Genomic DNA, 72,089 nt, shown 5'->3' on the forward strand with positions numbered 1-72,089 from the left:
TTCGTGAGAATGAGCAATCTCAGAATCTGGATGAATGTTGTCCTTGTAGTGTGAGGTTCATGAGTAATTATTGTTATAAACTCCGACATATAATATGGATGATAATGTTTGTCAAGTTTATTGCGGACTTTGTCATCCTCATGAAAGTATTAGATCAAGTAAAAAGGCTTCAATTAAAATAGTTAAAAATGACCAGAAATCATTTCGATGTTAAGATATTTTTGACGCACTTCTCGTCATGATATTGAATTTATAACATACAACGAAACGAGGACATCATAATCATAAAGACGTTCGTTGTGCAGATATGTATTTGCTTATTAATACATACAGTGACAAAAAGAATAATGCGCTATAATCATGAGCAAAAAACCAAGAGGTTTCGGAGAATGGTAAAAAATCATCCGAGCAGTCAATTAGGCAATTCTTCAACAATCTTAAGTATCAAAAAGTGAAAAGGTTTAACTGTCGTGATAAAAATGAGCTTGTCATAGAGATTTATTATACAAGTGAGCATCGAAATGTTTCTTTAATGAACTGCTATAAAATTTTGAAACCAAATACTCTTGTGCTGAAATTTCATATCCTCAGTATCGAGAAGCATAATGTTCCATTATGGTTGCATCAACTATTGTAAAATAGATTAAGTCCTTCGATGTCTTGTAATGCCCTAATCACTCAGCTAATTATTATCTTTCTAAAGGATTGTAGATTTGAGAGTTTCTGTTTCTTTCGTGTTACATGCAATGGACATTCAATCATCACGGCTTGATGTGTTGTGGGGAAATAAATATTGTATCCTATACGTGTACAGATCATATTAAATCAAATAAAAGTTTGATGAAATTCAATTCTTATCTTGCCAGAATCATCATTTTTTTAAATACCGTCTTTATAACGAATTCCAAGAAATATGCCGTCTGCCTAAACAACCACCCCCCCCCCCCCTATTTCAAATTTGACGTCTGAGCCCCGGCCACTCCCTATTTTCAAATCCTTGATCTGCCGTTTGGGGGGGGGGGCAAGAAATAGGCAAAGAAAGTTGAGTAGACCTTCAGATTACGCACTGATGTAACGAAAACAATATTTACAACATCCTATTCTTGCTTTAATACCTCAAAAATATTTAACGGTAAAACCAACAAAATGTATGTTTTCCCGGCCTTTCCTTATAGGCCTAGGCCTACACCATTTTTCTAAATGCGTTCGAGTTTATTTTGTCTATGCGAATAAATTTGGTGGAGAGTAACGCCTTTAACAGAGGCTATATTTGTCGACCTTACCCGACTTTCAAATGGAGAATCTCACTTTTCGGTGAACGGGGACCGAAATACCCCACTTGCGTGTCTGGTATTACAGACCGCTTTCTTTCCCGATATCTTCGCGTACACCAAGCTTCGTGAGAATGAGCAATCTCAGAATCTGGATGAATGTTGTCCTTGTAGTGTGAGGTTCATGAGTAATTATTGTTATAAACTCCGACATATAGTATGGATGATAATGTTTGTCAAGTTTATTGCGGACTATGTCATCCTCATAAAAGTATTAGATCAAGTAAAAAGGCTTCAATTAAAATAGTTAAACATGACCAGAAATCATTTTGATGTTAAGATATTTTTGACAATTTTAGACAATATCATATTTAATTGTGTCCATGTACTATATCGAACTAGACAATTATGATGAAACTTGAAAGGAACATAATTATAACCAGGAAGTTCCTGATATAACTATGCTTATAAAGTGAAGCAAGGAAGATGAAACTGGCATCTCCCATGTATACTGGTAGCTATGAGAATGGACAAAATCCGAACCTATATGAGACTGCGAATAAGACTAGAACATCATGGAGGAGTTCCAAGCAGTACTTATCAAGGTTGGGCTGGTGATGTCCTGGCAAAGTTTGTTTACACTGCAGATTAGGGACTCTAACTCTCTCTTGCTCTGTGGTGAGCTTACCACCAAAATGCACCCCACTTTCGGGTCCAAAGTGGGGTGAAGTTTAAATGGACTGTTTTCGTCATGGTATTTAGGAATTGACAGGACATGTAATCACTGGACTACGCGTTGGATGACGGACATTCACAGCGTGATAACCGACCATTTTTTGCACAATATCGCGTTTTCTGTCGTTGTTGGGAATATTTAGGAATGGCTGGTGACAATATGCCACTGTTAAAACACCTCTCCATTCTCTTTTTGTTCTCAACCTATGTAATCGGTGTTCTTGGTAAGATTGGTTTTGTCATTATATTTCAGGGTGTCCCATGTATTGAAATTTGTGATGGGTCTTTTGTTAATGCCAAATGATTTTAGATATAGACTAGTTGTTGTTATTACTAGTATAACCTCAATGCCACTGTCCATAATATTATTATGGAAAGTGGCATTGAGGTGTGCAAATTTCTTTTAGCTTCAAATTTTGTTTTCTCAGGCAGGAGCCCCAAATTCGCCAAAAATTTGATGGCAAAATTTCACTTAAAATAGATTCTAGATCTAACTTTTAGTCTAGAGTCTAGTTAGGCACATTCATGGGGCACTAGAGGGCGCTTTGCGCGCGTACGAAAATCTGAATGGCCTTGCTGCGGTGGGTCGGCAATAATCAGCCCAAAACTTGGATATGGGAGGGTGGAAGGATATATCTTTTTTATAATGTTATCTGGTCTTACCCTTAACCATCCTATGTTTAATCTATGTAGAAATAACATGCGAGTACGATAAGAGAAACATCGGGCCCATTACTGATGCAACTTTTAAAATATTAGCCTAGAAATGACCACCAAACGGAAAAAATTGACATTTTTTCCCGACAAATCTTCATAAAATCTGATTTATAAACAATTCACATCTAGACCTAGGTACACTAATACAAATACGATTTTCTGAAAATTCAGGTATTACTTTTTAAGTTTCTTTCAAGTATATTTCTGCGCATTGCAGCGCCAATGTTCTTCACTGCTTCAAAATCACCCTTGAAATTTTTTTTTTGCAACAAATTTGTTACGAGGTCCGCGAGTGTTCCCCGTTCCTTGCGTGTTGAAAGTTTTTACATTGACTCGCGCACGAAAAAATGGTCGAAAACAAAATGTCAAATGAAGAAATAAACAAGCTTTTGTATAGTTATAAGAGTTCTACCGAGGTTTCTTTGTCGATTTAATTTATCATATAGTCTCAATTAGAATTCAGAATTATCTCACTGAAAAGTTAAGAAACCGACGATGTTCTCGATCGTAGTTATTTTCATTTTGCCAGCAGCCGATCTAGCGTTGTTTGGGCAAAAAGCTAGGCCGCTGCCTTCCCATCGCAAACCTTTCCGAGTCCCGCTAAAATGGCGCGCTGCGGAGCTCCGAAGCTGCGTTGGTATCGCTGCAAACTCTCTGCCGGCTAGCTCCCCACGACGGACCATTCGCGGTATGGCGAGAGTGTGTGTGTGAGAGGTACGATTTTGGATTCGAGAACGCACGTAATGCAACCGTGCGCGTCATATTCAGCTGTCGAATGTATACGACCAATTTTACATGTACGATTTTTAGTACAGATACTTGGTCAGTTTTCTTCTTATATCTTTGGTTTTACAACATTTAAAAATATAATTTCTTCAAATTTGCTCCTGACTCGGTTCAGACTAATTGTGTGATGTGTTTTCAAGTCATTTTTTTGAATATATTTTTTTGCATGAATTTGCCTAGTCTAGTTAAATTGCAATTTGTATCAACTATCATAATGATCAATGTAATGACGTGAAAGAGGATGTCATTCAAGACACACTTCTGCAAAGATTCCTCACCAACAAATGTGTTTGAAGACAAATATTGATAAACGAATATACATAATAATTTGGGTTTCCTGCTGTATGCAGAAAACTATTCTTTCATGATCATAGTAGGGTGTGTGGACGATTTTTCAATCTTCAATTTGGGATCGTTTTTCACCATTTTTTAAAAATTTGTGAATGAAAAATGTAATAATAATAATATATTTCAAATTTCAAGACTCATTGATGTTTCTATCAAAAGATACAGCCCCTCTAAAACTCTGCAATATTCATATCATTTTGGTCGGACTCGATGAAAAAGACGTAAACGCAGAGCTATAGTGTTTTGCTAAGTTAAAAGTCGAACAGCTAGCAGATGCTTCATCGCGCAATGTGCATGCGTATGCATGGTGTACGCATGTTGCTAAGCTGAATGCGCAACTTGCAGCTTGAGCCATGTTGTCTCCGCGATATTTGCCATTGACTAGCCATAATGTGTAATTGACTTTCGGGTTTCGTTCGCACGCGCCTCCCTAATTAGCTGATTCAAAAAATGTGGGAAGGGTATTTTCAAATCATTACGAAGAATGATCCCTTGGGGCTAGCGAAAAAAAAAAGCACCTGGATATTATCCTTACGTCCCTATTAGGTTAAGCCGCAGGGGCTCGGCTCAGAAAAGTGGCAAATTTTGGAGCGAGGATGCAAACAACATTTCAATCGCTGTTTTGACCAAGACATTTTTAGAATTTTTGGGGTGAGCCCCTTTGGGGAATATAGAGAAAAACCTGCTCTTTCATATGACACCATATTTATTGAGTTTCACGTTCAGGATCACGAGTTATAAAGGTTTTAATTTCAATTTTGTTCATAAAACCATTGAAATTTTGCATGGTCACGCAATGCACATAGAGGGATGCGTACAATCTCTATGGGAAGCATTTTAGCACACAACATTGGGTGCGCGATCAGACACCCTAATCATATATCATTCATTATATTACTATCTCTCACCCTCTTCCCCTCCTCTCTCACCCTCTTCTCCTCCTCTCTCACCCTCTTCCCCTCCTCTCTCACCCTCTTCCCCTCCTCTCTCACCCTCTTCCCCTCCTCTCTCACCCTCTTCCCCTCCTCTCTCACCCTCTTCCCCTCCTCTCTCACCCTCTTCCCCTCCTCTCTCACCCTCTTCCCCTCCTCTCTCACCCTCTTCCCCTCCTCTCTCACCCTCTTCCCCTCCTCTCTCACCCTCTTCCCCTCCTCTCTCACCCTCTTCCCCTCCTCCCTCACCCTCTTCCCATCCTCTCTCACCCTCTTCCCCTCCTCTCTCACCCTCTTCCCCTCCTCTCTCACCCTCTTCCCCTCCTCTCTCACCCTCTTCCCCTCCTCTCTCACCCTCTTCCCCTCCTCTCTCACCTTCTTCCCCTCCTCTCTCACCCTCTTCCCCTCCTCTCTCACCCTCTTCCCATCCTCTCTCACCCTCTTCCCCTCCTCTCTCACCCTCTTCCCATCCTCTCTCACCCTCTTCCCATCCTCTCTCACCCTCTTCCCATCCTCTCTCACCCTCTTCCCCTCCTCTCTCACCCTCTTCCCCTCCTCTCTCACCCTCTTCTCCTCCTCTCTCACCCTCTTCCCCTCCTCTCTCACCCTCTTCCCATCCTCTCTCACCCTCTTCCCCTCCTCTCTCACCCTCTTCCCCTCCTCTCTCACCCTCTTCCCCTCCTCTCTCACCCTCTTCCCCTCCTCTCTCACCCTCTTCCCCTCCTCTCTCACCCTCTTCCCATCCTCTCTCACCCTCTTCCCATCCTCTCTCACCCTCTTCCCATCCTCTCTCACCCTCTTCCCCTCCTCTCTCACCCTCTTCCCATCCTCTCTCACCCTCTTCCCATCCTCTCTCACCCTCTTCCCATCCTCTCTCACCCTCTTCCCCTCCTCTCTCACCCTCTTCCCCTCCTCTCTCACCCTCTTCCCCTCCTCTCTCACCCTCTTCCCCTCCTCTCTCACCCTCTTCCCCTCCTCTCTCACCCTCTTCCCCTCCTCTCTCACCCTCTTCCCATCCTCTCTCACCCTCTTCCCATCCTCTCTCACCCTCTTCCCATCCTCTCTCACCCTCTTCCCCTCCTCTCTCACCCTCTTCCCCTCCTCTCTCACCCTCTTCTCCTCCTCTCTCACCCTCTTCCCCTCCTCTCTCACCCTCTTCCCATCCTCTCTCACCCTCTTCCCCTCCTCTCTCACCCTCTTCCCCTCCTCTCTCACCCTCTTCCCCTCCTCTCTCACCCTCTTCCCATCCTCTCTCACCCTCTTCCCCTCCTCTCTCACCCTCTTCCCATCCTCTCTCACCCTCTTCCCCTCCTCTCTCACCCTCTTCCCCTCCTCTCTCACCCTCTTCCCCTCCTCTCTCACCCTCTTCCCCTCCTCTCTCACCCTCTTCCCCTCCTCTCTCACCCTCTTCCCCTCCTCTCTCACCCTCTTCCCCTCCTCTCTCACCCTCTTCCCCTCCTCTCAAACACTTTATCTATCTTTCACCCTCTTTCTTGTTACCATTCATCCATCACAGGTGGGCCATCTGATGTTACAAGCAGCCCAGTGACAGACGTGAAACATGTTTATCAGTTTCTAGTCGGCCACACTGACATCAGCTATGACACTGCCTTCGTCTACGTGTCCAACGGATTAGAGGAAACAATAAACCTCTCCATTCAAACCACAGAATGCTACCAGGTTGGTATTATTGCATGATTTACAAGAAACAGAAACCTCTACGCTCTATTCATGCACCGATATCTCAAAAATGGATTAGAAGAAACCATAAACCTCTCCATTCAAACCACAGAATGCTACCAGGTTGGTGTTATTGTGTGATTAACGAAAAGCAGAAACCTTTATTCATGCCCCATTATCTTAAAAACCAAGTAAACCTGTCGAGGTACATTATTATAGTTGATAATTGTATAATTTGATAGCTTTATCATCATCTCATCCAAATGTTATCACAGATGACCGAGCACTGGACATAAAGTTGCCAAAATTGCATATTCCTAAAAATGGGATGAATGGTGTACTGTTCAGGAGTTAGTTTCATCTGAAAAGGCAGAATTAGGCCTGTTCAAAACACAGTAAACTTTAACAAATGACAAATAAGGACAAATTTGATTGAAATTAGTGGGCTGAATCATGCATGAATGGTGTACAAAATATGAGTCACTTGATTGTTGAAAACCGTAGAAATATATTCTTTTTGTATATAAAAAGTATCTGCATGCTGTACATGTAATTGTAGAATATTCCCAATTTGCTGTTCATAAATATAAAGCAAAAGCAAAAAAAGTGTCACAAAATGACAAATTTAGTAGCCCATGATTGTTAGGAAGCCATTTTCTTTTTTTTTCTTCTCTATTTGTCAGCTTTTATTTCATGGGGCCAAGGCTTGTGGTTACCACACATCAATATCCAGCCTAAATTGAAGTAGATTTTGGATCATGCTGAATACAAGATCCATATAAAACGGGTACACCTGTGGAAACAAAAAGCCAACTAATTTGTATAATTAAAGTTTATATTAAGAAAAGAAAATTTATTTGGTGATAAACTGATAATAGTAAGAATTGACTGATGGCTATATAATGCTAACCAACAACGACAAAAATATTTATTTGTAAAGGTGCATTTTCTCTTGCTTCTCTTATCAAAATATTTTTTTCAAGTATCCATCAATAAACTGATACCACTTATTCATGCTTGTGTTTGTGCAGTGTAAACTTGTATTGCTTGGTTCTATGGGTGTGCGGGGGTCCGTAGAAGTTCAAGTGGACACAGCATGGCCTGTTGTCATGGATATAAGCTTGGAGGACCAACCAGTCGATAATGCAACGGTTTGCAGGTGAGTCTGTTCCCCTCCCCTTCCTACTCCTCCCCTCCTACTCCTTCTCCTCCCCTCCTACGCCTTCTCCTCATGCACCTTTTCATACACCACTCCTCTCCACATCCTCTTCTTCCTCCTCCTCTTTAATACTACTCCTACTCCTACTCCTCCTCCTACTCCTCCTCCTCCTCTTCCTCTTCCTCTTCCTCTTCCTCTTCCTCTTCCTCTTCCTCTTCCTCTTCTCCTCCTCCTCCTCCTCCTCCTCCCCCTCCCCCTCCTCCTCCCCCTCCTCCTCCTCCTCCTCCTCCTCCCCTTCTTCTTCTTCCTCCTCCTCCCCTTCTTCTACCTCCTCCTCCTCCTCCCAATTCCCCTCCTCCCCCTCCTCCTCCTCCTCCCCCTCCTCCCCCTCCTCCTCCGCCTCTTCCTCCTCCCCCTCCCCTCCTCCTCCCCTCCTCCTCCTCCTCCCCTCCTCCCCATTTCCCTCCTCCCCCTCCTCCCCCTCCTCCTCCTCCCCCTCCCCCTCCTCCTCCTCCCCCTCCTCCTCCTCCTCCTCCTCCTCCCCTTTCGCCTCTTCCTCCTCCTACTCCTACTCCTACCACTACCACCACCACCACCAACACCACTATCGCCGCCGCCGCCACCACCACCACCACCACCACCACTTCTACCACTGCTAATACTCCTACTACTACGAGTGATAATAACGAAAATGATTGGAATATAATTACAACTACCAGGGGTACCTCAGTAATTGTCCCAGATGACAAGAGGATACTATAAACAGTTAAATGATCTTCTTTACGTACACATTATGATAAAGACTAGCTGATAGGCACTATTTGGTCAAAGACCTGATAAGAAAGGTTATGGTCATAACAATTGTGTACATATATATGACTCACAAGAGAGCTACCATTTCTTATCTTTCAGTTGCATTTTATCATGTAAATTACATGGATGGTACAAGGTAGTATACTAAAAGGTACCCATTCTTTTCAATGGTGATTTAAAAAAAAAAAAAAAAAATTATTTCTATTATTATTATACTTCTTATTACTATTATTATTATTATCTTTATCATTATTATTATTATTATTATTATTATTATGATCAATATTATTATACGTTGTTATTATTATTACACCTTGTATATGTATATCTGTTAAGCGCTTTGAGAGGGCCTTCGGTCCTGAAAAGCGCTACATAAGAACTAGCTATTACTATTATTATTATTGTATACATGCATCCGAGATGAATTACCCTACTTGATTAAAGCCCGCAAGACTGACAGTCACGAGACCGACAATGTTGGTCTCCCAGGCCTTCTGACAACTTTTTTGAGGGATCACTAGACCAACTGCCCACACCACCGACATAGTTCTCTCTTCCCTTTTGTATCTCTTTGTTTTTCCGGTCTCATGAGCTGTCGGGCCATGGACTCTTTGGAACTTTATTCCTTTGTTAATTATCGTGTGTATTTATTTATTTTGTCGGTCTCATAGGCGTCGGTCTGAAGGGCTGTTGGTCTACTGGGAGTACTATATATGGGAAATTATCTATTTGGAGATTTTTTTTCTTCAAACAAACTGCTCAATATCAAATGTGAAATATCACTATTTCTCTCTCTCTCTCTCTCGTCCCCCAATCAGAATGACATACCACTTCAAACAAAATGGCAACTACTCATGGTATATCAACAACAAGAAGAGCATGGACAGCTTTGATTGTAAACTGATAGCAACGAACAGTCCTCCCAATGCTTTTATCCGTAAGTCATTCACAATGGGTTTTTTCTTTTCTTTTCACATTATAGATACAGGTAGTTGATGTAGGATCTAAATCCTACATACTAATTCCAGGTGGATTCAGAGTTTGTCACAAAGCTAACAAAGGGTTATCAGAAATAAGTTTGAGTTAGATTCTAAAAGAGTTCTAAACCTTAAAGTTTAGTTTGTATTGCCGTACCCACAGAAAGGTGACATGTCCAATTCTATAATACACTGTATGGTTACTTTTGAGAAAAGAAGATTACAGCCTTTTGAAGCCCTCTATTAAAGGTAAAGACCAGTTCTGGTCATGCGATTGCTTTGTGGAAGAAACGTTGTTGAATCGATCAAGGTTGATCATCTAGCATATAAGTATTGGTGGGTACTGCAAGGTTCTGGAATCATCAAAATGATAAGAAATTTGGCCCAGTCTTGGTAAATTTACAAGCACCGTACACAGAAAGATGTATATGGGACTATGTGACACATGCAAGATATCTATCCAGTCCGGATAGATATAATAATTTACCAAATATATCAATTAATAGGTGGTCTCCGGGCAAAATTTGTATCATCACGTATTAGTCAAAACATATTCTTTCACATGATTGGTAATAGAGCTTCCATTTCATTTTTTGAGAAGGGGGCATTACCAAAACTGATCTATACCTTTAAACTGATGTTGGTGAATGGGGATTTCAGACCTCCATATAAAGGGATTATATGAGGGGATTATCCTTGGAGTTAATCCAACAATGGTTGCATTCATATTTACCTGCAGTCATACACAGTGTTACAAGGAGCTCATTCTACACATTTATATTCAAATATTAACTGCTCACTCTATTATTAAAGAGAAGGTTGAGTTCTGGGAAGAGGTGAACAGTAATTTGTGAGCACTATCATTGTATTATGCAAGTGTGGAAGAACATCAGATAAAAAAAATGTTCCCTGAAACACATGGCTCTTCAAATGCCTTAAAGGTAAAGACCAGTTATGGTCATGCGATTGCATTGTGAAAGAAACGTTGTGGAATCGATCAGAAAAGGTTGATCATCTAGCATCTACATGTAGCATCTGCAAGGTTCTGGAATCATCAAAATGATAAGAAATTTGGCCCATTCTTTGTAAAGTTACAAGCACTATACACAGAAAGATGTATATAGGACTACCCATATCTCTCACAGACCATGAGAGAAACAAATTTACCAAATATATGAATTAGTAGGCGGTTTCCTGGCAAATTTTTTATCATCATGTATTAGTCAAAACATATTCTTTCACATGATTGGTAATGAGAGCTTCATTTTTTGAAATTGGGGCGTTTCCAATACTGGTCTTTACCTTTAATATTCTAAATACAGCATGTAACATCATAAAAATCGGGACTGATTTTTATGCTTCATATTTGTGTAGTCCCATATACATCTTTCTGTGTACAGTGCTTGTAACTTTACCAAGACAAATTTCTTATCATTTGGTAATTCCAGAACCTTGCAGTACGGTACACACCAGTACTTATATGCTCTTGATGATCAACCTTTTCTGATCGATTCCATAACGTTTCTTTCACAATCAAGACCAGAACCCAACTTTATCTTTAAATGATCTAGGAGTTCAAAACGCAGCCAGTAGCCTGCAGGGTTACAAAAAGTTTAACACTATAACAACAGATGCCAAATAAAACAGTGTAGTTCTTCAAAAGTGGTCCCAAAGTTATAATTTTACATAAATTTTGTTCTTCAGCAAGTTTAGATAGAAGAAAGTCTACTCTGGTGGTCACTGAACAAATAGTGATAGAAAAAAGTCATTGACTGAAATGATGATATTACTGTCTGTTATAGTGATTGAATGATTTACATGTATGTCCCGTTTTGTAAATATCACAGACTTTTGCAAACTGAGTGAGCTTTTGCTTTTGCTTTATGTGAGCAAGGCCATTTTCGAAGCCAAAGTTTACATTGTACATTGGATCGAGATATTAAATGAAATGAAAAGAAATAAAATTGAAATGAAATGAAATGAAACCAAAGAAACTAAAAAAAATGAAATGAAACAAAACAAAATAAAGTGAATTTGAATTAAAATGATGAAATAAAATGTTTGAAATTAAATTCTAATTCTAATGCCTTTATTACTGATTAGTACAACCGACAAACTCACTCGGTTCACACCAAAGAAATACGGTTCATAATTTTACTGTCTGCCTTGGTCTTGTGCGGGTTAATAGTTTTCAAGTGATGGAAGTTAACCCCTGACCTAGATTATGCTAATGCTTACATTTGCATTCACTACAGAAATGAAGGAAAGAGAAATGAAATGGAATGAAATTAGTATGAGCTATTTCATTCTCGTTTTATAGCAAACATGTCTACCATTTCTTTGATTGCAGCTATCTATGTAACAATCGGTATATTTGCTGCTATGGCCATCTTCTGTATTCTTTACAAAAAAATGTGCAAGTAAGTACACATGAATTTTGTTTTCTGATCTGTGTTTAAGTAGTTTTTCTTTCATTGCCAGAAGAGATTTTACTGTAGGTTTGTTAGGAGTGTAAAAAAACAAACAAAAAAAGAATAAAAGAACAACAAGGAAAAGAAATGGAGACAAAAGAAACAGGATGACAGACTTTAAAAGTTTTAAATATCAATCAATGCCTCACAATATTCTCTATCATGTATTTTGAATTTGGCAGACATGCTTTGGAAACTTCAAATCACCTTCAAAGATAAAGCCATTTTATTTGGCATATTTCCCATTCATCGCCAGCTTTAAAGTCAATTAAAGATACAGAATATGTGGCTGACTTTTATGATGACACATTTAATCAAGAGGTGTTTTTGTTCCTTTGATGTTGCCAAATTTTGCCAAATTACTGGCTGATCAGAAACAAAACAGAAGAAATCAGTCCTGTTGCCTGCACTAGTATTATCAAATACAGTGAAACCTGTCTATAAAGACCACCCAAGGGAGACACGAGAGTGGTCTTTATAGGCAGGTGGTCTTTATTTACAGGTGCCTATAGTACATGTTTCAATGATAAACCATTTTATAAGGGAAACTAAAGATGTGGTCTTTGTAGACAGTTGGTCACTAAAGCAGGTTTGATTGTATTGTAACAGGATGTCAGTTAGCATTTTGTTGTTGTTGGTTTCTTTTGTTTGTATATGTTCAGTTCTGGATCCATTAATCGCTTCCTGAACTACCTTGGCATGGAGAGAGTTGTATCAAGCGTAAGTAAAATAACAAAGTAAAATAAATTTTTGGCATTAAATTGGCTTTAACAAAAGTAGTTCAAAGCAGATCGGTGAAAGTTTGAGGAAAATACAATTAATGAGAAAGTTATGGATTTTTAAAGCTAAAAATATTGAAAGTCCTTTGAAGAAAGCGTATAGGGATGTTATATTATAATGTGATATGGGCTTCACAAAAGCTTCTTCTGCTTCTATTTCTTCTTCCTCTTCCCCTTCCTCTTCCTTTTCCTCTTCTTCTACTTCTTCTTCCTCTTCTACTTCTTTTCCTTCCTTTTCTTCTTCTGCTTCCTCTTCGTCTTCGTCTTCTTCTTCTTCTTCTTCTTCTTCTTCTTCTTCTTCTTTCTTTTCCTCTTCTTCCTCCTCTTCCTCCTCTTCATCTTCATCTTCATTTTCTCCTCCCCATAGGATCTAGGAACACCTTCTAATCCTGTCGCAGAAGCTGACTCAAACAGCATCCAGCGACCTAGTCGAGACAAACCGAAGAGACTGAAATCTTTAGATGCCTTCAGAGGGTAAGTCAACATCCCTTGTTAATGGAAACCCAGCTTTCATCACATTACTTTCTCAGCCTGTTGTCTGTCTGGGCATCGTTTCACAAAACCATCACAACTTAAGATTTGCTGACTTCTCATTTTGAAACATGTGTTAAATTTAATATGCATGTTTCAATGGGATGTTGGTAAACTTGTTCTTATGTCGGTTTCGTGAAATGTTGCCCAGGTTGTTCATCCTGTTGGTGTCGTATAAGTGATAAGAAAAGAAAAATAAGAAAATGCACTTTCAAGCCTGGATTAGAACTACTTGTCCCATGTATACATGCATATTTTTATGTCGCGGTTTTTAATGAATTTCTTTTTCATTTAGAGTACCTTTTAGTTTGGTTACATGTACCTGTTCTGGTCCAAGCAGCCCATCTACACTGATGTTTATTTTGTTTTCTGATTTTCTGTGCGCAGTGTATATTTGAACCATTTTCATAAATGTTTTTCCTAGGTAGTGTATTATTGAATCCAATTCTATATTATGTATTTCTTTTAATAATGTGTTATTGAATCCATTTTCATAATTGTTGTTCTTGAAAACTGAATACTGAATTATTGAAAGCAATTCCATATTAGGTCTTTCTTTGAATACTGTATTATCTAACCATTTCCATATTATTACAGGGTTGTATCACACTTTATTTGGATATCATGGTTTTGTTTCAATACCATATTATTTAACCTATTTCCATATTATTATAAGAATTTATTTGGATATGATGTTTTTCTTTGAATACTGTATTTCTGAATCCTTTTCCAACTTCCTCTTTTGATCATGAAAAAGTGTCATCTCATCTGAACAATGATTTGTATTTATGAATGCATGTTTTTCTAGGATGTCCCTCGTTATAATGATCTTTGTGAATTACGGAGGCGGACAGTACAGCTTCTTCAATCACTCGATATGGAACGGTTTGTACCCCCCCCCCCTCTCAGAATAAAAAATAACTTCATCTTTTATTCTTCACACAACACATTCTATGTGCTTTCAATAATCTGCCGCTTAAAACTGCTACACATCATGTTATTAGAGCGTCTATAGTTATTCACAAGGACTTTTGGTTTCTGAATTTGGTTTCTTTTGGTGAGGGTATGAATGATTTAGTTGTTAATTGTATGTGTTTGTTTTATCTTGTCATTAAAAGTAGACAAAGATTAATTGGTGACTAATAAGGTGAAGGTACTATTAAATGTTCTAATTTTTTTTCACAATCACTAGGTATTTGAAAGAGCAACTAAAATAATTTAATAATAACATACACATAGAGGTGTCAGTCGAGTGGTTTAAGCACTTACCTTATATTTCAGGCATTGCAATTTCTGCCTTAAGCGAGGTTTTTTTATGTTGAATTATAATTTTGAGCTTCATTCATGAAAAGATGCTTTGATTTTCCAATAATTCCATATTTTCATGTTTCTAAGAACCTTTCGAGAGAGATCATTTTATGTCAATGTAGCATCCACGTACACTCATCCATGCATATATGGTGATAATTTGTATGGTATCATATATAAAGTTGCAATTATAAATGCATAAATAATAACCCCACCCGATCACAAAATCAACTAGTCCGCTCTTCGAAGGATCCGACACTCCCCCAATTACAAAGTGTCAACTCAAAATCAGGGCTTGAAGTTTGAAAATATGGAACACCTTCCCTTCTTTTGTCCGCACTTACACTTCGATTGACTCTTCTAAGAATAAATAAAGACGCACCTCTTCAATAAATAAATTTTACTTTTATTTATTCTTTAATTTTCCTTGTTTTGTTGTTTGCCTATTCAGCATTAAATTAGCTTACCTGACTGAGCAATATGTTATTTGATTTTACACTATACATGTTTAAGAACGATTGTATGTATTTATGTAGTAATGTTTATATGTGTGTTTGTGTGTACAGTATGATGTCTTCATTGTGTTTATAAGATTTCTTATCATGTGATTGTTGGTGTGACAGGAAAATCTGTCTTGTTTTAGAAGTCTCTGCACAGTATTTCATTCATGATGCTCATTGTTGGAAAGGGACTTAGCTCAGCTAGAAGGAGACTCAGTGGACCACATCCCTGAATAAAATAGACCGTTTTTCTTGAACGGAAAGTTACTTTAATCTGTTGAATCTGGTAGGGCAGTGGCTGACTGCCTGTTGATCGAACAAGCGCTAGCGATTTGAGTTTATCTCTAAACACATGAGTAGTACTTTTGCAATGTGTTTGTGAAGGTGGATTTAATCCATTTGATAGTGTACTTCAGGGGCGTATACCGATAACGACAATAATTAGCAAATATACCGGTATATATGGGACTGCCCTGGTGATGTCACTCTTCAATTAACTTCCAATCCATCTTAATTCTAATTTTCACAGCAATTTCATTGTCAACTTTTTCTTCCTATCAGTGTATGTGCCAGTCAGGGAATCGGAGCAGATGCACAGAAACTTCCTTTTAAACATATTTGTGTCATTCATTTAATCCAGTTTCTTGTCTTACATTCTTTTAGGTTTAAATCAGAACTAAAGTTACGATGCACTTATTATCCCCTTGCCAGAGGGGATATACATGTAGAAGCGCTGCTGTCCGTCCTATCGTCTGTAACAAATCTGCTTTCTGTTCAATAAGTTTAGTTAGAATTGACGGATCTTAATGAAATTCGATATAAAGGTACATGGTATAAAAATACAGCTAAATTTCGATTTCGATGGTTGTAGGTCAAAGGTCATAACTCATTAAATATGCCCAAAATGCCCAAATCTGGATTCCGATAGATAACTTTAGTAATGTTTGACGGATTTTAATGAAATTTGATATGAAGGTACATGGTATCAAAATACAGCCTAATTTTGATTTCGGAGTGAAGGTCAAAGTTCATAGCTCATTCAATATGCAAAAATACCTAATTATATATGCAAATATTTTATGTGAAGGTACATGGTATCAAACCAGAGCCTAATTTCGATTTCGGTGTATGTAGGTCAAAGGTTATAGGTCATAGCTCATTAAATATGCAAAAAATACTTAATTATATACGCGAAAATGTGGTTTTTATTGAATAACGTAAGTTATGTTGTTGAGTATGTAAGTCAAAGCTCATACTCAGCTCATTAAATATACAAAAATTGCTCAATATATGCCATTTGTACGCGTTGAGAGGATGCTATGCTTTGCATTGACTTGTCTTTATTTTATCTCTTGGCCTTCAAGGTTTAGTTTGGTGATAATGATCTTTGTCAACTATGGAAGTGGAAAATATCGTAGCATCTTTGGACATTCACCATGGAATGGTGTGTGAAATACCTTTCTCCTAGTCTATGTTCCTTTGCTTTCCCCTCATGGCCAATTACACAGTGCTCTCAGGAATTTGTTACAATACACTTATTTTGAAAGTTGATTTCACCTCTATAAATCACAATTTTTGAATGACAAATATTTTCAGTTTTGATAAAAGAATCCCTTTTTTCCATAATTTATCATGAGGTGAATTTTAAGAAGTTCAATTTTTTTTTTCTAATTTGAAGTGTGAAATATGCATAATCTTTGAGTATTTAATTAGCATCCTTTCATTATTTTTTATTTTTCCATGCCCACCTGCCCAAATCAATAGGAATGTAATACAAGAGCATGTCACGCAAAAGTATAGCTCAGAGTGATGAAACATATTCTGTTAGCACGTTTGTGGATTTGCCCTTCCAGTCTTTGTTTCTTCAGTTCATCATCATTATCCCCCTTACTCTCTAGGTATGTCTTCATCAGCTCGAGACTCTACCTCGAGAAATTAGCTCAAGATATTTTGCTCACCGTTCGTGCATATTGTGAGTCTTTAGGCTGGTGAAGACGCACCAGACAAATAGCGGGATATTTTGCAAACTAGCCCAAGATATCTTGGGATGATTATCTTGAATATTATCTCAAATATCTCGCTAATTGCAACTGCGGGCTGATGACGACGTAAATTAGCTGGATAATTTGCGATCAGGATAGTTGAAATAGCGGGTTATTTGGCAATCTCGAGCTGATGAAAACAGGCCTTCTGTTGTCTTTCTTTCTTTTTTGTTTGTTATGATTATGTAAATGGCATGATTATGATTATGTTTATTGCTCTTGCATCAAAAAGGTGGCATTGAAGTTTTATTTTACAAATTAAAATCCTGTAACTTGGCAGTTTTAAATATCATAAGTTTATGTCATAGTCTGAGAAATAAATCTAGAAAAGATGACTTGCCTAGTAACCTTTTATTATCTTCATTGTTTTACTACTGTTTTACATGTTATCAGCATGTGTTAAATTGACATAGTATTTCCAGTCATTTATGTAATAGATTTGACTTTAAAGTCCCCCACAATGTGAAATAGAAATAATGCAGAATAAATACAAATCGGTGAAATATCAGAGAATAAAGTGGAGAAATTGTTAAATAATAAAGGAACAATGTTTCCTATGTGATAGTATAATTATTCTGCGCCAGGAGTGTCATTTTTTTTTATAGACATGGTGCATTATAAATGTTCACTATTATTATTATTATAGGCAAATTTTGCTTTTGTTTTCTCCATCAGCATCCTGGTTTATCATGATTCCTCAACCCCCCCCCCTTGTCACTTACTTTTTTTGTGTATGTTAGTCTGTTTATGTATGCATTCCTTTTTATTTCATAATATACATTATTTTGCATTTCGCATGTTTTTCAACTGGAATGTGGAAAATAAATAAATGACAATGAAACAAAAGTTTTTAAAAATGAGGGAAAATATATAACTTCCGGGAAATTTTTCCGGAAAAAGATAATTGCCAATATCCTGCTCACTGTCTTATACCAAGGAGCAAGGTTTTCAAAATTTAAGATTCAGTTTATGCAATACTCGCAGCTTTTACAGCTGAATTGTTAGTGATTTCCCATATTTAAAAAACAAATATACAAGTAACGCTTGGCCCAATTAGTTTTTGTGCTACTAGTGATATGTACATGCATCTCTAAGGAAATTATTTGCAAGTGAATATCTTTATCAGCGTAACATGTTTTTAGCCCCCTGTTGGGAAAACTTTTGTCCCTGTTCCATATCTGTGAGTAGATTTAAACTTTAAAGGTAGGTCTGTAAAATGTGAAACACGTTCCGAAATGCGTTATGATACATTATGCACGAATGAAAAAACAAAAGGCAAAAGGGAAATTAAGCATATGTATATACTTATATATCTGCATATAATACAGACGAATATACTGCATGCAATATATATATATAAAACAATCATTGTACTGTACGTGGAATTAGCTGTACTTGCATTTATTCCTACATTTCAGCATGCATGACAAAATTACACTTCAAATGAAGTAATGCAGAACAAGTGGCATGTTTAACATGATAATGGTTTTTCATTGTAATCCTAACAAAATTTTAGCATATTTGATGGTATGTCTAAAAACACCTTTCATGATTGCCGTTATTGAGACAGCCATTAAATGTTTCATAATTTGCCCCCCCCCCCAAAAAAAAAAAAAGATCATGAACTTGTACATCTACTCTGAACGAAATCACACATTTCGTTTTTATAGTCATTTCTATGTCTATGATAATCATGTTAAAAAACAACCTACTAAAACAAAATTAATATTTGCACATATGATTTCATTTAAAAAGAAATTATGTTTGCTGTCAGTTGCACATCAGGTATGCATGAAGTTATTTCTAATTGTATATTTTTAATCACCACTAGGGGCAAAGAGGGCGTTTCAAGGTTTTAATTTGCTGTTTTTCTTCTTTTTGTATGGGTGGGGGGAGGGCTGATTATTATATTGATGAAGGTTGACTTTTAATTAAAGCTACTTTAGGTTTCCTTACTCTGCTTTTCAGAGAAATAATATTATAATTCATTTCATTTTCATTTCATTTTATTTCATTCGTCATATAAAAACATACATGATTATAACATTGATATTTACAGAGAAGTAAAGATCAAACAAATAACACAACGAAAGATAAACATAAAATACAAATATATATATATATATATATACGAATGAGGAACCAGCAAGAAAGAACTATTAAGTCTTGTGTGGTGCTGGTCCCTTGCGACATAATAAAGAATTTTAACCTATAACACTTAACACCTTACGCCTAACACCTAACAACTAACATCTAACACCTGATTGCATATATTTATATATATATATATAAAAACTAATAAAATACTATTCACAAAAACGTAATTGTTTGTATCTCTTTTTAAATGTATTCAGAGTTGGGCTTGCTTTAACAATAGGAGGTAACTCATTCCATAAAATTGTTTTAAAAAAAAATATTTTTTTAGAGACATAAGTTTTGATAAGTGGTATATGAACATGAGATGATTGTCTAGTTATATATATGCATGTATTTCAGAATTCAAAAGTTCTGTGACTTGATTAGCAAGTTTACTTTAATCATGAGAAATAAACAAGATAACATTTCAAACTGTTTGCAATCTTTCACATGATCATATGATTCAAATTTGTGTCAGTACCAAACCTGAGCAATGTTTAAATGCAAGTTTTAATTAATGTTAATCTTAAATCTTGTAGAATATAACAATATTTAACTAATTTTCTCTAATTTGTCTATGTTGCAGGTCTAACAGTGGCTGATTTGGTCTTCCCTTGGTAAGGACTAATTGTTAATTTTATGCTATTTCTGTCATTCAATTTTCAGGAACATAACATCAAACAATAACATGCATGTACATAGACGATTATACCACACATGAATTAATGATTATAATGATAATAATGATAATTATGATAACACAAAAAATGAAGGAGGAGGAGGAGGAGGAGGAGGAGGAGGAGGAGGAAAAGCCTAGAAATTGCTCAAGAGAAATATAACTTTCAGTCTTTATTTGCCACGGAGGTAAATCCTAAACTTGGAGAATACAAGTACACTGTATATGTGACAAAACTTGCTTGTGGTAGTCCCCTGTTTGTCCAATTATTTGACCACAAACAAAGAGTTAAATGGGAAATTATTTGCTTGTAAAAAATTTGGTTCTACTTTTTAAGGCATCAGGGCCCGTATTGAATTTAATACTTAAGTTTTAAATATGAGTATTTTACTTAGTCTTCAGCTTTGATAGAATACTTGGCCAATTTTGGTTTTCAGTTCAAACTTTTGGCTAAGTATTTTAACCTAAATTTAAGACAGCTCCCTACCAGACTTAAGCCAATTATTTGGAGGCCTTTATTGGCAGGCAAATGGTTTTCTTACGCAGTATTATAACCTGCGCATAATTATATTAGCGCCCATTCATTGCGACGCGTTAATTGCGTATTACTTTTAATTGACCGTGTGATGTCACAATGCTTATCAGTAAGTTAGTCAAAATGCGATTTGAATACGAGATAAGTAAACTCCTACTTATTTAAAGTATTATATTGAATACCGGTCCTAGAACCTTACAGAAATACATGAGGAACCTGTGCTAAGTTGAGCAATGGTAAATCTTTTCATATTTAACTGATCAGGAGATTTTAGCTAGTTTTTGCTCTATTTATGGTTGTTGATTGTCTCTGTCTCTGTCTCTCTGTCTTACGACCTGTCTCTCTCTTTCTCTCTTTCTCTCTTTCTCTCTTTCTCTCTTTCTCTTTTTCTCTCTCTGTCTCTCTGTCTCTGTCATTCTCTTTAGGTTCATATGGATCATGGGCGTATCCATCACCATGTCCTTCTATGCCTTGGTGCGTCATGGTGTCTCCCGTCGGGTCATCTTTACCAAGATCCTCAGAAGATTTGTCATTCTCTTTGGTCTTGGCATTATTTTAGATGGTAAGCACTTCTCACATAAGATATATAAATAAAAATTCAATGATAATGGTAATAGTTAATTATCATAATGATGATGATGATGGTAGTAATCATATTAATAATAAAAACAGGAATAACAACACCAATTCTGTGATGTCTCTATTAAAGCACTTGACAGGTTCTATGTATATTATTCCCCGGCCATTGCATTCAGGCTTTCTCACACACATATTATGTGCACATAATTCTCCATTCCTTGGTATCATTCCAGCCAGACTTAATGTCATAGAAGCTAAAGTGATAATGTGATAAGAATAAATTATATTTTAATATAAAGAAGAAAATGGGAATCTTTAAAAGTGTGGCCGATTCATTTTCAGGAGGAATAGACTTCTCCACCTTTAGAGTACCTGGTGTCTTGCAGAGGATTGCATTCTCTTACTTGGTGGTGGCTACAGTCCATCTCTTTGCAGTCAAACACAAGGATGAGGAATACAGAATCAGGGTAAGTCAATTTCTAGAGATGATTGCATTTTCCTATTTGATGGTATACAGTCCATCTCTTTGCAGTCAAACACAATGACGAGGAATATATATTTAGGTAAGTCACATTGAGATGATTGCATCCTCCCATATTAATGATTGCACTATCTTACTTGGTGGTAGCTACTTGTCCATCCCATTGCAGTCAAACACAAGGGTGAGGAATATAGAATCAAGGGAAGTCAGAAACAATTACATTCTCCCGTAGATATGAATGCATTATCTTACTTGGCGGTAGCTACAGTCCATCTCTTTGCAGTCAAAGACAAGGATGAGTAAATTAGAGATGATTGCATGCTCCTACTTGGTGGTACTCTAGCTATGCCCATTTCATTACAGACAAACAAAGATGAGGAATATAGAATCATCGTAAAGGTGTAAGTCACATAGAGATAATTGCATTCTCCTACATTCTCCTCATATCAATCAATACAATGATTAGGAATAGGAAATTAGAATTAGAGTCGGTCATTCAAAGATGATTGCATTCTTTTAGTTTATAATATTTTTTTATCTATTTCCCATCTTATGTGATGATAAATGTGATATGATTATAAATGTACCTTACAGAGACCTGAACCATCCACTTTTTATCAACCCACCCTTAAAAAAAAAGCCAGTAAAAGAGGATTCATCAGGCTAATTGGCATTCGTTTTCATTCTCAATGCTCTCTCTCAATTATGTGAATCATGACGAAAACTTGCAAGGCTCTGTCCAAGTTTTAACGAGAGAAACAAAAGTGGGGTCGTGATACCCCACCTGATTTACATTGGTTGCTGTGTTATAGTGGTGGGGTATAGTTTTAACGAGAGCTTCTCGTAATGTTGACTATAGTATTCAGAGATCTGTTTATAACTCCTTTGTTTCATAGTGAAAAATACATCTCTACTCTTTGGCATTGCTGATGATATCAACGTTTGGGTTCTCTGTCTCTCTTTTTCTTGACAGCATGTAGTATACAAAGAGTCAGTGATGATATCAATGTTTGTGTTCTCTGTCTCTCTTTTTCTTGACAGCATGTAGTATACAGAGAGTCAGTGATGATATCAATGTTTGGGTTCTCTGTCTCTCTTTTTCTTGACAGCATGTAGTATACAGAGAGTCACTGAGGATATCAATGTTTGGGTTCTCTGTCTCTCTTTTTCTTGACAGCATGTAGTATACAGAGAGTCAGTGATGATATCAATGTTTGGGTTCTCTGTCTCTCTTTTTCTTGACAGCATGTAGTATACAGAGAGTCAGTGATGATATCAATGTTTGGGTTCTCTGTCTCTCTTTTTCTTGACAGCATGTAGTATACAGAGAGTCACTGAGGCTGTTCACACCGGCAGAGATAGCGCGCGCTAGACCGCGCTATCTCTGCGGTTTGGAAGGTACAACGTCGTTTCGGTCCGCCCAACAGCGAGCCACGGCGAGCCAAAATGGCGTGCCACTGGAGCACCTCTTGGGGGTGGTCCACGAGAGAGAGCGCGGTCTAGCGCGCGCTAGAAAAAAAGGGGGTGCTACGATAGACCGCGCTATCTCAATGCGGTGTGAACAGCCTCTATGATGATATCAATGTTTGGGTTCTCTGTCCCTCTTTTTCTTGACAGCATGTAGTATACAGAGAGCTGCGCGACCTCCTGGATTACTGGTACGAGTGGATCATCATGATCAGTTTCCTTGCTCTTCACATCTGTCTTACATTCTTTTTGCCTGTCCCGGGCTGCCCAACGTAAGTGTCTGGTTTCCATATAATATATTATTAATAATATATTACATTTATAAAGCGCCTTTTCATTAGATGCACAGCGCATTAACAACAAACAAAAAGAGAGATTATTATCATACAAAGCTTACATTAATTACAAACATAGAGAAATATTACAACAAATTAGAAAAGATGTGTTTTCAGACACCTCTTGAAAGCTGTGAGAGTGCAGCATTTCTTTACTACAAGGGATAAGGATTTCCAGGTTTTGGGGGCAATAATGGAAAAAGCCCTATCACCTACCGGGTATCTGTTTACTGGTTCAAGGGATAGTAAGTGTATTACTCTGCGAAAGAGTAGATCACCTAGGTGTGCTGGGGCCTGATTTTTGAGACACTTGTAAGTGTCAACATATCTTCTTATATTGAATGGTTTTATTGGTCATAAATTATACATCAGCTGAGAGTATTATACATTAAAATATAATGATATAACAATAGTATCTCCTGTTCATCCAAGCGTGAACACATACCACACAAAAATGATACCAAATGATTTGGGATTAAACGCTCTGACATAAGATGTATAATAATTTACTGTTCATAGATGATTTTTAAAATAATTAGCAATTTTCTAGGTGTAAACTTTTTTTTGACTCACATGGTATACACCTGTCAACAAAAGCCATTTTGTCTGTTTCTCTTGGGTGGCCTCAATAGACAGGTTTTATTTATTTATTTATTTATCTATCCTTGCAGGGGTTACCTGGGACCCGGAGGACCTTTGGTTGGTGAAAATGAATCGTTGGTGAACTGCACAGGAGGAGCGGCGAACTACATTGACAAAGTGATTCTAACATATAATCATACGTACCCAAGAGGCACGCCACGGGTAAGTTAAAGGGCAATCCAACCCTTGTAATAAGTCCATTGGTATAAAAGACAAAAAATAAAGATAAACAGAATGTTGAATGTTTGAAAGAAATCAGACCAATAACTAGAAAGTTATGAAGGTTTGAAATATGAGATCACTAAGTCTTTGCGTATCTCAAATTGATAGTTTGGTCTGTACATTGTGAGGTATTTGCGGAAAACTCTCCCGTTTGTCATGTACAAAAATATAATTAATTTCTGTTCATCTCCTTAGTGCCTTTGCCCTTGCGGCACTATTCAAAATGTATTATGGATAGCATATTATTATTGGTCTGCTAAAGAGAATAGACCCTCTTCATACATTTTTGACAAATTTAAATGTTAGTCATTTTGTTTGTTGGAAAAATGAGAAATTTTCAATTTCCATCATTTTCAAGGAGGGTAGCAACCCTGTCCAATAATACGAGTTAATCCTTTTGCGACAATTATTCCACATTGTGTGGTTTGGCTCAATGAATTGAGTTTCAGAGCCCTACACAATATACCAGATACACAAGTAGAAAGGGCAAACATATCTGCACACACCACATCCATTCCATGTTTCATGACTATATTGCATTTGATGTTAAGACTTTTAAAAAGGAAAAGAAATTTTTAAATCTGTAAATTAGCAACATGTTGAGAGATTAAAAATCTTTGTTTTTATCGATTAACACTTTAAAAAACTTTTCGACAAAATTATCGCCCGTGTACATGTATATTGTTTTCAGAGACGTATATAGACCATGGGATAAAATGGAAAAAGGCTGCCGTTTTTTATTTTGGTGGTCCACTTCTTCGCTCCACCTGCAAATTTGTATACTAGGGTAACTTTTAGTGCTGAATTCTAATATAAATGTTAAAAACGCGTAAATATTGCATGTTTTCACCATAATAAGGCTTAATTGTGCAAATTTAAACGAGATGAATATATTGCAATTTTACAAATACATTGCACATCTATGCATAAATCTGGAGTATATAACACATACTATACTGCACAAACACCATTTTCCCATTGATTAAAAAAAGCATCAATATGCAAATCCATAATACGGCTATTTAACGGAAAATGCTAATACCAAAGCAACTGAAAGGCAATAATATTTCGTGCTGATCTAAATATGTTTCTTGCTACTTATACCACTATATCTCTATAATTTGATGCAGTTATGAATATATGAATTTTACCAAGCATGGAACTGCAAATTTGTCACTAAAACCAAGCTTTAAAGGGACTATGTCCCATTTGCAGGCCAAAAAAATGAAAAAGTTAAATTCCAACTGCATTTGAAAGATAATACTAATTTAGAACTTCCCTAAAAAAGATGGGGCTTGAAAATGTCTTCAAGTGGGAAAATAACGACTATTAATTGTCAAATCGACTTTAGGGCTATAGAGCCCAAAAGTAATAGTCTTGATTTTCAGACAATTGCACCGAATGGTCATACGTTTTATGCTGCGCAAAGATTCAATCAGTTTAATCTTGGCCATCACAAGAAGTGGGTTATTGATGTAGACAAATACTCATGTACCCTTTACAACTCTTTTCATATATGTTATTACCAAAGAAGAAAAAAAGCCAGTCAGTCACTCAATAGTGTCTGACAGTGAAGTCTAGCAAGTAAACAGTTTTCCTTGCATAATTTGAATATGAGGACACTGCTAACGTTTGAATTTCACAGATAGGACATACATGACATATTCATAATTCCTACAAAGTTCTACAGCATTTGAGGTTGGCTGCAAATGGGACATAGTACCTTTAATAATTATACTAATTTATGTAAAATACATTGTTTATATTATTCTACCGGTCAAAAAGTAGTATCTAAGGTAATGCTATTTATAAAATACCTAATTAAAAAAACTAAGCATTAACATCTATTCTTATTGTTTTCCTCTTTCTTTAAGTATATGGGTGGGTGGGGAAAAAAACCTATTTCCAAATGTCCTGAGATTTAAGTATGATTGTTGCCAAGAAAGATATATGCAGACACGAACTGGTAGTATCGCATGATAATAATAATACTTCAAATTACGCGATTCATGCGAAATCCATTGCACCAGTTGAAAATCAATGGGCCTGTCGAGGGGTATTTCTGATGTGATAGCGACTCCATAAATCCCATTTGGCTCTTCATATTCAAATCATTTGTTTTACGCACAGCTTTATGAAACACCCCCAGCAGAGGTAGCTAGGTAAACAAACATGTTCATTTGTATATTCCTACTCATGTGAAATGTAGAATTGATAAATTCAAATTAGAAATCAAACTCGAACTAATTGTGAGCATTAAGACCACTGATCATAAAAAAAGGGGGAAAAAAGAAAAAGGTGAATATGTTTACCTTATTGTAATTCTAATGTCTTTAATTAATTCACAGAAAATCTACCAAACGACAGTACCGCATGACCCGGAAGGGATTCTGGGAACTCTAACTTCGATCTTCATGACCTTTCTCGGATTACAGGTGAATTCGTTGGCATAATTGAATTATTTTTTTGGGCTCTTTTTTAAAATTTGGTTCATGTTATTTTTTCTATTTCTTGCTCAAGACAGAGCATTGTGTCTATATTTAAATGAATTGGTTTGAAGTATGACATTGTAATTTAATGTCACTTTGTAAGTAGATTTTGAATTTAATTTGAATTAGTCGTAAATGCATTGATACATTTTCACTTGAATGTAATTTCAATATTCAAATTGCAATTTCAAAATTACATTGAAGGTTTCATTTGGGGCATAGATTTGAAATCAAATTTGAATTAGATGTGAATGCTCGATACAATTTAATGTCAATCCAGAAAATTTGTCATCTACTTTTCAATCTGTTAAAATCGTGCAATTATTCACTTTTACAATCTATTGCAACTATTTTAATAGCCGCCTCTGGTTACAAACAAACACGACCCGTTAAAAATCAATGAATATCGGAGAGAAAATATTATTGCATGTACATATTTATACATATATCTTTATATTTTATAATTTTACTATGAACTTGAACAAATTTTTAATTTATATCATGTAATGTCTGCTTTCATATGTATTTATTGTATTTTAATGATTTTATCTTTATTGTAAAAAGTCACACAATTCAGCCTCCTGGCTGCAAGATGATTTTGAATAAAACAAACCATTTATATAATAGTTCATGGATTTGGAATTAAAATTTTAATGAGATATGAAGGCTTCGATTCAATTCTATTCGGATGTAATTCCAAAAATGTGTCAGTCTGGAGATTGAAATTTGGAATAGAATTAATTTGGATTACATGTGAATATATTGATTCACGGAGTGCTTTTTCTCCCTTCTCTCTAGGCTGGCAAGATTTTTCATCTCTTTTCCTACCCAAGGGACCGAATCTTAAGATTCTTAGGATGGTGTGTTGTAACTGTAAGTACTTGACGAATATTCCATTCCCGAACACAAGAGGGCTTATCGTACCTTGGCTCTGTAACATGAGGAGTTACAGTTGATTGCATCTCCGTAAAAGTTAATCGTATCTCTTTCAATTATTCATAGCTTTACAGTCAATTTGCAATCCGTTGTGTAGGAGGGAAGAAGAAGTTAAAAGTATATTCCCTGATGTTCCCAAAACACTCTTTCAATTTCATTCATCTAATTTGTTACCAAATTTCTCAAGATTAAAGTGTATTTCAGTGTGATAATGCATGTAGCTATAAATATGGTAAATGGAGCTTACAAATAGAATAGCAAAAGCTAGTCAAGGCTGGCCTCGTTTAAGATAAATAAATCTACAATGTCTGTATTAGCACTTTACAGGTCAATTTGAGGTTTTATTATCGTCAGTATAAACAAATGTATACATACTGGTACATACATTACATAAACAAGAATAGAGTTCTGCTTTGAGTTAAAAAAAAATATATAAAAAAATAATGATTTTCTCTCCAAAAATAAATTATTTCTTTTTAAAGTAATTTCTCCTTGTGTGGAGGATCATCATTTGTTCTGGGTTTTTGGGGGGGGGGGGGGGGGGGGGGGGGGGTAGATATATATATATATATATATATCTGTTTCAGTGAAACAGCATGCATTTGGTCACCACAGATGTGCACAGACATGTTCATGATATTTCCTTTTGTATTGGTGCAACGGGCGGGAAAGTTCAATTTGTGATTTGTGTCTCATGAGTCAATGTACCTCTGTGAACATATTAATAGTCTACTCTGCTGCCCCCAAACCCTGGAACAGGCTTCCTCCTCACCTAAAATCATCACAAACAGTAGAATCATTCAAACAGAGTTTGAAGACATATCTATTCTGAAACCATATGTATTCATTGAAGTCACACTATCACTGCTTGGTAAGTTGTATATATGTTTAAAACTGACACAGGGATGGCATCTCAAAGTGCTCCACATGTAGTGGAAAAGACGATAAATATATTGGAACTTTACTACTATTATTACTACTACTATTATTACTACTATTACTACTACTACTAAATGTACTACCACCACCACTATTATTATTATTGTTGTTGTTGTTGTTGTTGTTGATTTCATTTGGTTTGGTTTAGTTCTCTGACATATTTCGGGTTGATTTGATTTGATTTTAGGGCGTTATTGCAGGTGCCCTCTGTGGTTTCTCTAAGGAAGATGGGATTATTCCAGTCAACAAAAATCTATGGTAAGACAACATGTAATCACTATTCTGATTTCGTACGTCCCATTCTCGTGATCACGTTATCTCAAGAACTAATTGATGGATTACCACCAAACTTAGGTCATGTATGTAACTTGCAGAGCTAATGAATTGATTAGATTTTGGGGTCACGAGATCAAAGGGCTCATTACGTATGCAAAAATAGCTCGTGATCGCATTATCTCAAGAACCGATTGATGGATTACTGCCAAACTTGGATCATATATGTATCTTGTAGAGCCAATGAACTGATTATATTGTAGGGTCATGAGTTCAAAGTTCAAAGGGTCATACATGAAAAATAGCTTGTGAAACTATATTCTGAGAACCTGTTAATTGATTACAATTAGACTTGAATTTGAAAAAATGCTTCTGTTTTGGTTTGTGAAATCGCTCTATGGCGAAGGCATCATTTTCGACTTTGTGCAGTCAAAGTTCCATCTAGTTTTATACTAGATTCTAGACCTCTATTTGGTCAAATGAAATTCTTCACCATCTCCTGGGCATTAAAGAATAAAAAATTTGACCAGGCATAGTTCTACTTGCACGTAGAATGCAAGGATACAATAGATATGCATGAGGATTGCACTTAAGATTTTACACTTCCCTGCAAATGATTTCCTTTGTAAAATCCTGTTTTTGAGCTTTCTTTTTAAAATAAATTTGTAATGGGATTTCTCCTTAACGAGGAGGGCAATGAATTCCGTACAACACTTCCAAAACTGGGAATCGATTTTTGTTGATAACTCGATGTTACAGTTCTTTCCATTTGCGAGGTTCCATTATGCAACGAGTATTATAATCATGATCTTGATGTCTTTGCAGGTCTGTTTCGTTTATACTTGCCACGGCCAGTATGGCCTTCTTCCTCCTGGCTATCTTTTACTACCTGATTGATGTCCAGATCTGGTGGACTGGGGTTCCTTTCTACTTCGTCGGTGAGTCCTTTAAACCGTTTTCAACAAATAATAATAATAATAATAAATAATAACGATGTCTCTAAGCACTTTACAGATATATTATTACCCCGGTTATTGGATTCAGGCTTGCCCGCACACAATGTATGCACATTCTCCAATACCTGGGGAGCATTCAAGCCAGGCTATATTTTACAGACGCTCACAATGCTGAGCAAGCTACATAATCTTTCGCATCCTACCGGGTACCCATTTAACAACTGGGTGGAGAATGGCAAATGTAGATTAACGTCTTGCCAAAGGAAGTTAGTGTCGGGCTGGGATTTGAACTCTGTACCTTTTAATCTGCAGTCAGGTGACATATCCACTAGACCATAAAACCTCTGCAAAGTCAATTCCAACTATTATCAAATAACATTTACAGAGAATTTTCTATTTTAAATGAAGAATATCATAGACACTGTAATAATTTATGAAATATTGAATTTTATATACTTTGTTCTGGAATGACATAGAAAGTCAATTTGTGGGCATTCTGTAACAAAGCTATTTATAGTTTATGAATGGTTGATCGAAAACTTGACTGTCATGAAAGTTCCTCATAATGACTCATATTAGTTTATATCATTTATTTGTACATTTTTATTAAAATGCCTTATAATATTTCTCAAAAATGAAAAAAATCTCTGAAGATGTCATTTCATAATGTTTGACCAAAATGAGAGGTGTTATGGTCTAGCAGGTACTTCACTGGACTGTGGATCACATGGTTCATGGTTCGAATCTCAGATCAGTACCAATGTCTTTTGGACAGACATTAATCTATATTTTCCACTCTGTGAAAAGGATGTCTGGTGGGGATACTCCCTAGGGGGTGGAGCGTGTGCACATAGCAATCGAATCATATGACCAGGATGATATTAATAAAAATGTAAAGCGCTACAAAAATGTGACTATTATTAATATATTAGTAGTAGTTACAGTAAAAGTAGTAGAAGTAGTAGAAGTAGTTGTAGCAGTAGAAGTATTAGTAGTAGTAGAAGTATTAGTAGTAGTAGAAGTATTAGTAGTAGTAGAAGTAGTAGTAGTAGTAGAAGTATTAGTAGTAGTAGAAGTAGTAGAAATAGTAGTATTAGTAGTAGTAGTAGTAGTAGTAGTAGTAGTAGAAGTAGTAGAAGTAGTAGAAGTAGCAGTAGAAGTAGAAGTAGTACATGTAGTAATAGTAGAAGTAGTAGTAGTAGTAGTAGTAGTAGTAGTAGTAGTAGTAGTAGTAGAAGTAGTAGTAGAAGTAGTATTAAATAGTAGAAGTATTATTCTTATCTTTATGATAATGATGATTATGAAAAGGTGCCTTCCCTTCATTCCGATCTCTCTCTATGTGCCCATAGGTATGAATTCCATTGCGGTGTACTGCGGGTCAGAGGTACTTGGTAAATACTTTCCCTTCTGCTGGGAGCCGGTCTTCAACACACATGCAGAACTCTTGGCCATGAACGTTATCGGCGCCTCTCTCTGGGTACTCATCTCCTACTACATGTACGCCATTGACTTCTTTGTCAAGATATGACCTGCGTTCGCTCCTGCATCGTTTATCACCAGAAATAAACATTATTGACTCAGTTAAAGCTAATCTTGAGCCCTGGTATTGGAAACGTAATAAACCAGTGAAATAAAATGAAATGCACAAAAATTACAGGGCATCATCTTCAATAAGAACCACAACTCCCATTTGCACATACCGGTAGTGACCTGTGTTAAGCACATGGTGTCAGACCTACTTACCCGGATTTCCTTATCTTTCTAATTCATGCTCATTACTCAGCCACTATACATTTTCTACCAAAATTGTTCGGCACATGTCATTTATTTGTAATCTTGAACATTCAGTGTATTAAAGTTTCATTGGATTCTTTGATAATTTAGTTTCTATATCTACCAGAACTCAACCTAAGCTTTATATCTGTGTCAAAGTATAGGATTGGTAGCCCTTCTGGCCCTCTTGAGAGGATTTGGTAATGGTTTAACTCTTTACATGCCGCAAAAATAATCTCCCTGTGCCACATTGTATTTATCATGGGATAGATATATGAAGGGCTTCAAGGTTATCTAACTGTGTCCAGATTAATCTTAAACTATACTATTGTTAAAAGGGTTGTCATTAAGCTAATCTAAACCCAAAATGGGTAATTTTGCAAAGCCTTGGGTGTTGTAACAAACAATCCTTTCATCAATTGGTGCCTATTGTTTTGTGTGAAATGGTACGTGTGGCAAACGAGCATCCGTACAGAGAGGCAAAGAAAGCAACCACAGTGTAAGGCCTGTATAAAACATGTGTGTAAAGTTAATTTGGCACTCAAGATATTATTTTGTCTGTTTTGAGCCAGAAGGCTTTTAACGCTGTATTAAAATATATGAGTTAATGCCCTAATGGCTCCCAAACAGAAGATGAAAAGCATTAACATCCATGTGAAGAGTTATTTGCAATAACAAGACTCACTGACTTTTCTGTAAAACCCTTTCATTAAAGGGATCTGGTAACTTTGTCTTAGATCCTTTAAAAAAAATCCTTGATTTACCCCATGCTGCAATGATAATTAGGAACCTTTAGGTCAGTCAGGAACCCATGACTTTTACAAGCCGATCGCCTGTCTGATTATCAAGATATTTATGATTGAAAATCAAAATTAGATTTTGCGTTTGCCAAACGGTTTTGATAACACTACAGTCTATTGGGGAAGTATGGTATAACCGGTCACTCAAAGGTTTTTACTTTTTTGAGGCACCTCTTGATCATTTTGAAGTGCAATTTTTTAGGGCTTCAATATAATATCATATCACAGACACTGATAACACGTAGGGGCCGTGCATCTCAGATTTAACATTGTTAAACGATCCCTTTAACAGAGAAAGATAATTGTGTGCTAAAAAGCATTTTTGCATTGTACTGTATTTAAATTGTAACTCATTGTATATGTACAGATTACAGACAACTTTATATTAGTCTATTGATGAAAGAACTTACCAAAGATATTAATATTTAAATTTAAACAAATAATTTTGATTTTAATTAGCCTATATATATTTAAGTACTTCCTAAACAAATATTTCAGTATGTAGTTAAGATATGTATTTGGACTACTTTAGTGTTTATTCTCACATGATTTAAAGATTCCTTTTGCAGCCAACATCAAATTCTGTAGAACTTTGCAGGAACTATGAATATGTCATGTATGTCTTATCTGTGAAATTGAGTGACTGACTGACATCATTTTTCCTTTGGCTGTAGCAGGTACATGAGCATTTGTCTATATGCAATAACCCACAACTTGTAATGGCCGAAATTAAACTGATTGAATCTGTGTGCAGCACAAAACGTACGACCATTCTTTAAAGGGTCTGAAAATCAGACTATTACTTAGGTAATTGCAATCACTTAAGTAGATTCAACAACTAATGATAGTTATTTTCCCACTAAAAGCCATTTTCAAGTCCTTTCATTTTGAGGGAAGTTCTAAATTTGTATTATCTTTCAAATGGCGTTGGAATTTAACCTTTTCATTTTTTGGCCTGCAAATTGGATATAGTACCTTTAAGTAACCACTGTTTTTTAGATACTGTCGGGTATCCTTTTTTCAGTCCTAGAAAGTTCTGTGCAGTAACGGGGAATGGAAATACAATGTGGGATATTCCTTCAAAGTAAAAGAATTGGAAACCAAAATTTCATGATATTGAAAATTCTGTTAGATGATTTGATCATATGCATTATCAGAAGGTTATTGTACGGAACACCATGAGGAAAACCCGATTCTATAATTAGTCAATAATAAAATCAATATTTATTTAGTAATACCATTCACACGTTATGAGTTGATTTTTAGAATGAAGTTTGTCAATACAATGATACCTCAGTCATACTGCTAAACCAACTCAACTTTGTTTTTAACTGACCGATTCTGATAATGATATACAAGATTTGAACGGCGCCAATTCACCACATCAATTTAAATCAGACGCTCAAATACTTCCTGTCAATTTAAGGTAATGTATTTTCTTTTGGTCCTGTTAGCGGTCTGGTTTTGGTCTCCTTCGTGTAAGTAGGACATTAGAGTAGTTTGACAATCATTGACGAAAAAAAGATGAATTTTATTTTTATACACATAATGGTACATATTGCTTATACAGGCTGACTTTTATAATGTTTGCAAATTCTTTTAAATTTAAAGGGATATTTACCTTAATTTAAAAAAAGTGAATGTATATGATAAATAGCAATCCATTATACATCATCGCACAAACTCTGCAATCTCTTGTCATGGCTTTAATTATTGGCAGTATTAACATGTAAAAATTACAGATTTGATGCTTTATGTCGTAAATGTACATCTTTAAATATATACATGCAATCTTTTAATCTTTAAATTTAGATCTAATACTTTAGTGGAGAGTACTTATTGCTCTAGATGAAATGTAGATGATTTCACTGCCATTTTTTAAAATCACATTGTTAATATTAAATGCTTTAGCATGAGGGGTTTAAAGTTTTTATCCTCATTGTATTTTAAGACAATGCTTGCCAATTTTTTTTAAAAGTGACTTGAACTAATTAGACATCATTAATCAGGTGTTTTATTTTTGTACACATCGTTTGTATAAAGCTTTTTAGACTGTGCTCAATAGGAAGGTATAAAAAGAAAATTCCTTCATTTTCGTGGGGGGGGGGGGGGGGCTTATGTACAGTGTAGTTGGTTGTATAATTGTTTTGTATCATTGTGAATTTTGTTTGACAGCATATCTTATGTAGTCTGATAATTTATTATCATTTTCTTGATTGGATGTAAAGATATTCAATATTTCTTTCATATTGTGAAAGTATTAGCTTCCATTTTTCTTTTGCAATTTCAATTCATGTATATTTAGATTTTTCAATTCATTGGCATTCAAACCTTAAAACTCACTTAAATGAATGTTAATGATATGGCACGAGAATGTATATGCTGTCTTAACCCATCATTTACTTAATGGAATACTATGGAATATTAAGAAATCACCAAGAGATGGAGAATTTTTTTTTATTGGGGTCATTGTTTTGTTTTAACCCTTCTGAGTGACTTGCAACTGATCTTGTTATTCTGAATAAAGAAGTTTAGATAAATAACATAAAATGAATAAATAAATTTTGTTTTGAGGTAACCAAAGATGTTGTTTAGTGAAAATGTTTGTATTTGTGATTTGACTAGCTTCTGTGTTATCTTGAGTAAAGAACGTATATTCCGTCATCTTTGAAACTACCCTAACATCAGTATATATCCATTTGGTCTTACAAAAGATGTGTTTCCTATAGTTAAGTGTTTGATTCTATTTCATCTTTCTCTTCTTCTTCCTTTTCTTCCCTTCTCCTTCTACTTCTTCTCCTTCTCTTTCTCCTTCTTCTTCTCTTTCTTCTTCTTCATATTCTTCTTTTTTTCCTTCTCTTTCTTCTTCTTCTTCTCCTCCCTCTTTCATCCTTCTTTTTCTTTTTCTTCGTCTTCCTCCTCTTCCTTCTTCCTCTTCATCTCCTTCTTATAATGAGATTTTTACGATTTAAAAATGCAGGATTAACCTGAAGTAATTTAATCATGTAATACTTCATATATGCATGAAAGATATAGTAAATTATGTTTTGTGTTATTTGAATGCATATAAATAAATCGGGTTGATACCCTGTCTCATGACTTTTTTGTCGCTTTTATTGTTATTTTATCTCTATCCTGAAATCCTGATGCCCTAGTATTTACGGTAATGCAAAGTTTTGGGAAATTTTGAAAATTGGTTGGATAGTAGTTCTTTAAAATGTTGATATATTTGGATACCCCTGTGGATGTATTGCAAGCACTAGAAAATTGAGCCCCTAAAGCACTACTGCTTTCGAGAAATTGAATAATCAAAATCTACCGGTGCTCCCGGTAAATATCAAATATTTCAAATAGCGCCTAAGGCCATTCCATGGTAGCTGTGACCATGAAATTTCAGAAAGATACAGTTCTGATATATAATTTCCAAACGGGAATAGCAAATCGGGCGATTTTAGTCAAGAAACATTGTTTTAAAGTTAAATTAATGTCAGTCTTGAGAGGGAGCTATACAACATATTAAAGTAAAGAGTTTATTATTTACAATTTCATCACTTGGACTCGATTTCAACCGTGACAACGATCATTGAATATTGTAAAATCGCATGTGCTTCCAATATGTTCATTTGAAACTTGCTATTTTGCTCATCTCCAACATAAAGAGAGACAACATTGTGCTAGATTAAGGTATGTTTTTGTCCGACAAAAGTACAGAGAAAGTGCATATCATTTTGTATATCATACTTTTTGAAAGGTTACCCAAGTGACTCCCGGGCACCCCAATGGGGGGGGGGGGGGGGGAACAGAATTCAGACAAGGATTAAGAGGTACAACGAATTGTCTTCTTTCTCTAATAATTTAATGAAACGTCAAAGCTAAACTCCCCCTCCCTGCACCCACCCCCCTAGGGAGCGCGCTTTGCGCGCTCTTTAAGTGATTCGCACGCTTCGCGTGCTCACTACCGCCCGCGAATTTTTTTTCCATACTCGAGAGAGCAAAAATCCCATGTGCGCATGCGCGTGGACTTATGATTTCTCTGCTACTTCCCATACGAAATGTACATGTATTCGCATGTACTGTGCACGATTCGCGTTCTACGAGTAAACGATGGCATAGTAGTCTTCAAACACAGACTCTGCTTTGCCAGTTTGACAAATCAATATGCGTATGTGTCGCGATGTGCTTATTCAAGTCTGTGTAGTTGTATGATTCAGACCCAGTAGTGCATATGGAAATACATTGCAACTTGTATAGAATGGTATAGTAGTCTGCAAGCACAGACGCTAATCTGACAGTTTGACAACATACTAGTAGTGTGCTGAGAAGTACTTTATTCAAGTCGCCAACTTGTATAGAATGGTAGCGTCTGTGCTTGCAGACTACTATACCATGCTATTCAATTTGGGATGCATTTCTGTAAGCACTAAAATGTCTGAATCATACAACTACTCAGGCTTGAATACTAGTACTATTGCTACGCACGATATATGCGTAATTGTTTTGTCAAACTGGCAAATCAGAGTCTGTGTTTGAAGACTACTATGCCATCGTTTACTCGTAGAACGCGAATCGTGCACAGTAGATGCGAATACATGTACATTTCGTATGGGAAGTAGCAGAGAAATCACAAGTCCACGCGCATGCGCACATGGGGTATTTGCCCTCTCGAGTACGGAAAAAAAATTCGCCTACCGCCCCCCTAAAATGAAATCCTGGCTACGCGCTTGTCAGCAGCGTTCGGAGAGCTCTTCCGGTGCTATGCCGGGGCTGTATTTAAGCGTTTTGTAATTTATAATAATCATTACTTCGAATGTTTCCATTCCACAACTCGAATTAGAGACACAGGAAATAAGGGTGTGGTTGCATGCAATAGGGTACATCGAATGGCGACAAAAAAGGCACAGACAATGGGCAGGGAGGGAAAAGGGAATGTGAAAGGGGAAAAAGATAGGACCCCATCTCATCACAATTTCCCCTAGACGATGGCCTCGAGTCGCATACATCATACACCTAGTTTATACAACAGTGCCCACTCCACCCCCCTCCCCGCTCTTATGATACCAGTCCCCCCTCAACGGTTTTTGTTTATTTATTTATTTATAACACATCTTTAAAAAGAAGGGTAGCCCAATCAGCAAACAATTACTGGTTTTCGTTGAGGCCCTTCATGACACAAACAAGTATATACATTTCATCAACATATCAATATATAAATAAACATAAAACATTACAAAATTCGATTTTAACAAACAAGAACTTGCAAACCAGGTTATAAATAAGGATTTGATTATAAAGAATAACGAAATGAGTAAAATGTATATGATACCAATATAAAATTATAAATAAATATAGAAAGTTACAAAATACGATTTAACAAACAAAAATTGCAAACCAGGTTATAAAAAAGGATTTGAACATAGAGAATAACGAAATGAGTAAAATGTATATGGTACAAATTTGTAAATGCCATATATCCTATTAAAGCAAACAGTAAAAGGTTATTAAAAAAAACAACAACAACAACAACAACAACAGCAACATACAACCACAATAACAAACCAACAAGAGAAAACAAGAAGAAGATATGATAAAATATATAAAAAGAGGAGAGAAAGAAGAGTTATATCATACCATAATCATATTAAAACGTGGATGTCTTTTGCCATTTTGCCAATTCTTGTTTACATGGTTTCATATTGTTTATAAATCGAATACGTTCGGGTAATTTATTCCAGTTTGATGGACCTGTGACAAGAAATGACTTCTGATAAAAGGTTGTACGAACATGTGGCATCCTAATTAGCATCTTATTTGTGCTCCTTGTTGTTCGAGATGATATCGCTTCAATATAAATAAACTTATCACCTAGTACTTCAGGTGCAGCTTTATGTAAGCATTTATGAATCATGCAACAAGATGCTCTAAAAAACAGATGATCTACTTTCGGCCAGGATAGAATTTCAAACACTTGTTCAGATGGAGTTTCCCAGGACAAACGAGATATCATATATGCTGCCCTCTTATGTAGTCTTTCCAGTTTACTATGGTTTGCTTCAGATCTCCCAGACCAAACGGTACAACAGTACATTAAATGGGGCACTACAAAAGCCCAGTACAGTTTGTTCAATTGTGCTTTATCAAAATAATGTTTACATCGACGAATAGTTCCTAATTTCTGTTTCACAGTTAAAGCAATACTTTCGATATGTTTTTTAAAGTCAAGACTGTTATCAATTATGACTCCCAAACATTATATGTATATACACATTCCAATTGGCATCTATTTAATTCAATCGACAGCATATTGTTATCTAATGATCTAAGCTTTTGCTTTGATCCTAGCAGCATCGTTTTGGTTTTATCACTATTCAAAATCAACTTATTTTTATTTAGCCAAGAATTCAGTTCACCAAGAGCTTTGTCAGTTTGAGTTCTACCTCTTGCTTAGTTTTTCCACATACAGAAATAGTAGTATCGTCCGCATACATATAAACAATGCCATTTGAGATGGAGCATGGGAGGTCATTAACAAATAGAGTAAAAAGGAGCGGGGCCAGGATGGACTCTTGTGGAACTCCCATTGTTATATTCTAAATGTTGATTTTTCTTTCCCTAATGAGACAAATTGTTGGCGATTTTTCAAGTATGATTGAAACCATTTAATTACATGCGGAGAGCAACCATATTGATGTAATCTATTTAAGAGGAGAGAGTGGTTGACTGTATCGAATGCACGTCGGAGATCTATAAAAGCTACACCATTCAAATACCCTTTGTCTACATTGTCTGACCACTGGTTAACCATGCACAATAGGGCTGTTTCACATGAGTGCTTAGGACGAAATCCAAATTGGTTTTTATAAAATAGATTATGCTGAGACAGATATTCAAAGATATTTAAATAAACTGCCCTTTCAATTATTTTAGATAAAATCGGCAATATAGACACGGGTCTGTAGTTTTTCATTATGGCTGTATCCCCTCCTTTGGGAATTGGTTGGACTCGGGCTATCTTCCAAGCATCAGGGTATACTGAAGAATGCAAAGACAAATTGAGTATATATACTTAACTTTCCATTACATGAGGAATATCACAGATATATTTCAGTATTTTAACAGAGAGTTCATCATACCCAGTTGCTTTTTTGCAAGTATATGATTTTATCTGTTTGATGACGAAATCTATCGAGATATTTGAGAAGTAAAGTAAATCACCGTTTGTTTGTTTACGGTTGTAGCCAAGGAGCTTCTCAACTGGTTGTAGCCCCATGCACTTTCCTCACTACCCTTTTTTTTTATCAAGGCTATGTGCACGATCTATTCTTATTAGCAGTGTTTGCTTTGCTCCGCCCCCAACACATTCAACTCATCCGTGCTGTGCCGCGTGAAATGGCTTGTTCAATCGAATGAGAAACCCCTGTATGCACTCCGAAGAACTAGACAAGCCTCTCTGAACACGGTGTAGAAGCCTACGTCGATCTCGGTCGCGATGGGTCGCTCAGTGGCCTCGGCGACGCTCCGTTGTTTGATGAGCTCGGAATGGAAGGGGCTTGCGACCAAGGGAGAAAGGGATGCGATGGCGGTGACGATGCTCTCAATGAGACGCTACTCGAGTTTTGAGAGATTTGCTTCGAAGTCAAAGTGGACACAAGGACAAACGCTGTCACGATGGCCACTCGCCTCAGCCTCGCTAGACAGTAGCTCGTTACAGGTAAACCTTTAATTTTCTTGCTCAAATTTTCATTCGGATTTCTAAATACATTAAAAACATCGACTTTGGTTTAAACTTCAGAATGTCTTACTTAGTGTACAAATCATCTGTTTGTTTGTTATATTACATAATCAGATGGGATAATTTTTATGTGTTTAGAATTTGTTGATCGTTACTTTTCCGATGAAAAAAATTCCTTTGTCCTAATTGTTTATCTCTGTGCTTGACAAATCTCTACAGTGATACTAGCCGTCATTAATATTGTAGGGAAAAAATAAGCTGGATCTTTTCATGTTTAGACCACATACATTATCACGGGGCTTTGAGAAGAATACATTCATCTTAAAGTTGTAGTGGGTTCTTCACAGCCGTTACGTACTATATAGGCCTACATGGTATATTATTTTCACCAAGGAGATACGTTATATAACCTCCTTGTTGGAAGAAGATTGTTAATGGTTCTGTTTAGTACTCACATGCTTTGTTTTTTTAAATTCAAGTCGTTGCTAAGATTATGGGTTAGCAAAGAAAATATTAGTAAGCTGGAAGAATTGTTGAATACACTTTAATTTTTAGCCTATGTTATGTTTCACTCAATCATTAAGTTATTAATGTAAATATGTATTGCTATTATGGAAATAAAAACCTCGCTTGGGGATAAGAGAGAAAAAAAAAGAAAACAAATATAACCTTATTTTCACCAACAATTTCCTCTTTTCTTTCATTATCTCTCACTCAAAGAGAAAGTGGAAGGAAAATAATGAAAGGAAAAGAATTACATAATACATTTGTAATTTTCTGACCCCTTAGCCATGCATCGCTATTATCATTTTCAGACTGCACTATAATATATCCGAATATATTGCATATACGTACAGAAATGTTCGGTCAAGCTGTGTACAATGGTCAAACGTGCACAAACCTGGTAACAGGCACGAATGCGTATCTATTAATAGACTCGCATTCGGATGACCGTGCTGTAATTGGTCAGTCTGGGTTACCAGTCAGCTGGTTGGTCAAGCCAGACTTAAGCCAGACAGTCCCAGGTCACCTGCCAGACCATTGGCAGACCAAACAAAAACAACTGACCCCTCGGAATTAGCCTCGCTAACAGTCTCTGTTCCAAGAAGTCTTTTGTTCAGCAGAATGATAATAGAGTACTTATAGCTATGTCGATAACTAGAGAAGGTGGAGGAGGATGGCACTCTTGATGATTAGAAGGTTATAGTAGTAGTAGTATGGTATTTATTCATCAACATATCGCAGCCAATGGCTGAATTGCATGCATGATTTACAGAGATTTTATTTTAAAAATATTTTAAAAAAACATCATATTTACAGTTCGTTATTTAACAATAATTCAAAGACAAGAACCTCAATTAAACTCATAAAGGGAAGACGGAAATAAAGCAAATATGGAGCGGGGAGATAAGGAAGAAGAAAAGGAATGTTGAGGGAGAGGGAGTGGAGAGAGAAGGGGAGAAGAGAAGGGAGTGTGAGGGAGAGAGAGAGGGAGCGAGAGAGATAGAGAGAGAGTGAGAGAAGAACAAAGAGAGAGAGAGAGAGAGAGAGAGAGAGAGGAACACAAACACAGAGCTGGTATAATATTAAAAAAAATTGAAAATGTAATTGAAAATGTAATTGAAAATAGTTATTTCATCCACATAAGTGGGAAGGAATTGATTTGTAAAAAGTTATTTTGAGGCAAGAGTAAATACATTTCCACAAACACAGAGCTGGTATAATATAAAACAAATTAAAAATGTAATTGAAAAGTTATTTTATCCAAGTTAATGGGAATGCACTTCAGAATGATTGATTTAAAGAAAAGAATTTTGAGGCAAGAATAAATAGATTTCCACATTTATAGGCAACATTCAAACATTAATCTTCAATTCACTATTTAGAGTTCAGCAGTTTGATAATTTGTGGGATCGCACTATTTTTGTAGCGTTGTGTCCTACACTTTAGTTCTCGTAATCGGTTGCTGTGTCTTAGTTGTCTGTTTGATGATTGGCTTTCCGGTAGCCAATGACGAAAGTTCTTGAACAGCTTGTTGGCAAAGACCCGACAAAGGTCCTCTCTCCTTTCTTTGAGCGATACCAGGTCGCAAGCGCTGAGAGCACGTTGATAAGACTCGTACCCACCGGCTATCTTACCCACCGGCTATCTTTTCATTTTCACTACCAGAGTCTTTTTAGAGAAGATTGAGTTCTGGGAAGAGGTGAACAATAATGTGTGAGCGTTATCATTGTTATTATGCAAGTGTGAAAGAACATCAGATCAAAAATGTTCCCTCAAAAGCACAGCTCTTCCAATACCTAAATATTAAAAAAAAGGGATGTAACAGCATAACAAATCGGGACGGATTTTTACGCCACATGTTCGTGTAGTCCCATGGACATCTTTCTGTGTACAGTGCTTGGAACTTTACCAAGACTGGGCCAAATTTCTTATCATTTTGATGATTCTAGAACTTTGCAGTACACACCAATACTTATATGCTAGACACTAGATGATCAACCTTTTCTGATCGACTCCACACCAGGCGCGGATCCAGGATTTCTTAGGGGGGGGGGGGGGGCCCCAAATTTAAAAAATATGTGAGCCAAATATTGGTACGTAATGGTGACCAACAGTGACGTAATGCGGGGGGGGGGGGGTCGGTGCAGGGAGGGGCGAGTTTCCCCCTCCCTCCTCCGCGAAACGCGGAAGCTTTGACTTTTCATTAAATTATAAGAGAAAGAAGACGGTTCGTTGTACCGTTCTCGAAAATATTTCTCGTCTGAATTTAATTTTTCCCCTCCCGCGCAAAGCGCGGAAAATTTTAGGATTTATTTAATTATTAGAGAAAGAAGACGATTCTTTGTAGAGTTCTCGACTCTTAATCCTCGTCTGAATTCAGTTTACCCCTTCCGCGCGAAGCGTGGAAGCTTTTACGATTCATTAAATTATTAGAGAAAGAAGCAATTCGTTGTACCGTTCTCGACTCTTAATCCTTGACTAAATTCAGCCCCCCTCCCCCTCCTGCACGAAGCGCGGAAGCTTTTACGATTCATTAACCTATTAAAGAAAGAAGGCGATTCGTTGTACCGTTCTCGACTCTTAATCCTCGTCTGAATTCAGTTCCCCCCCCCCTCCTGCACGAAGCGCGGAAGCTTTGACGTTTCATTAAACTATTAAAGAAAGAAGGCGATTCGTTGTACCGTTCTCGACTCTTAATCCTCGTCTGAATTCAGTCCCCCCCCCCCCCCTCTCGCGCGAAGCGCGGAAGCTTTTAATTTTCATTAAATCATTAGAGAAAGAAGACGATTCGTTGTACAGTTCTCGACTCTTAATCCTCGTCTGAATTCATGTCCCTTCCCCTCCCGCGCGAAGCGCAGAAGCTTTTACGTTTCATTAAATCATTAGAGAAGAAGACGATTCGTTGTACAGTTCTCGACTCTTAATCCTCGTCTGAATTCAGGTCCCCCCCCCCTCCCGCGCAAAGTGCGGAAGCTTTTAAGTTTCATAAGATTATGAGAGAAAAAAGACGATTGGCTGTACAGTTCTCGACTCTTAATCCTCGTCTGAATTCAGGTTCCTCCCTCCCGCGCGAAGCGCGGAAGCTTTTAATTTTCATTAAATCATTAGAGAAAGAAGACGCTTCGTTGTACCGTTCTTGACTCTTAATCCTTGACTAAATTCAGTCCCCCCTCCCCTCCTGCACGAAGCGCGGAAGCTTTGACGTTTCATTAAACTATTAAAGAAAGAAGGCGATTCGTTGTACCGTTCTCGACTCTTAATCCTCGTCTGAATTCAGTCCCCCCCCCCCTCTCGCGCGAAGCGCGGAAGCTTTTAATTTTCATTAAATCATTAGAGAAAGAAGACGATTCGTTGTATCGTTCTCGAAAATAATCCTCGTCGGAATTTAGCCTCCCCCCTTCATCCCACGTGAAGCGTGGAAGCTTTTACGTTTCATTAAATCATTAAAGATTCGTATTATCGTTCTCGGCTCAGAATCCTTGTCTGAATTCAGGTTCCCCCCTCCTGCGCGAAGCGCGGAAGCTTGACGTTTCATAAGATTTTGCGAGAAAGAAGACTATACCTTTCTCGATTGTTAATCCTTGTCTGGGGCGGCGGCGAAGCCGGCCCAGGAAGCTCAGAGGTTTTAGGCGTTTAATTAGGGTCAGATGAGCATTTTTTTATAACTTATTATTTTGTGACACTGGCAGGTCACTATTTGGCGTGGGGTCCAGGGGGCGGAGCCCCCCAAAATCAGGGGTTTAGGCATTAAATTACCGTCAGATGAGCATCTAAGGGCCCGCCGTAGGGCCCAAGGTGCAATCAAGGGGGCAGAGCCCCCGGAAGTATTAATAGGGGTTTTAGGCAATTAATCACGGTCAGATGAGCATATTTTGATGCCTCATTATTTTTTAACACTGGCAGTTAACTATTCTTTCTTTCTAGCTCTCATTCTATTTTATTTCTCTTTAATATACTTTTTCAAAAAAAGTGGGGGGGGGGGGGGGGGGGGGCTCGAGGCTCCCAATCCCTGAAGTACCTCGGGCCCTGACATGTAGGAATCTCAAGAATCACATTTCTTGCCTGGCTGCAAATTTAGGAATTTTTCATTTTCCAACAAACACATACAAACGTATAATTTACTAAAAAGTGAGGAAAAATCTCGGAAATGATGTCATTTCAGCATTATTTGTAATCCACCGTTGTGGAATTAGAAATAAACCACGTTTGAATTTGATTTCCCCCAAGCCCCTCCCCCCCTCCCCCTATTAGTACGCCAGTATCTTCTCTTTTCCTTTTTTTCTTTCCCTTTCCTTCTTTCTCTCTTATTTTTTTGATGGGGGGGGGGGGGGGGGTCAACAGCCTGGGAGGCAAGGCCCTTTCGACCCCCCGATCTCCTTCTTCCCCCTTTTCTTTTCTTCTTCCTCTTCTTTCTTTCCCTTTCTCTTCTCTTTCCCTTTCCCTTCTTTTCCTTTCTTCTCTTTTTTTTTTTCTTTTTTTTTTTTTTTGCGGGGGGGGGGGGGGGGGGGGCAAGGCCCGCTCGGCCCCCCCCCCTGGATCCGCGCCTGCTCCACACTGCTTCTTTCAGAATGCAATCGGATGACCAGAACTCAGTTTTATCTTTAAACCTATGTGTTAAATCTACCTCTTATCAACATGAGAGGGGAGAGCGAGAGGCTATACAGCCAATCCAAGTTTTTATTCATTTAACAAAAAAATCAAAAGAAATTAAAAAATAATATTTAAAAGACGAGGGCCAGCATGACAACACGAGATCACATAAATGAAGAAGAAGGATAAGAACAAGAAGGCGAAGGAGAAGAAGAAGAAGAAAAGAAGAAGAAGATGATGAAGATGATGAAGAAGGAGAAGAAGAAGAAGAAGAAGAAGAAGAAGAAGAAGAGGAAGAAGAGGAAGAAGAAGAAGAAGAAGAAGAAGAAGAAGAAGAAGAACAACAACAACAACAAGAATGATTCTTACTTCTCGGAAGGAATTAGAATAGTTGATAACATGTAAACATGGAATAAGGTAGAAACGCTCATCCTGTGCAACCTCGTCATAGAGACATTTAGAATGGCGGAAATAGTTTGCTTGTTGAAAGAATCGGCTGTCGGTAAATAAGAATATTTGTAACCAGTTAAAGTCTTGGGGGGGGGGGGGGGGCGCTAATTTATTAAGAGAGAGGACTTTTTATTTTATTTTCTGGAAAATTGACAACTCACTGCAAATGGTCTGGCGAAGCCAATGGGCGGAAATGGCCTTGATTATAAAGAAAGATGAACAAAACAGAAAGAGGTAAACAAAAAAAGAACGAATAAGAAAAAGAGCGGGAAGGGTAGAGATTGTTGTCACAATCATTTAATGAAAAGAGGTTTCAACAAAATGATTCCAACTTTTAAGGGTAACACATATTAATATGCAGTTTCTAACTATAAAAAAAAATGCTTCTGAAGAAAACAGTAATGACGTGTGGTCCAGTTGCTAGTAGAAACGGGTAGGGTGGAGGAATATGTTCGCTCCAGGCATATGTTTGCCGGTTCACTAGAGCACTTGTGATTTATAAACTGGCTGGAGTTTGATTAATTAAAACTGCCAGAGAACCGACAGTGCAGTAATACGTACCTAGTGTTGTCAACGAGTATTAATTTGTTGATACCAGATACCAGAAGCGGCTATTGTTTGCAATTGAACAATAAATGTATATTAAAGCCCCACTGTCCTACTTGTAGCTACTTGCTCCCTCTATATAGAAAACTTCCCCAATTGGTGCCTGTTGGTCCCCCGTGATCCACTTTTTCCTATGTTAGTTGAGAGCCGAGTTAATGAGTAGCCACCTGTCAATGACCTCGCTGTGTGGTCTAATCCATTCTGGCCCAGTAGTATTGACGGTCTTTAAAATAAACGATGAGGCTGAAGGCTCCTTGTTTGCACTCGTCTGTAAAGAGAATAAAACACAGACGGCACACTTGCCACTGACTAGCTGGTCAAGCCAAAGTAGTGGTACCTCCTTGGTCAACCTAGCTAGACATTCCAAGGTCAGATTCCTTGTCCAAAAGACCGTTTGTAAAAACGCGTCGACAAATCTCCTTTGTGAATTCGGGTCATTGTAGTGATAGCTACATGTAGTTTAACAGTCTGCAAATACTGACCAGCATGTATAACTAAATATAGAATGACCTGCAACCCATGACTCATGCCAGGTCATGTTATGAATGAAACAATGAGTACTTGTACAGGAGATGAATACAAAGATGTCTGACTGACATAGAGCCTCAATAAAGCTATACAACTTATTAGTTCAATCAAAGCTCTCTAACTGGTCTTTTTTAAGAACATAATAGTCAAAGTGTTGAAAGCCCCAAAAATTGGATGGCATAATTTCACTTAAATTGCATCATAATGTGAAAGAGGATGTCATTTAAGACACATTTCTGCAAGGATTTTCAAACCAACGTGTTTGAAGTCGAATATTGATGAAATAATACAGCATTTAGGATTTCTGCGTACCGGTACATCAGAAAACCCAAAATACGTATCCTTTTATCAATATTTGTCTTCACATTTTTTTCGGGGGGAATTTTTTTCCAGAAGTGTGTCTTAAATGGCATCCTCTTTCACATTATGATATAATTAAAGTGACATTTTTGCCATCAAACTTTTGGCGAAATTGGGGCTCCCAAAACTTTAGAGGGGCTCTGAAAATGCCTCGAATGGGTATTATCGAGTACAGTCAAACTTGCTTTAATAGTGACCACCTGTCTACAAACACCACCTGCCTACAAAGACCAAATTTTTGGGTTTCCCTTGCAAATGGTTTCTCACTGAGACATGTACTAAAGGAACCTGTCTACAAAGAGTTTGTCAAAGACCACTTTTTGTGTTTCCCTTGGGTGGTCGCTACAAACAGATTCGACTGTACAATCAGCTAGCATGATCATAACGCTTATTTTCGTATTTATCATTGTTATATTATTACCGTTGTCATTATTTTTTTGTTTTTTTTGTTACCACTATCGTTATTATCATTATTATTTATTATTATTATTATTATTAAAACTTTCCTAAAATTCCAATCCAGAACAATTTCAATACCCCATTGAATATCTGATTTATCGCCTATCTTAAACAGACGCACTACCTTTGTTTTTCAAATGATTGGTTTTGCTTGTTTCTAATTCTTTGAATATTTACAATTTTCCTGATTTTTCAGTGAATATCAACCATTTTTCTTATCCCCGAATTCCGAAATTTCCACATCACCCCTCTCTCTTTCTCTGTCTTTTCCATCTCTTCTTTTTGATGAATTCAAAGGAGAAAGGGGAGGGTGGTGAGAGAGAGAGAGAGAGAGAGAGAGAGAGAAAGGATCAAGGAGGAAATGGGGGAGGGGAGTGAACAAAATTAGGATTATACAAAAATGAGAGTTTAAATTATTTGATTAACCTTTAGCTGTATCATTTTCATCGTATTTAATTCGTCATGGATTTATTTTTGTTTGACGTCTACCCCCTCCCCCCCCCCCCCCATCTAAACAAACTATAAACTTAGTTAAAAGTTCCTACTGGAGATCTTTCTAATGTCCTGTATTGTTTTGTATCTATTGACACTTTCAATTTTTTCTTGTTCTGCCACAGGTTTTTTCAGTTGGGAATGTGAAGAAAACGAGTGTACATGAACTTCATCGACTCTTAATGGCTCACAAATTTGACTATGTCCGCTTTGAGCAGAGCGACATGCATGGACTGGCAAAATGCAAACTGGTGCCAATAAACCACTTCCGGAGCAAGATGAACAAAGGTATCAACTTTTCGTTAAGTCACATGATTAAAGATCCCAACGGAACAAAAGTTTGCGGGACAGGTCTATGGTATGAGAAAGGGATGGGAGATGGGATAGGAGTGCCCGATCTATCGTCATTTAGGGTGTTACCTGGTGTGACAGTGCTGCCAGAGTCATCGTTGATCTCACTGAGGATGGTGTTCCTCTGAACGCGCATCCCCGGAACATCGCTCGCCGACAGATTGAAGAGTTGGACTCCATGGCGCTGTCCATCTTGGCAGCTCATGAATTTGAATTTGTCGTGGAGGACGAGAAGGATCGTATGCCTATCTTCGACGGCATGAACTGCGGATACTTGATGAATATCTCTCGCGCAGAGTTGCTCGTTCAACAGTTCGCACGAGACTTGCCTCAGATGGGGCTAAACGTAGAGACCCTGGAGAGTGAAGCAGGAGCAGGGCAATTGGAGATCACCTACCGACCCACCACTGGTCTCACCATCGGGGATAACGGATATACCTTGAAAACATCCATCAAAGAGATCTGCCAGAGACAAGGTTACGTCGCGTCTTTCCGCTCTAAACATTCCAAAGATTGTACATCGTCATCCCACTTTTGCCACTCCCTGTGGGACAGCAGCAACACGACGTCTCTCCTCTACGATCCGCAGCATCCGCAGAGGCTGTCAACACTTGGACAGCATTGGTTGGCAGGGCTTATCCGCCATGCTCCTGCCTTGACGCTTCTGATGTGCCCTACCATCAACTGCATCCACCGTCTCGGCACCACCGTAGTAACACCTACAACGGCATCATGGGGTGTGGACAACCGCTCTTGTGCCTTCCGACTGAGTCAGCCGCCGAAAGACAACAACCCGGACTCGTTTTTCATAGAGAATCGGATGGGTGGGGCAGGGAGTAACCCTTACCTCACAATGGCGGCTACCATAGCTGCTGGTATCGACGGCATCCGGAACCAGATCCCTCTCCCAGCACCAGTCCAAGGCATGGCGTCCACCACGGCACCATGCCCCCATGACACCAACCAGAACCTTCCAAGGACCATGCAGGAATGCTTGGATGCCTTCCAAGCTGATGACGTCATACTTGACGCCATGGGACCAGAGTTTGTTCAGTGTTTCACGGCCCTAAAGGAGGAGGAGATGAGATTACATCAGAAAGCTGCAGAAAATGGTGATCATTCGTGGCATTACTCATTTGTGGAGCATGTCTAACTATAGATCCAGATGTATTTTCAACTTTAATTGTTGTAATTGATAAAACAATCCAGTGTCCACAATTAGTCTGAGTACAGATTTAACATTATGCTCCGTGTCAAAACTAAATGTATTTTGACTGTTTCATGTGAAACACCTTCTAAGTAATAACCCACCAAACTGTATGAATAAAGAATTATACTCGGTCACGGTATTCAACATGGCATTAGTCATTTGTTGAACACAATATTCCACAAAAGATCGACAAGACCAGCCGTTATAAGCATAATTATTCTAACAGGGTTTCAGCATTTGTTCCTTGTCATACCTGTCAAACCTACATGGAATAACTGCTTCTTATAAAGTGCCTTCTCAGTACTAACACACCAAACACTATGAATAAAGTATTATCCTCGGTCATTGTATTCAACAACGATTCTGTACTCTACATTGCACATTCTTCACTATGTAATTATTATTTTATGTTGTATGAAGTATTATAATTCTCGTCATCCTTTCAACAATTTGTATTCAAAAGGATAACAACTATTTCCGAAAAATCCCCCTAAGGCCTGTTGAAATGTGTGAACGTGACAATGTCGTATTAAGAATCCGAATAAGATTTCTGTTATGTTTATGGTTTACCCAATAGGGGGTTCAAATTGCCCTTGAGTTGAATTTTTTAAGAAAATAGTTATGTTATTTCATGTTATATCTTAAAACAGTTGTTTTTTTTAAATCTAAGTTGAAACGAAACATTATGTGACTCTGTGGTCGTATATGTTACCCCCCCCCCCGCAGTACCCTTGTTTGTTTTTGGCGTAAATGTATTATGTATAGAGATCTGTAACACTCTAAACTTGATTTTCTTTTAATTGTAAGCACCCAATATTATACAAATATTGTATGCACCGAAGCCGCATACCGAGGTTGAAATAATGACACCAGGGAAATTCTGAATTAGAAGGTGAATACAGGTATCTGGTATAAGGAACATCGAAATGCGTGCAATATTTTTTGATATAAAATGTTGGTTACTTGCAATGTTAGGCCTTTGTCTTGGAGTCGGCCACTCTCGATAACATTCAGACTGCATTCATTTTCCGTCAGATCTAGATGCGAGCTGCTATGACGTGGCGTTAAATGCCGTTTCAAAAGGCCATCTTTACAAATAGTTTTTCATATAGAGTGTCTTTTTTATATAGATTTATTTGTTGGTGAAAGATGTTGCATAAAATCATTTATATACATTTGCGAATGATCAACAAGACTAGAAAATAGCTTTTTTTAAATAGTAAATTTCGTGCCTGTAACTTAATTTGTATCGACTAATTAAACGATGCTTATTCCGTCAACGATTAAAAGCCTAACTTCTTGAACCGAGTTGATGGTGAAATAAAAATGTTCACCTAGTTTGTATCCAATTTGTTAATTGTAAAACTAAATTTTTAAAAAGCTATGAAGTTGTTGAAAATATAATGCCTTTGAACTATGCAATAGTGACTGGTTTCTTTTTTATCATTTAATTTGATATCGTACTTATATTTTAATTTTTGTATAATGATTTTTTAAAATAGTAAATGGATTCATGGTTCCTCAATACAGAAGCCCTAATGTATGTTGGATATCAAGAGCAGATTAAAAGTGAATGATGACAAGCTTTTTATATATAAGATATATATATATATATATATATATATATATATATATATATATATATATATATCTTTCTCTCGCTCTTCTCTTTCCCTCTTTCATGTCCCTTTCGCTCTATTATTCCCTCCTCTCTCTACATGTCTCCCCATCTCCCAATAATTATGCTTTGCTCACTCGCTCTTTAATGATCTAATATAAGCCTTCTTTCTGACATCGTCCAATATTAGTTTCACGGCCATTAACACGATTATATACACGTTATGATACATTCCCTTTAACGATACAAATCGCAAGTTATAGAGTACACTGCAAACGTTTCATGTCCCTTTTAAATATGAGTCACATCTTTTATACATTTATTACGCTAATATTTGTTATCATTGATATTATAATTAGTAGTGATAGTAGTATAGTAGTAATATTATTTATATTATTATGTATATATGTGAAGTCCTCAATGTTAACTTAACCTTTTATAATGTGTATCGAAGTGAGTTATATATATATTTCTCTACATCATTTTAACATTCTATGACCTTGTATCATGTACGATTATAATCAAATTATGCTTGATCAAATTTTGCTTCATCTTGTACATATCTTATATTTAAGTAAATGAAGAAAAACATAGATACTTGGTTTCCGTTGTCTTTTTTCTGCTTTGTTTAAATTTTAGCCATTCAAAAATCATTATTGTCCCTTTAATGGGAATATGATACTAATGATAATAATAACACGAAGAACACAAATAGCAAGAGGGGACCCTTGCCATTTGTGTCGTCCTTAACATCTCATGAAATGATCTCTTTTCATCTCTATAATAGTCTATGATCTCTGTCTATCCAAACAATGTAATCGCAGATCATTCCATGAGATGTTAAGGGCGGGACAAATTGCAAGGGGGAGCCTTGCATTCTGAGCCGCCCAAAATGGCAGGGGGACCCTTGCATTCTGTGTCGCCCTTAACATGTCATAAAATGATCTCTTTTCATCTCTATATAGGAATGTAGATCTCTGTCTACCCAAACAATGTAATCGCAGATCATTCCATGAGATGTTAAGGGCGGGACAAATTGCAAGGGGGGAGCCTTGCATTCTGAGTCGCCGAAAATGGCAAGGGGGACCCTTGCATTCTGTGTCGCCCTTAACATGTCATGAAATGATCTCTTTTCATCTCTATATAGGAGTGTAGATCTCTGTCTATCCAAACAATGTAATCGCAGATCATTCCATTAGATGTTAAGGGCGGGACAAATTGCAAGGGGGGAGCTTTGCATTCTGAGTCGCCCAAAATGGCAAGGGGGGACCCTTGCATTCTGTGTCGCCCTTAACATGTCATGCAATGATCTCTTTTCATCTCTATATATGATTGTAGATCTCTGTCTATCCAAACAATGTAATCGCAGATCATTCCATTAGATGTTAAGGGCGGGACAAATTGCAAGGGGGGAGCTTTGCATTCTGAGCCGCCCAAAATGGCAGGGGGACCCTTGCATTCTGTGTCGCCCTTATACATGTCATGAAATGATCTCTTTTCATCTCTATATAGGAGTGTAGATCTCTGTCTATCCAAACAATGTAATCGCAGATCATTCCATTAGATGTTAAGGGCGGGACAAATTGCAAGGGGGGAGCTTTGCATTCTGAGTCGCCCAAAATGGCAAGGGGGGACCCTTGCATTCTGTGTCGCCCTTAACATGTCATGCAATGATCTCTTTTCATCTCTATATATGATTGTAGATCTCTGTCTATCCAAACAATGTAATCGCAGATCATTCCAGGAGATGTTAAGGGCGGGACAAATTCACTTGAAATTAAACACCCAGAAGGCTACCTAGACATGGTTGTGTTGAGGTACAAGAATCCCCATTTTGCAAGAGCATCAAGGATATTTCAGTCATAAGTTTGTCATTATGTCAGGCAAAGAGTTTTCACGGAATATACTGGTACGGAATGAAACGGAATGGAATGTACTGTAACGGAACGAATTGGAACGAAATGAATACTCCGATTAAAGCTATGAATTCCCGTAGAAGCCTTTGTTTAGACTTTGATTTGTTAACGACCTCGCTGCAGCCACACAGAGATCATACACTCCTTCTAGAGATGAAAGATATCAAAAAAGTTGAAAAACCCTGAAGTGGCAAGGGGGGGGGGGACCATTGGCATTTGTGTCGTTCTTAACATCTCATGAAATGATCTGCAATTACATAGTTTGGATATACAGAGATCTTACACTCCTTCTAGAGATGAAATGATATCAAAATGGGCCAGTTGCAAAACTATGAAATGGCAAGGGGGACCCTTGCCATTTGTGTCGTTCTTAACATCTCATGAAATGATCTGCAATTACATAGTTTGGATAGACAGAGACCATACACTCCTTCTAGAGATGAAATGAGCATCAAGGAGATTTCAGTCATAAGTTTGTCATTATGTCAGGCAAAGTGTTTTCACGGAATATACTGGTACGGAATGAAACGGAATGAAATGTACTGGTACGGAACGAATCGGAACGAAATGAATACTCCGATTAAAGCTATGAATTCCCGTAAAAGCCTTTGTTTAGACTTTGATTTGTTAACGACCTCGCTGCAGCCACACAGAGATCATACACTCCTTCTAGAGATGAAAAGATATCAAAATGGGCCAATTGCAAAACCCTGAAATGGCAAGGGGGACCATTGGCATTTGTGTCATTCTTAACATCGCATGAAATGGTCTGCAATTACATAGTTTGGATATACAGAGATCTTACACTCCTTCTAGAGATGAAATGATATCAAAATGGGCCAGTTGCAAAACTATGAAATGGCAAGGGGGGACCCTTGCCATTTGTGTGAATTTTTAACATCTCATGACATGATCTGCAATTACATAGTTTGGATAGACAGACATCATACACCCCTTCTAGAGATGATATGATATCAAAATGGGCTAGTTGCAAAACCCTGAAATGGCAAGGGGGACCATTGGCATTTGTGTCGTTCTTAACATCTCATGACATGATCTGCAATTACATAGTTTGGATATACAGAGATCATACACTCCTTCTAGAGATGAAAAGATATCAAAATGGGCCAGTTGCAAAACTATGAAATGGCAAGGGGGGACCATTGGCATTTGTGTCGTTCTTAACATCTCATGAAATGATCTGCAATTACATAGGTTAGATAGACAGAGTGTTGTGACAGTTGCACTTGAAATTAAGTTATCACCCAAGTCATTTGTTTCTTGTACTATTGATGCATGACATGAATACACATATGTTTTTAATAGCACTTCCTCAGGTAAGGTGCCTAGTATAGCGCCATCTATTGATATTCACTTGAAATTAAACACCCAGAAGGCTACCTAGACATGGTTGTGTTGAGGTACAAGAATCCCCTTTTTGCCAGAGCATCAAGGAGATTTCAGTCATAAGTTTGTCATTATGTCAGGCAAAGAGTTTTCACGGAATATACTGGTACGGAATGAAACGGAAAGGAATGTACTGGTACGGAACGAATCGGAACGAAATGAATACTCCGATTAAAGCTATGAATTCCCATAGAAGCCTTTGTTTAGACTTTGATTTGTTAACGACCTCGCTGCAGCCACACAGAGATCATACACTCCTTCTAGAGATGAAAGATATCAAAAAAGTTGCAAAACCCTGAAGTGGCAAGGGGGGGGGGGACCATTGGCATTTGTGTCATTCTTAACATCTCATGCAATGATCTGCAATTACATAGTTTGGATATACAGAGATCTTACACTCCTTCTAGAGATGAAAAGATATCAAAATGGGCCAGTTGCAAAACTATGAAATGGCAAGGGGGACCCTTGCTATTTGTGTCGTTCTTAACATCTCATGAAATGATCTGGCAAGGGGGACCCTTGGCATTTGTGTCGTTCTTAACATCGCATGAAATGGTCTGCAATTACATAGTTTGGATATACAGAGATCTTACACTCCTTCTAGAGATGAAATGATATCAAAATGGGCCAGTTGCAAAACTATGAAATGGCAAGGGGGGACCCTTGCCATTTGTGTGGTTTTTAACATCTCATGACATGATCTGCAATTACATAGTTTGGATAGACAGACATCATACACCCCTTCTAGAGATGAAATGATATCAAAATGGGCTAGTTGCAAAACCCTGAAATGGCAAGGGGGACCATTGGCATTTGTGTCGTTCTTAACATCGCATGAAATGGTCTGCAATTACATAGTTTGGATATACAGAGATCTTACACTCCTTCTAGAGATGAAATGATATCAAAATGGGCCAGTTGCAAAACTATGAAATGGGAAGGGGGGACCCTTGCCATTTGTGCGGTTTTTAACATCTCATGACATGATCTGCAATTACATAGTTTGGATAGACAGACATCATACACCCCTTCTAGAGATGAAATGATATCAAAATGGGCCAGTTGCAAAATTATGAAATGGCAAGGGGGACCCTTGCCATTTATGTCGTTCTTAACATCTCATGACATGATCTGCAATTACATAGTTTGGATAGACAGAGACCATACACTCCTTCTAGAGATGAAATGAGCATCAAGGAGATTTCAGTCATAAGTTTGTCATTATGTCAGGCAAAGAGTTTTCACGGAATATACTTGTACGTAATGAAACGGAATGAAATGTACTGGTACGGAACGAATCGGAACGAAATGAATACTCCGATTAAAGCTATGAATTCCCGTAGAAGCCATTGTTTAGACTTTGATTTGTTAACGACCTCGCTGCAGCCACACAGAGATCATACACTCCTTCTAGAGATGAAAAGATATCAAAATGGGCCAATTGCAAAACCCTGAAATGGCAAGGGGGACCATTGGCATTTGTGTCATTCTTAACATCGCATGAAATGGTCTGCAATTACATAGTTTGGATATACAGAGATCTTACACTCCTTCTAGAGATGAAATGATATCAAAATGGGCCAGTTGCAAAACTATGAATTGGCAAGGGGGGACCCTTGCCATTTGTGTGGTTTTTAACATCTCATGACATGATCTGCAATTACAAAGTTTGGATAGACAGACATCATACACCCCTTCTAGAGATGAAATGATATCAAAATGGGCTAGTTGCAAAACCCTGAAATGGCAAGGGGGGACCATTGGCATTTGTGTCGTTCTTAACATCTCATGACATGATCTGCAAATACATATTTTGGATAGACAGAGATCATACACTCCTTCTAGAGATGAAAAGATATCAAAATGGGCCAGTTGCAAAACTATGAAATGGCAAGGGGGGACCATTGGCATTTGTGTCGTTCTTAACATCTCATGAAATGATCTGCAATTACATAGGTTAGATAGACAGAGTGTTGTGACAGTTGCACTTGAAATTAAGTTATCACCCAAGTCATTTGTTTCTTGTACTATTGATGCATGAAATGAATACACATATGTTTTTAATAGCACTTCCTCAGGTAAGGTGCCTAGTATAGCGCCATCTATTGATATTCACTTGAAATTAAACACACAGAAGGCTACCTAGACATGGTTGTGTTGAGGTACAAGAATCCCCTTTTTGCCAGAGCATCAAGGAGATTTCAGTCATAAGTTTGTCATTATGTCAGGCAAAGAGTTTTCACGGAATATACTGGTACGGAATGAAACGGAAAGGAATGTACTGGTACGGAACGAATCGGAACGAAATGAATACTCCGATTAAAGCTATGAATTCCCGTAGAAGCCTTTGTTTAGACATTGATTTGTTAACGACCTCGCTGCAGCCACACAGAGATCATACACTCCTTCTAGAGATGAAAGATATCAAAAAAGTTGCAAAACCCTGAAGTGGCAAGGGGGGGGGGGACCATTGGCATTTGTGTCGTTCTTAACATCTCATGAAATGATCTGCAATTAAATAGTTGGGATAGACAGAGATCATACACTCCTTCTAGAGATGAAAAGATATCAAAATGGGCCAGTTGCAAAACTATGAAATGGCAAGGGGGACCCTTGCTATTTGTGTCGTTCTTAACATCTCATGACATGATCTGCAATTTCATAGTTTGGATAGACAGAGATCATACACTACTTCTAGAGATGAAAAGATATCAAAATGGGCCAGTTGCAAAACTATGACATGGCAAGGGGGGACCATTGGCATTTGTGTCGTTCTTAACATCTCATGAAATGATCTGCAATTACATAGGTTAGATAGACAGAGTGTTGTGACAGTTGCACTTGAAATTAAGTTATCACCCAAGTCATTTGTTTCTTGTACTATTGATGCATGACATGAATACACATATGTTTTTAATAGCACTTCCTCAGGTAAGGTGCCTAGTATAGCGCCATCTATTGATATTCACTTGAAATTAAACACCCAGAAGGCTACCTAGACATGGTTGTGTTGAGGTACAAGAATCCCCTTTTTGCCAGAGCATCAAGGAGATTTCAGTCATAAGTTTGTCATTATGTCAGGCAAAGAGTTTTCACGGAATATACTGGTACGGAATGAAACGGAAAGGAATGTACTGGTACGGAACGAATCGGAACGAAATGAATACTCCGAATAAAGCTATGAATTCCCGTAGAAGCCTTTGTTTAGACTTTGATTTGTTAACGACCTCGCTGCAGCCACACAGAGATCATACACTCCTTCAAGAGATGAAAGATATCAAAAAAGTTGCAAAACCCTGAAGTGGCAAGGGGGGGGGGGACCATTGGCATTTGTGTCGTTCTTAACATCTCATGAAATGATCTGCAATTAAATAGTTGGGATAGACAGAGATCATACACTCCTTCTAGAGATGAAAAGATATCAAAATGGGCCAGTTGCAAAACTATGAAATGGCAAGGGAGACCCTTGCTATTTGTGTCGTTCTTAACATCTCATGAAATGATCTGGCAAGGGGGACCCTTGGCATTTGTGTCGTTCTTAACATCGCATGAAATGGTCTGCAATTACATAGTTTGGATATACAGAGATCTTACACTCCTTCTAGAGATGAAATGATATCAAAATGGGCCAGTTGCAAAACTATGAAATGGCAAGGGGGGACCCTTGCCATTTGTGTGGTTTTTAACATCTCATGACATGATCTGCAATTACATAGTTTGGATAGACAGACATCATACACCCCTTCTAGAGATGAAATGATATCAAAATGGGCTAGTTGCAAAACCCTGAAATGGCAAGGGGGACCATTGGCATTTGTGTCGTTCTTAACATTGCATGAAATGGTCTGCAATTACATAGTTTGGATATACAGAGATCTTACACTCCTTCTAGAGATGAAATGATATCAAAATGGGCCAGTTGCAAAACTATGAAATGGGAAGGGGGGACCCTTGCCATTTGTGTGGTTTTTAACATCTCATGACATGATCTGCAATTACATAGTTTGGATAGACAGACATCATACACCCCTTCTAGAGATGAAAAGATATCAAAATGGGCCAGTTGCAAAACTATGACATGGCAAGGGGGGACCATTGGCATTTGTGTCGTTCTTAACATCTCATGAAATGATCTGCAATTACATAGGTTAGATAGACAGAGTGTTGTGACAGTTGCACTTGAAATTAAGTTATCACCCAAGTCATTTGTTTCTTGTACTATTGATGCATGACATGAATACACATATGTTTTTAATAGCACTTCCTCAGGTAAGGTGCCTAGTATAGCGCCATCTATTGATATTCACTTGAAATTAAACACCCAGAAGGCTACCTAGACATGGTTGTGTTGAGGTACAAGAATCCCCTTTTTGCCAGAGCATCAAGGAGATTTCAGTCATAAGTTTGTCATTATGTCAGGCAAAGAGTTTTCACGGAATATACTGGTACGGAATGAAACGGAAAGGAATGTACTGGTACGGAACGAATCGGAACGAAATGAATACTCCGAATAAAGCTATGAATTCCCGTAGAAGCCTTTGTTTAGACTTTGATTTGTTAACGACCTCGCTGCAGCCACACAGAGATCATACACTCCTTCTAGAGATGAAAGATATCAAAAAAGTTGCAAAACCCTGAAGTGGCAGGGGGGGGGGGGGGGACCATTGGCATTTGTGTCGTTCTTAACATCTCATGAAATGATCTGCAATTAAATAGTTGGGATAGACAGAGATCATACACTCCTTCTAGAGATGAAAAGATATCAAAATGGGCCAGTTGCAAAACTATGAAATGGCAAGGGAGACCCTTGCTATTTGTGTCGTTCTTAACATCTCATGAAATGATCTGGCAAGGGGGACCCTTGGCATTTGTGTCGTTCTTAACATCGCATGAAATGGTCTGCAATTACATAGTTTGGATATACAGAGATCTTACACTCCTTCTAGAGATGAAATGATATCAAAATGGGCCAGTTGCAAAACTATGAAATGGCAAGGGGGGACCCTTGCCATTTGTGTGGTTTTTAACATCTCATGACATGATCTGCAATTACATAGTTTGGATAGACAGACATCATACACCCCTTCTAGAGATGAAATGATATCAAAATGGGCTAGTTGCAAAACCCTGAAATGGCAAGGGGGACCATTGGCATTTGTGTCGTTCTTAACATTGCATGAAATGGTCTGCAATTACATAGTTTGGATATACAGAGATCTTACACTCCTTCTAGAGATGAAATGATATCAAAATGGGCCAGTTGCAAAACTATGAAATGGGAAGGGGGGACCCTTGCCATTTGTGTGGTTTTTAACATCTCATGACATGATCTGCAATTACATAGTTTGGATAGACAGACATCATACACCCCTTCTAGAGATGAAATGATATCAAAATGGGCCAGTTGCAAAATTATGAAATGGCAAGGGGGACCCTTGCCATTTGTGTCGTTCTTAACATCTCATGACATGATCTGCAATTACATAGTTTGGATAGACAGAGACCATACACTCCTTCTAGAGATGAAATGAGCATCAAGGAGATTTCAGTCATAAGTTTGTCATTATGTCAGGCAAAGAGTTTTCACGGAATATACTTGTACGGAATGAAACGGAATGAAATGTACTGGTACGGAACGAATCGGAACGAAATGAATACTCCGATTAAAGCTATGAATTCCCGTAGAAGCCATTGTTTAGACTTTGATTTGTTAACGACCTCGCTGCAGCCACACAGAGATCATACACTCCTTCTAGAGATGAAAAGATATCAAAATGGGCCAATTGCAAAACCCTGAAATGGCAAGGGGGACCATTGGCATTTGTGTCATTCTTAACATCGCATGAAATGGTCTGCAATTACATAGTTTGGATATACAGAGATCTTACACTCCTTCTAGAGATGAAATGATATCAAAATGGGCCAGTTGCAAAACTATGAAATGGCAAGGGGGGACCCTTGCCATTTGTGTGGTTTTTAACATCTCATGACATGATCTGCAATTACAAAGTTTGGATAGACAGACATCATACACCCCTTCTAGAGATGAAATGATATCAAAATGGGCTAGTTGCAAAACCCTGAAATGGCAAGGGGGGACCATTGGCATTTGTGTCGTTCTTAACATCTCATGACATGATCTGCAAATACATATTTTGGATAGACAGAGATCATACACTCCTTCTAGAGATGAAAAGATATCAAAATGGGCCAGTTGCAAAACTATGAAATGGCAAGGGGGGACCATTGGCATTTGTGTCGTTCTTAACATCTCATGAAATGATCTGCAATTACATAGGTTAGATAGACAGAGTGTTGTGACAGTTGCACTTGAAATTAAGTTATCACCCAAGTCATTTGTTTCTTGTACTATTGATGCATGAAATGAATACACATATGTTTTTAATAGCACTTCCTCAGGTAAGGTGCCTAGTATAGCGCCATCTATTGATATTCACTTGAAATTAAACACCCAGAAGGCTACCTAGACATGGTTGTGTTGAGGTACAAGAATCCCCTTTTTGCCAGAGCATCAAGGAGATTTCAGTCATAAGTTTGTCATTATGTCAGGCAAAGAGTTTTCACGGAATATACTGGTACGGAATGAAACGGAAAGGAATGTACTGGTACGGAACGAATCGGAACGAAATGAATACTCCGATTAAAGCTATGAATTCCCGTAGAAGCCTTTGTTTAGACTTTGATTTCTTAACGACCTCGCTGCAGCCACACAGAGATCATACACTCCTTCAAGAGATGAAAGATATCAAAAAAGTTGCAAAACCCTGAAGTGGCAAGGGGGGGGGGGGGGGGGGGACCATTGGCATTTGTGTCGTTCTTAACATCTCATTAAATGATCTGCATTTAAATAGTTGGGATAGACAGAGATCATACACTCCTTCTAGAGATGAAAAGATATCAAAATGGGCCAGTTGCAAAACTATGAAATGGCAAGGGGGACCCTTGCTATTTGTGTCGTTCTTAACATCTCATGACATGATCTGCAATTTCATAGTTTGGATAGACAGAGATCATACACTACTTCTAGAGATGAAAAGATATCAAAATGGGCCAGTTGCAAAACTATGACATGGCAAGGGGGGACCATTGGCATTTGTGTCGTTCTTAACATCTCATGAAATGATCTGCAATTACATAGGTTAGATAGACAGAGTGTTGTGACAGTTGCACTTGAAATTAAGTTATCACCCAAGTCATTTGTTTCTTGTACTATTGATGCATGACATGAATACACATATGTTTTTAATAGCACTTCCTCAGGTAAGGTGCCTAGTATAGCGCCATCTATTGATATTCACTTGAAATTAAACACCCAGAAGGCTACCTAGACATGGTTGTGTTGAGGTACAAGAATCCCCTTTTTGCCAGAGCATCAAGGAGATTTCAGTCATAAGTTTGTCATTATGTCAGGCAAAGAGTTTTCACGGAATATACTGGTACGGAATGAAACGGAAAGGAATGTACTGGTACGGAACGAATCGGAACGAAATGAATACTCCGAATAAAGCTATGAATTCCCGTAGAAGCCTTTGTTTAGACTTTGATTTGTTAACGACCTCGCTGCAGCCACACAGAGATCATACACTCCTTCTAGAGATGAAAGATATCAAAAAAGTTGCAAAACCCTGAAGTGGCAAGGGGGGGGGGGGGACCATTGGCATTTGTGTCGTTCTTAACATCTCATGAAATGATCTGCAATTAAATAGTTGGGATAGACAGAGATCATACACTCCTTCTAGAGATGAAAAGATATCAAAATGGGCCAGTTGCAAAACTATGAAATGGCAAGGGGGACCCTTGCTATTTGTGTCGTTCTTAACATCTCATGACATGATCTGCAATTTCATAGTTTGGATAGACAGAGATCATACACTACTTCTAGAGATGAAAAGATATCAAAATGGGCCAGTTGCAAAACTATGACATGGCAAGGGGGGACCATTGGCATTTGTGTCGTTCTTAACATCTCATGAAATGATCTGCAATTACATAGGTTAGATAGACAGAGTGTTGTGACAGTTGCACTTGAAATTAAGTTATCACCCAAGTCATTTGTTTCTAGTACTATTGATGCATGACATGAATACACATATGTTTTTAATAGCACTTCCTCGGGTAAGGTGCCTAGTATAGCGCCATCTATTGATATTCACTTGAAATTAAACACCCAGAAGGCTACCTAGACATGGTTGTGTTGAGGTACAAGAATCCCCTTTTTGCCAGAGCATCAAGGAGATTTCAGTCATAAGTTTGTCATTATGTCAGGCAAAGAGTTTTCACGGAATATACTGGTACGGAATGAAACGGAAAGGAATGTACTGGTACGGAACGAATTGGAACGAAATGAATACTCCGAATAAAGCTATGAATTCCCGTAGAAGCCTTTGTTTAGACTTTGATTTGTTAACGACCTCGCTGCAGCCACACAGAGATCATACACTCCTTCTAGAGATGAAAGATATCAAAAAAGTTGCAAAACCCTGAAGTGGCAAGGGGGGGGGGGGGGACCATTGGCATTTGTGTCGTTCTTAACATCTCATGAAATGATCTGCAATTAAATAGTTGGGATAGACAGAGATCATACACTCCTTCTAGAGATGAAAAGATATCAAAATGGGCCAGTTGCAAAACTATGAAATGGCAAGGGAGACCCTTGCTATTTGTGTCGTTCTTAACATCTCATGAAATGATCTGGCAAGGGGGACCCTTGGCATTTGTGTCGTTCTTAACATCGCATGAAATGGTCTGCAATTACATAGTTTGGATATACAGAGATCTTACACTCCTTCTAGAGATGAAATGATATCAAAATGGGCCAGTTGCAAAACTATGAAATGGCAAGGGGGGACCCTTGCCATTTGTGTGGTTTTTAACATCTCATGACATGATCTGCAATTACATAGTTTGGATAGACAGACATCATACACCCCTTCTAGAGATGAAATGATATCAAAATGGGCTAGTTGCAAAACCCTGAAATGGCAAGGGGGACCATTGGCATTTGTGTCGTTCTTAACATTGCATGAAATGGTCTGCAATTACATAGTTTGGATATACAGAGATCTTACACTCCTTCTAGAGATGAAATGATATCAAAATGGGCCAGTTGCAAAACTATGAAATGGGAAGGGGGGACCCTTGCCATTTGTGTGGTTTTTAACATCTCATGACATGATCTGCAATTACATAGTTTGGATAGACAGACATCATACACCCCTTCTAGAGATGAAATGATATCAAAATGGGCTAGTTGCAAAATTATGAAATGGCAAGGGGGACCATTGGCATTTGTGTCGTTCTTAACATTGCATGAAATGGTCTGCAATTACATAGTTTGGATATACAGAGATCTTACACTCCTTCTAGAGATGAAATGATATCAAAATGGGCCAGTTGCAAAACTATGAAATGGGAAGGGGGGACCCTTGCCATTTGTGTGGTTTTTAACATCTCATGACATGATCTGCAATTACATAGTTTGGATAGACAGACATCATACACCCCTTCTAGAGATGAAATGATATCAAAATGGGCTAGTTGCAAAATTATGAAATGGCAAGGGGGACCCTTGCCATTTGTGTCGTTCTTAACATCTCATGACATGATCTGCAATTACATAGTTTGGATAGACAGAGACCATACACTCCTTCTAGAGATGAAATGAGCATCAAGGAGATTTCAGTCATAAGTTTGTCATTATGTCAGGCAAAGAGTTTTCACGGAATATACTTGTACGGAATGAAACGGAATGAAATGTACTGGTACGGAACGAATCGGAACGAAATGAATACTCCGATTAAAGCTATGAATTCCCGTAGAAGCCATTGTTTAGACTTTGATTTGTTAACGACCTCGCTGCAGCCACACAGAGATCATACACTCCTTCTAGAGATGAAAAGATATCAAAATGGGCCAATTGCAAAACCCTGAAATGGCAAGGGGGACCATTGGCATTTGTGTCATTCTTAACATCGCATGAAATGGTCTGCAATTACATAGTTTGGATATACAGAGATCTTACACTCCTTCTAGAGATGAAATGATATCAAAATGGGCCAGTTGCAAAACTATGAAATGGCAAGGGGGGACCCTTGCCATTTGTGTGGTTTTTAACATCTCATGACATGATCTGCAATTACAAAGTTTGGATAGACAGACATCATACACCCCTTCTAGAGATGAAATGATATCAAAATGGGCTAGTTGCAAAACCCTGAAATGGCAAGGGGGGACCATTGGCATTTGTGTCGTTCTTAACATCTCATGACATGATCTGCAAATACATATTTTGGATAGACAGAGATCATACACTCCTTCTAGAGATGAAAAGATATCAAAATGGGCCAGTTGCAAAACTATGAAATGGCAAGGGGGGACCATTGGCATTTGTGTCGTTCTTAACATCTCATGAAATGATCTGCAATTACATAGGTTAGATAGACAGAGTGTTGTGACAGTTGCACTTGAAATTAAGTTATCACCCAAGTCATTTGTTTCTTGTACTATTGATGCATGAAATGAATACACATATGTTTTTAATAGCACTTCCTCAGGTAAGGTGCCTAGTATAGCGCCATCTATTGATATTCACTTGAAATTAAACACCCAGAAGGCTACCTAGACATGGTTGTGTTGAGGTACAAGAATCCCCTTTTTGCCAGAGCATCAAGGAGATTTCAGTCATAAGTTTGTCATTATGTCAGGCAAAGAGTTTTCACGGAATATACTGGTACGGAATGAAACGGAAAGGAATGTACTGGTACGGAACGAATCGGAACGAAATGAATACTCCGATTAAAGCTATGAATTCCCGTAGAAGCCTTTGTTTAGACTTTGATTTCTTAACGACCTCGCTGCAGCCACACAGAGATCATACACTCCTTCAAGAGATGAAAGATATCAAAAAAGTTGCAAAACCCTGAAGTGGCAAGGGGGGGGGGGGACCATTGGCATTTGTGTCGTTCTTAACATCTCATGAAATGATCTGCATTTAAATAGTTGGGATAGACAGAGATCATACACTCCTTCTAGAGATGAAAAGATATCAAAATGGGCCAGTTGCAAAACTATGAAATGGCAAGGGGGACCCTTGCTATTTGTGTCGTTCTTAACATCTCATGACATGATCTGCAATTTCATAGTTTGGATAGACAGAGATCATACACTACTTCTAGAGATGAAAAGATATCAAAATGGGCCAGTTGCAAAACTATGACATGGCAAGGGGGGACCATTGGCATTTGTGTCGTTCTTAACATCTCATGAAATGATCTGCAATTACATAGGTTAGATAGACAGAGTGTTGTGACAGTTGCACTTGAAATTAAGTTATCACCCAAGTCATTTGTTTCTTGTACTATTGATGCATGACATGAATACACATATGTTTTTAATAGCACTTCCTCAGGTAAGGTGCCTAGTATAGTGCCATCTATTGATATTCACTTGAAATTAAACACCCAGAAGGCTACCTAGACATGGTTGTGTTGAGGTACAAGAATCCCCTTTTTGCCAGAGCATCAAGGAGATTTCAGTCATAAGTTTGTCATTATGTCAGGCAAAGAGTTTTCACGGAATATACTGGTACGGAATGAAACGGAAAGGAATGTACTGGTACGGAACGAATCGGAACGAAATGAATACTCCGATAAAGCTATGAATTCCCGTAGAAGCCTTTGTTTAGACTTTGATTTGTTAACGACCTCGCTGCAGCCACACAGAGATCATACACTCCTTCTAGAGATGAAAGATATCAAAAAAGTTGCAAAACCCTGAAGTGGCAAGGGGGGGGGGGACCATTGGCATTTGTGTCGTTCTTAACATCTCATGAAATGATCTGCAATTAAATAGTTGGGATAGACAGAGATCATACACTCCTTCTAGAGATGAAAAGATATCAAAATGGGCCAGTTGCAAAACTATGAAATGGCAATGGGGACCCTTGCTATTTGTGTCGTTCTTAACATCTCATGACATGATCTGCAATTTCATAGTTTGGATAGACAGAGATCATACACTACTTCTAGAGATGAAAAGATATCAAAATGGGCCAGTTGCAAAACTATGACATGGCAAGGGGGGACCATTGGCATTTGTGTCGTTCTTAACATCTCATGAAATGATCTGCAATTACATAGGTTAGATAGACAGAGTGTTGTGACAGTTGCACTTGAAATTAAGTTATCACCCAAGTCATTTGTTTCTAGTACTATTGATGCATGACATGAATACACATATGTTTTTAATAGCACTTCCTCGGGTAAGGTGCCTAGTATAGCGCCATCTATTGATATTCACTTGAAATTAAACACCCAGAAGGCTACCTAGACATGGTTGTGTTGAGGTACAAGAATCCCCTTTTTGCCAGAGCATCAAGGAGATTTCAGTCATAAGTTTGTCATTATGTCAGGCAAAGAGTTTTCACGGAATATACTGGTACGGAATGAAACGGAAAGGAATGTACTGGTACGGAACGAATTGGAACGAAATGAATACTCCGAATAAAGCTATGAATTCCCGTAGAAGCCTTTGTTTAGACTTTGATTTGTTAACGACCTCGCTGCAGCCACACAGAGATCATACACTCCTTCTAGAGATGAAAGATATCAAAAAAGTTGCAAAACCCTGAAGTGGCAAGGGGGGGGGGGGGACCATTGGCATTTGTGTCGTTCTTAACATCTCATGAAATGATCTGCAATTAAATAGTTGGGATAGACAGAGATCATACACTCCTTCTAGAGATGAAAAGATATCAAAATGGGCCAGTTGCAAAACTATGAAATGGCAAGGGAGACCCTTGCTATTTGTGTCGTTCTTAACATCTCATGACATGATCTGCAATTTCATAGTTTGGATAGACAGAGATCATACACTGCTTCTAGAGATGAAAAGATATCAAAATGGGCCAGTTGCAAAACTATGACATGGCAAGGGGGGGGGGGCCATTGGCATTTGTGTCGTTCTTAACATCTCATGAAATGATCTGCAATTACATAGGTTAGATAGACAGAGTGTTGTGACAGTTGCACTTGAAATTAAGTTATCACCCAAGTCATTTGTTTCTAGTACTATTGATGCATGACATGAATACACATATGTTTTTAATAGCACTTCCTCAGGTAAGGTGCCTAGTATAGCGCCATCTATTGATATTCACTTGAAATTAAACACCCAGAAGGCTACCTAGACATGGTTGTGTTGAGGTACAAGAATCCCCTTTTTGCCAGAGCATCAAGGAGATTTCAGTCATAAGTTTGTCGTTATGTCAGGCAAAGAGTTTTCACGGAATATACTGGTACGGAATGAAACGGAAAGGAATGTACTGGTACGGAACGAATCGGAACGAAATGAATACTCCGATTAAAGCTATGAATTCCCGTAGAAGCCTTTGTTTAGACTTTGATTTGTTAACGACCTCGCTGCAGCCACACAGAGATCATACACTCCTTCTAGAGATGAAAGATATCAAAAAAGTTGCAAAACCCTGAAGTGGCAAGGGGGGGGGGGGACCATTGGCATTTGTGTCGTTCTTAACATCTCATGCAATGATCTGCAATTACATAGTTTGGATATACAGAGATCTTACACTCCTTCTAGAGATGAAAAGATATCAAAATGGGCCAGTTGCAAAACTATGACATGGCAAGGGGGGACCATTGGCATTTGTGTCGTTCTTAACATCTCATGAAATGATCTGCAATTACATAGGTTAGATAGACAGAGTGTTGTGACAGTTGCACTTGAAATTAAGTTATCACCCAAGTCATTTGTTTCTAGTACTATTGATGCATGACATGAATACACATATGTTTTTAATAGCACTTCCTCAGGTAAGGTGCCTAGTATAGCGCCATCTATTGATATTCACTTGAAATTAAACACCCAGAAGGCTACCTAGACATGGTTGTGTTGAGGTACAAGAATCCCCTTTTTGCCAGAGCATCAAGGAGATTTCAGTCATAAGTTTGTCATTATGTCAGGCAAAGAGTTTTCACGGAATATACTGGTACGGAATGAAACGGAAAGGAATGTACTGGTACGGAACGAATCGGAACGAAATGAATACTCCGATAAAGCTATGAATTCCCGTAGAAGCCTTTGTTTAGACTTTGATTTGTTAACGACCTCGCTGCAGCCACACAGAGATCATACACTCCTTCTAGAGATGAAAGATATCAAAAAAGTTGCAAAACCCTGAAGTGGCAAGGGGGGGGGGGGACCATTGGCATTTGTGTCGTTCTTAACATCTCATGAAATGATCTGCAATTAAATAGTTGGGATAGACAGAGATCATACACTCCTTCTAGAGATGAAAAGATATCAAAATGGGCCAGTTGCAAAACTATGAAATGGCAAGGGGGACCCTTGCTATTTGTGTCGTTCTTAACATCTCATGACATGATCTGCAATTTCATAGTTTGGATAGACAGAGATCATACACTACTTCTAGAGATGAAAAGATATCAAAATGGGCCAGTTGCAAAACTATGACATGGCAAGGGGGGACCATTGGCATTTGTGTCGTTCTTAACATCTCATGAAATGATCTGCAATTACATAGGTTAGATAGACAGAGTGTTGTGACAGTTGCACTTGAAATTAAGTTATCACCCAAGTCATTTGTTTCTAGTACTATTGATGCATGACATGAATACACATATGTTTTTAATAGCACTTCCTCGGGTAAGGTGCCTAGTATAGCGCCATCTATTGATATTCACTTGAAATTAAACACCCAGAAGGCTACCTAGACATGGTTGTGTTGAGGTACAAGAATCCCCTTTTTGCCAGAGCATCAAGGAGATTTCAGTCATAAGTTTGTCATTATGTCAGGCAAAGAGTTTTCACGGAATATACTTGTACGGAATGAAACGGAAAGGAATGTACTGGTACGGAACGAATTGGAACGAAATGAATACTCCGAATAAAGCTATGAATTCCCGTAGAAGCCTTTGTTTAGACTTTGATTTGTTAACGACCTCGCTGCAGCCACACAGAGATCATACACTCCTTCTAGAGATGAAAGATATCAAAAAAGTTGCAAAACCCTGAAGTGGCAAGGGGGGGGGGGGGACCATTGGCATTTGTGTCGTTCTTAACATCTCATGAAATGATCTGCAATTAAATAGTTGGGATAGACAGAGATCATACACTCCTTCTAGAGATGAAAAGATATCAAAATGGGCCAGTTGCAAAACTATGAAATGGCAAGGGAGACCCTTGCTATTTGTGTCGTTCTTAACATCTCATGACATGATCTGCAATTTCATAGTTTGGATAGACAGAGATCATACACTACTTCTAGAGATGAAAAGATATCAAAATGGGCCAGTTGCAAAACTATGACATGGCAAGGGGGGGGGGGGGGGCCATTGGCATTTGTGTCGTTCTTAACATCTCATGAAATGATCTGCAATTACATAGGTTAGATAGACAGAGTGTTGTGACAGTTGCACTTGAAATTAAGTTATCACCCAAGTCATTTGTTTCTAGTACTATTGATGCATGACATGAATACACATATGTTTTTAATAGCACTTCCTCAGGTAAGGTGCCTAGTATAGCGCCATCTATTGATATTCACTTGAAATTAAACACCCAGAAGGCTACCTAGACATGGTTGTGTTGAGGTACAAGAATCCCCTTTTTGCCAGAGCATCAAGGAGATTTCAGTCATAAGTTTGTCATTATGTCAGGCAAAGAGTTTTCACGGAATATACTGGTACGGAATGAAACGGAAAGGAATGTACTGGTACGGAACGAATCGGAACGAAATGAATACTCCGATAAAGCTATGAATTCCCGTAGAAGCCTTTGTTTAGACTTTGATTTGTTAACGACCTCGCTGCAGCCACACAGAGATCATACACTCCTTCTAGAGATGAAAGATATCAAAAAAGTTGCAAAACCCTGAAGTGGCAAGGGGGGGGGGGACCATTGGCATTTGTGTCGTTCTTAACATCTCATGAAATGATCTGCAATTAAATAGTTGGGATAGACAGAGATCATACACTCCTTCTAGAGATGAAAAGATATCAAAATGGGCCAGTTGCAAAACTATGAAATGGCAAGGGGGACCCTTGCTATTTGTGTCGTTCTTAACATCTCATGACATGATCTGCAATTTCATAGTTTGGATAGACAGAGATCATACACTACTTCTAGAGATGAAAAGATATCAAAATGGGCCAGTTGCAAAACTATGACATGGCAAGGGGGGACCATTGGCATTTGTGTCGTTCTTAACATCTCATGAAATGATCTGCAATTACATAGGTTAGATAGACAGAGTGTTGTGACAGTTGCACTTGAAATTAAGTTATCACCCAAGTCATTTGTTTCTAGTACTATTGATGCATGACATGAATACACATATGTTTTTAATAGCACTTCCTCGGGTAAGGTGCCTAGTATAGCGCCATCTATTGATATTCACTTGAAATTAAACACCCAGAAGGCTACCTAGACATGGTTGTGTTGAGGTACAAGAATCCCCTTTTTGCCAGAGCATCAAGGAGATTTCAGTCATAAGTTTGTCATTATGTCAGGCAAAGAGTTTTCACGGAATATACTGGTACGGAATGAAACGGAAAGGAATGTACTGGTACGGAACGAATTGGAACGAAATGAATACTCCGAATAAAGCTATGAATTCCCGTAGAAGCCTTTGTTTAGACTTTGATTTGTTAACGACCTCGCTGCAGCCACACAGAGATCATACACTCCTTCTAGAGATGAAAGATATCAAAAAAGTTGCAAAACCCTGAAGTGGCAAGGGGGGGGGGGGACCATTGGCATTTGTGTCGTTCTTAACATCTCATGAAATGATCTGCAATTAAATAGTTGGGATAGACAGAGATCATACACTCCTTCTAGAGATGAAAAGATATCAAAATGGGCCAGTTGCAAAACTATGAAATGGCAAGGGAGACCCTTGCTATTTGTGTCGTTCTTAACATCTCATGACATGATCTGCAATTTCATAGTTTGGATAGACAGAGATCATACACTACTTCTAGAGATGAAAAGATATCAAAATGGGCCAGTTGCAAAACTATGACATGGCAAGGGGGGGGGGGGCCATTGGCATTTGTGTCGTTCTTAACATCTCATGAAATGATCTGCAATTACATAGGTTAGATAGACAGAGTGTTGTGACAGTTGCACTTGAAATTAAGTTATCACCCAAGTCATTTGTTTCTAGTACTATTGATGCATGACATGAATACACATATGTTTTTAATAGCACTTCCTCAGGTAAGGTGCCTAGTATAGCGCCATCTATTGATATTCTCTTGAAATTAAACACCCAGAAGGCTACCTAGACATGGTTGTGTTGAGGTACAAGAATCCCCTTTTTGCCAGAGCATCAAGGAGATTTCAGTCATAAGTTTGTCGTTATGTCAGGCAAAGAGTTTTCACGGAATATACTGGTACGGAATGAAACGGAAAGGAATGTACTGGTACGGAACGAATCGGAACGAAATGAATACTCCGATTAAAGCTATGAATTCCCGTAGAAGCCTTTGTTTAGACTTTGATTTGTTAACGACCTCGCTGC

The 72,089-nt window shown here is 37.9% G+C and overlaps 2 protein-coding genes across 4 annotated transcripts; both read left to right on the forward strand.

Moving 5' to 3' along the window:
* Positions 1-2,037: 2,037 nt before the first annotated feature.
* On the forward strand, positions 2,038-32,293 carry LOC584064 (heparan-alpha-glucosaminide N-acetyltransferase). Of its 3 annotated transcripts, none has more exons than XM_783945.5 (18): positions 2,038-2,230; positions 6,306-6,469; positions 7,501-7,628; positions 9,260-9,378; positions 11,769-11,838; positions 12,552-12,609; positions 13,036-13,142; positions 14,008-14,084; positions 19,772-19,802; positions 20,822-20,958; positions 21,318-21,442; positions 23,074-23,195; positions 23,930-24,062; positions 26,471-26,557; positions 27,410-27,484; positions 28,674-28,744; positions 29,585-29,697; positions 31,065-32,293. In XM_783945.5, the coding sequence occupies exons 1-18, from the start codon at positions 2,152-2,154 to the stop codon at positions 31,241-31,243; spliced, it is 1,875 nt and encodes a 624-aa protein (XP_789038.4). In that variant the 5' UTR covers positions 2,038-2,151; the 3' UTR covers positions 31,244-32,293. The 3 variants fall into 3 exon arrangements, with proteins under 3 accessions (XP_789038.4, XP_011674355.2, XP_011674358.2); XM_011676053.2 differs by lacking the exon at positions 14,008-14,084 and adding an exon at positions 16,372-16,451; XM_011676056.2 differs by lacking the exons at positions 6,306-6,469; positions 14,008-14,084 and adding an exon at positions 16,372-16,451 and having other exon boundaries at positions 2,173-2,230.
* Positions 32,294-39,360: 7,067 nt separating this feature from the next.
* LOC587612 (lengsin) lies at positions 39,361-50,209 on the forward strand. The gene is made up of 2 exons (XM_030980018.1): positions 39,361-39,996; positions 48,132-50,209. The coding sequence occupies exon 2, from the start codon at positions 48,536-48,538 to the stop codon at positions 49,508-49,510; it is 975 nt and encodes a 324-aa protein (XP_030835878.1). The 5' UTR covers positions 39,361-39,996; positions 48,132-48,535; the 3' UTR covers positions 49,511-50,209.
* Positions 50,210-72,089: the final 21,880 nt, after the last annotated feature.

This window comes from Strongylocentrotus purpuratus, unplaced genomic scaffold, assembly GCF_000002235.5.
Source record: "Strongylocentrotus purpuratus isolate Spur 01 unplaced genomic scaffold, Spur_5.0 spur5_scaffold_10, whole genome shotgun sequence".
Classification (NCBI taxonomy): domain Eukaryota; kingdom Metazoa; phylum Echinodermata; class Echinoidea; order Camarodonta; family Strongylocentrotidae; genus Strongylocentrotus; species Strongylocentrotus purpuratus.

Bases quoted from the DNA above. Each gene is read 5' to 3' on its own strand.
- LOC587612 (XM_030980018.1), top strand. From the start codon at position 48,536: ATGGCGCTGTCCATCTTGGCAGCTCATGAATTTGAATTTGTCGTGGAG.
- LOC584064 (XM_011676053.2), top strand. From the start codon at position 2,152: ATGGCTGGTGACAATATGCCACTGTTAAAACACCTCTCCATTCTCTTT. The intron at 2,231-6,305 runs GTAAGATTGGTT...CATCCATCACAG, and splicing joins CTATGTAATCGGTGTTCTTG to GTGGGCCATCTGATGTTACA. The intron at 24,063-26,470 runs GTAAGTTAAAGG...ATTAATTCACAG, and splicing joins ACCCAAGAGGCACGCCACGG to AAAATCTACCAAACGACAGT.